Source organism: Sinohyriopsis cumingii, chromosome 14, assembly GCF_028554795.1.
Source record: "Sinohyriopsis cumingii isolate HCF-2022 chromosome 14, ASM2855479v2, whole genome shotgun sequence".
Lineage (NCBI taxonomy): Eukaryota > Metazoa > Mollusca > Bivalvia > Unionida > Unionidae > Sinohyriopsis > Sinohyriopsis cumingii.
The window spans coordinates 46,458,289-46,530,377 of record NC_142974.1 but is presented as its reverse complement, the minus strand read 5'-3'; the positions used below and the strand labels follow the sequence as shown (position 1 = coordinate 46,530,377).

At 34.8% G+C, this 72,089-nt stretch overlaps 1 protein-coding gene and 1 long non-coding RNA gene across 8 annotated transcripts in view; one reads left to right on the top strand and one right to left on the bottom strand.

Moving 5' to 3' along the window:
* Positions 1-25,608: 25,608 nt before the first annotated feature.
* On the bottom strand, positions 25,609-59,354 carry LOC149783696 (uncharacterized). Of its 7 annotated transcripts, XR_016413654.1 has the most exons (10): positions 58,933-59,354; positions 54,817-54,915; positions 53,968-54,074; positions 52,798-52,917; positions 51,002-51,315; positions 49,620-49,704; positions 43,143-43,238; positions 39,817-40,050; positions 31,427-31,519; positions 25,609-26,603 (listed from the first exon to the last, which is right to left on the bottom strand). It is a non-coding gene; the product is annotated as an uncharacterized LOC149783696 (long non-coding RNA). The 7 variants fall into 7 exon arrangements; XR_016413657.1 differs by lacking the exon at positions 43,143-43,238; XR_016413655.1 differs by lacking the exon at positions 51,002-51,315 and having other exon boundaries at positions 43,128-43,238.
* A 4,990-nt stretch (positions 59,355-64,344) lies between these two features.
* LOC149783695 (transcription intermediary factor 1-alpha-like) overlaps positions 64,345-72,089 on the top strand; it is an 8,783-nt gene continuing 1,038 nt past the window's right edge. Inside the window, exon 1 of the mRNA XM_089933159.1 lies at positions 64,345-65,380. Within this exon, the coding sequence (XP_089789285.1) occupies positions 64,349-65,380 (1,032 nt within the window). The 5' untranslated portion in view covers positions 64,345-64,348. The remainder of the gene's footprint in view (positions 65,381-72,089) is intronic.

Sequence of the window (72,089 nt, the reverse complement as noted above, 5' to 3'; positions counted from 1 at the left end):
TACGATTTTGTAATTTAAGCACATCCCACCCACTAAGTGTTATAAAACGAAGAACCATACTTTTTTTTTGGGGGGGGGGAGGGGGTGGGGTGGTGCGCACAGGCAAGTTCGCGTGGGTTAGGGTTTACAATTAACGATATTTCGTCTTTTTTCAAGCACCCCCCCCCATAAATTTTTTTTTAAACGCCGACAATATGTGAGTCGCGCTCTTGGAAATCGAACACGTAAGGTTAGTTTCCACAGGTTGCTAGAAAGATTGTCCGTACACGCTAAATACTCGGCTACTGTCTCCATTAAGAATGTACTGCTAAAATAATTTACATGAACTATACCAGCGGTGCTGTTCACAGCGAATCACAGTACATTCGCACTTATGAAGTGACGGATGAAAAATAAGCGTACACACGTTCATTAAGTATCTAAGCTTTCCAGTCATATTATCACACATTAATTGATTTTTGCCTGAGGCTGGGAAACCCAGTGTGCTATTATTAGCGATCAATTTATCACATATTATTAGCCGGCTTGACACGTCGCCGGATGCAATGTCTAAATGTAGAATCAGAATTTCGGCAATTCACTGTAGCTGAAAAAATAAGTTACGCTACTTTTTGGTTAAACAACTTTGATAAAGCTGATTTATAAATACCATTTACGACAAAACTAAACCGAATTTGGATTAGTGTGAAACTATTTTCCTGCAGCTGACATTGACGAAAATTCCCTTATTTCTACGGTTTCCTGATTAATTAATTTAACAGGTCGAGGAGTCTTGTTACATCAACCAGTTTTTCCTCCCAAGCTATTTTTGCTTGGGTTAATAGCCTGTAAATTTTCAGGGCGGTTATCTTTTCTATCTGAGTTTACGTGATTAATAACTAACCCATCATTGATAACGCTGTTGAAGCATTCCTAAAGAAATCTGTCAGAATAATAGTTTTTCATTTGATCACCATCGGAAATTTTTATGCCGATCACAAAATATCCTGTTTTTGACATTTCCAAGACGTGTTTTGTTCTTGCAGTGTCGAATACCACCGGCTCTGCTCTCTTCATAATTAAAGAATATCGGATGTTACTTAAATTCATCAAGATCAATATTTTTTAAATATAAATTTATCACTCTCTAATATACTTTTTTTAGCAGAGGAATATCTGTGGAGATAACCTTTGGCGTCTTTTATTTTGATATCGTCTGGGCGTCCGTTTCTCGTAATATCGTTTAAGATACACATAATTATGTTCTTACCTTGACCGCATTTCCGCATTTCAAACATGGATGCGGTTCAGTAATGCCACGGCAAACACTGGCCATGTGAAAGCCGTAGTAATCGCCACGACAATCGTTTTTTCACAACGTGTGACTGATCCAATCATGAGCCATATACTGTTTTGTCTCCTGCCATATTATATTGTTTTTAGAAAGTTCAATTGAAGAAATTAATTTTCCTAATTAGAAAGCAATGATCAATCAGCGTCGTTACTGCACCGATAAAATATTTCCCAGAATCGACCTGTAGCAACTGTGGCCAACTCAGACCGCCACGCGAATAAATTCGTTCAAAGTCGTATGCGACTTCAGCCGGCTTTTTAGTCGATAGCGGCTTCGCTTCTTTGTACGTACTTGAAACGTCTACGACCGTCAGCGCCTATTTGTATGTGAAAAGTGTTCGTGATGTGCCAATGACGTCATGCGGTAAAAACAAGGTATCTGCCCGATCAACTTCGTTGGGCGTTCTGACATCGAACTGTCCATGCTGAATCGTTCTAGTACGTGGTAGATAAATTAGCCTGGTTCCCTGCTTAGATGCTCCCTGCGTTGCAATCCGCTATACTAAGTCAGGCGAACGCCGACGCCATATTGTCACGTGATCAAAACAAATGGCCTCACATGGAGAGATCTAATTAATCTAACCGTGGCATATGGAATCGGGTCACAATTAATACTTCCAGTTCAGTACCCACGAATGTAGTTCTAGTCTATTTTGAGAACTATTATTCCTCTCTCATTTTGGTGGTGATAGAAGAGTTTTATTTATGTATTTTTGGTAAGGATTTAAAGGTAACTGTTTATTCTTGATAATATGAGCTCAGGGTGTTCGTGTCTGTGTGTATTTCGGCGACAGTGCACAGTCAGTAATAAGGCGTTGGTGATGATCCGGAAGTGAAATCTGTGTTCTGACTACATGCTGCTATGTTGACAGTCCAGCATCACAAAAAAGAGCAGGTCAACCTTTGATGAGAACTTCACCTTGAAGTCATCTTTGAAGGTACTTTAGATTAACATATGATTTGTATTGATTGTCACACAGTGGAAAGGTCAGTACTGAGAAACAAATGTAGAGAACATATAGTAAAATGAATTGTGTTCTATGTCCACATATATTCCTTTCATATTCTCTTTCTTAATGACACAATATGAACTTTACTAATACTTTTGATTTGAAGTATAGCAGTCGTTATCATGTGTTCAAGCTTAAACACCAATTCGTCATATAATTATTTTTACAAATATTTCTACTAATAGCTGAAGATGAAGGAAAAGGGTACACACAACGATATTTTGATAATATTTACACATTTTACACTGCGTCATCTCCGAGATTCCTTCCCCAATCGATTTTTTTATAAATATTGTGTCGAAATTGATATGAGGTGATGTACGACAGCTTAATATAACCAAAGATTAATGCAAAATTCGCACCATGTCATCTTAAAAATTCTAGTTGAAATAAATTCCTTGATTAATTTAACATAGATATTGATATCTCGTTGTACATGACATCTCATAGCTTTCCAAATATTATGATCGAGGGGGTGAATATATTTATATTTGGTCCAACATTGTACATTCCAACTGCATCACGTAATTTGCAAAAGATTCCATTTGTAATGAATCTCTCGATACCTTTGACATCAAAATCGATTTAAGGCGACAGATGGCAGCTTTCGTTTGCCAAAGATTAAGACCAAAATACTATCTGTTCTATGATGGCGACCTAATGTGAGTGGGTTTTGATGCTGTTAATCTACATTGCAAAGACTACAGGTGTTACCTCGTGCTTTATTTATAGTTAGAATCTTTTCTATCTGACACATAAGAGAGAGAGAGAGAGAGAGAGAGAGGAGAATGATACTGTCACATCGATGAGTAGCGCTCGATACAGTGGTACAGGTGGTGAATGATATCCGACTTTGCAACCTTGACCTATCTTTTACTCTTATGGCTGAAGTTTGAGTTGAAATTATCTCAGGGTTCATAAATGCTGTCCTCCATAATCTGTTAGCTATATATCACATCTACCTGTTCAGATTATATTAATATACTCAAAATGAAGATGTATTTGATACATAGTGTACTTAGTTATTTACCGTTTGACACGCGTGTCCTTATTTGAAATGAATTAAATGTTGATAATCTTCAGTACATCGGTACGACGTATTCTGGTAGGGGTTATTTATTGTCGGCTCAATTTTATTCTTCTGACCCACAAACGAGAGAGAGAGAGAGAGAGAGAGAGAGAGAGTTGGCTAACACACTGATAACCACTATCCGTATGGTGTAACCGGCAGATAGGTCTCTACTAACACATTTTGGGAAGTGACGATCACATGTCTGTGCGTGTGAGCAAATTATCGTATTCGTGCTAAAATCAATTCAAGCTAAAGAGACAAGTATTTTGGTGTAATATCATGAACAAGAATCACAATAAAGTTTCAAAGCCCATCACAAAATTCCCTTTATTACTGTCTTTCCTTTCTAATTTATTCACCGAAATGAGTTTTTTGGCTATCTCTTCTGCAATTCGTGCTTCAAATATTTTGCAGGAACTGGTTCTTCTGTTTATTTTTCTCTTTCTTCAATTTCTTCTCTTTTTTTATTTTTCTGTGATACACCGCAGACAACTGCCTTTTTTGTTACAGTGATAGCATATATCTTTACATTTGTTCCCTTTCTTTGTTTTAGAGGTTCCTTTATTTGGACATTGTGAACATTCGGGAACACAATGTCCTTTCCCTTGACGGACATGATAAGTATTTTGACTTGAGTCGTGAGAGGCGTAGTCTTGTGTATCTCCAAAAGGTTTATTGAGAGTGTATTTTTGAATGACTCTCTGAAAACCTTTGACCAGAAATGGTATCTTTTGTTGCTTTCAGTCTTCACATAGTCACGTTCATCCTTCCAGTCACAAGTCTTCCGGTATGGCCAACTTCTTGGTAAGCATGAAGAGCTGATAAAGTGTGACGAATGTCTTTCTCAAACTGGGATACAGATGTTTTATTCATTACTATTCTTTTCAATTTTAAAATTATCTTTTTTGTGAACAGGTAAAGGTTCGTAAATTTGCCACAAAGACTCTGCAGGTAAACAAATCAAGAAATGTAGTCTCTAATGCACAGCATGCACAGCACTCATGATATGTCATCCAAAATGCATATGAACTATATCGTCTTGTGAAACTAGTTCTTGTAAAAGTGCCTGGCAATCAACTAAGTTTCGAATGCTGTCATCGATTTCCTTCGATGGAATTTGATGTAACACTGATGACAAAAGTTGTGGTATCAAATCTTAACGTGTGTTCACCGTTTATAAGTGTCCCACGTTTTGAATATTTTCTCTGCAGCAAACGGGAGTGATTCGCCAGAAAATCCCCATGGGCACGAATACGGATCGGGCGCTAAGTTGCAAGCGAGATTTTCAGTCGTGTACCTGATTTATACTGCCAGCAAATCACATCTCTGTTTTGGTTCCGCTCCGCTTGTAGATATTTGTATCCGTGCACGGAGTCGTTCGAAGTTTTCCGTGTTGCCTAGCATCTTCTCGAACATTGTCTCCCATGTTTCCTCCTGGATAGTCATGACTTTGTTACATCTTAATGCTATGAGACTAACTTTGGGATGTCTTAAAGTAAATATGTCGTGCAATTTGGATTTAAATTACACTACTATTCATCATTGCAAAAAGAGATTTGGAATATATATATATATGCGGAGATGGTTTAACTGTATTATTGTTTTAATTTAAATAATCTTTTAAATTTATTTTAGTGATCTTTATTTGTTTTTCGGACTACCTAGACTTATACAATTCGGTTTTAATTTGGGGCATATGTTTTGTAGAAATATATAAGTATATTGAAAATGACTAAATAATAATAATAATAATAATAATAAAAGAATCATAATCGTTGCTAACTTATGGGAAGCACAACAATGGGATTATATTCTCATATGACAAGTCAACATGAATCACAAAAAAGAAACGACGTGGCTTTATATTACATTACAATATATCTGATGATATAGCTGTGACGTATTTGCTATCATGACTTAGATTTGATTCTATAATAATAATAATAATAATAATAATGAGGACTTTGTATAGCGTCTAATCTTAAGAAGCTCTAAGCGCTTTACAACATTAGACAACACCTATGAGATAATAAAAAACATAATGATATGATTACATAAACAAACACCATGAAATTAGAAAACAGTTTTTTTATAAAAAAAAAAACACGCTGAGAATATTTAAGGTAGGAAACATTATTAGGTCTTTAAAATTGTTCATGTAGTCGAAATAAGTGAGCTTTGAGAGCACTCTTAAATGGAATTACATCACTGTGTCTTTGTGTCTAAGTTCAGTGGGCAATTCATTCCACGTTGCTGGGCCCTGGCATGCAAAAGAACGCTGTCCATATGATTTCGTTTTCATACTTGGAATAATGAGTATACGATTGCCAGAAGAGGTGCGTAAGTATCTTGCTGGTGTATACACATGGGTAAGGTCGGATAGGTATGTTGGACTAGCTAGAGTCGGATAGTGAAAAGTAGCACAGAGAACAAATTTTGTGTTTGATTCTGGAGTGAATGGATAGCCAGTTTTGGGTACAGAGCAGCGGGGAGGTGTGCTCTGATAAAAGAATCTCAGTAGCTGCTAACTTGTATGAACTTTGGCCAGCACAACAATGGGATTATATTCTCACATGACACGTCAACAATATGAATCATAAAGAGTAACGAGGCGGCTTTATAGTACATTACAATATATCTGACATAATGTTTGTGACTTGCATGATCTCATGACTTAGAATTGATTCTATAATAATAATAATAATAATAATAATAAATTTTAATTTAACAACTCATGTATGTTCGTAAATGCTGCGCTCCATAATCTATCAAATGCAGAACTTTGTAATTGATTTAGCTTGTATTCATGTTCACATTTTAATCATGGATACATGTTTAAAACTATGTTAATAACCTTCATTATAACCACTGGGCCACCGAAGCGGTGAGAGAGCGAGAGAAGAGAAGGAGAAGGATAAACTAGTAAATAAATTGGGTCATTCTTGGCCCAGCCTAAGAATAAACAAACAGAAATAAAAATAAAAAAAATTGCCTCATGCAAGTACTAACAAAGTTAGGAAATGTTGTTGATGCAGTTATTGATTTTGTTGAATCATTTTATAGCTAATATCCACTGAATATTGCACCGTACAGATAAAGTACCCGCGAAATTAATTGGCGATTTTATAAAAAGTCTTCCTTTGCTTATATTTTTAGGCAAACTGTATCATCAGTAGGGAAGACTCCGTGTACTTGATTCGTGTGGTACCATTGTGCAGGTATTGAGCGAGTTCAAAACTGAACAAATTTTAAGGCTGGGACAACAAGCTATTAATTATCCAACTGTGATGACTATAGTTTAATCTACGTGACATTATTGTCAAAGACACATTCACTATTGAAAATACTAACGACAATCCAAGTTCTGTCCAAATTCAAAATTTAACGCCTTTGAAAATAAACAAATCTCAGCACTCCGAAGAGATGAATTGAAATATAGTAAGTATCTAGTAAAGTAAGAAACTTCTTTAACTGGAAAAGTTAAGAGGCCAACAATGTTTCTGTAACGTCGATGAGTAACGCTCGATACAGTGATACAGGCGGTGAATGATATCCGACTTTGCAACCTTGACCTATTTTTCAAACTTAGGCTGAAGTTTGAATTGAAATTATCTCAGGATTCATAAATGTTGTCCTCCATAATCTGTTAACATATGTATCATATCTACCTGTTCAGATTATATTAATATACCCAAAGTGAAGATGTATTTGATACATAGTGTACTTAGTCATTTACCGTTTGACACGCGTGTCCCTATTTGAATTGAATTGAATGTTAATAATCTTCAGTGACGTCTTCTAAGAGGGGTCATTTATTGTCGGGCTACTTTTTATTTATCTGACCCATAAACGAGAGATGATGATGATGATGATGATGAGAGAGAGAGAGAGAGAGAGAGAGAGACTGTACATGAATGAGTAGGTGATTAATGTTAGTTATGGACCTATAATGAAATTCGAACTTCTCTACTACTTTTCTGTAGCCTATGCACAATAAATATAATAAACTGTTAACTTGTGAATTCAAACTACCAAGAAAGAAACACTCTTTGGTGTTTTGTAGAATAGTGTACCAGAAGACATAAAGATGAGATAATGAAACTTGAAGGGATACGTAGCAGTTATCCTTAACTAAATACCCTGATAGCGTTAAGTCAAAGGTAAATACGATCAGTATGTTCAAATGACTTGATGTGCCAGACCTTGCTAGAACTTCAGCTGAAAAGATCACAAATATATATAAAAAATTCAGATATACTCTCATACATATGAAGTTTAATATATAAAAACGCATTTACCAGATCTCATCCAAATAGCATACAGTACTTGTACTTCAGGCTATACGCCTTGTAAAAAGTTACATTTATTGTGCAACTAGAAACGATTTTACTTTGCAAATTAGTGTATTTAATTTTTAGGGTATGGTGAAGCTATATATAGTTTATTTTGTGATTGCTCTTTTGTTTTCGTTCTGTTTATGTATTCCTATATTTTTGCAAGATACTTGTCCTTAGGTTCTTGTCCCCAGATCTATAAATAGTTGTTCATAATTTCAGAAAGTTCGTCTTGCTCTTTTCAATAATTATCACCAACTTTTGGGTGGTATTATAGCCATCCGTTGTGAAACCTTTGGAGTAGACGCTTGATATTTTTGAATATGTTGCATTAGTTGCATGACAGTACGCCCATTTTTATATTTGTTGGCACAAGATGTGAGGAGTTTCAATTTAAAAATAGAATATTGAAGTGACTTTCAGGTACGTTCAGATATCTCTGACACTATACCTGTCACTTTGATGATGGTTTGACTTCATTAGTAATATCGTACACTGAAAATACACATATGTGAGGTTATACTACAACTACTACTGCTATTATTATCTCGACTAACATAATGATCGTGAATTTAAAAATAGAAAAAGTAAGATGTATCACAATAATCATAAGTGTTGAACTCAGCAACATGTCAACTTTTGAACATTCTAATCTACCTAGTATATATGCTTGGTCACATTCAAATGACAGACACATACTTTAAAATAATGATACAAGGTGCTTTTCCGTTTGAGACCACCTAATCTCTGTGAGTTTTAATGTTAATTACAATATTGTAAGGAGGCAAGATGTTCATTCATGTTTATTTATCAATGGAATCTTTATGTGTGACCAAAATAATTTGGCTAGTGATTGTTTTGTTAACGTGTTATGGTTGATTAATGGATTTGAAGAACAAATAAGTATTATCGATGGAGTTCAGAATTCGACTGAGTAATATCAGTCATCTGATTAGTATTGAAGACTGGGTCCAGTGTCCGAGCGGGTCATATCAGCAAGCAGAGTGACTTACGTCAAGAGATAATATTATTGTATGTTTGATTACAGCTGAGTGGGTCATGGCGGCCCAAGGGACTTTAGTCAATAGTCATGTCAAAACCCATTCCATCCACAGCTTTTCCAGTGACGTTATACATGTATACTGGCCAGAAAACTTCTAACACAAAAGGGGTATTATTTTGAAAAGTTATATAGTACTATCCGTAAAGGACGATGAGGTGATCAGAGAGAGAGAGAATGTAAGCACCGAATGTCTTTCCAACCTATTTGGTTGACAGTCTGTATATATGTACCTAATGTCGATTGCATGCATAAGTTGCAGCATTCATAATTACTAACGACGGATCAAATGAAGATGCAGTAGGATCATGGGGTGGGTGGGTGGGGGGAATAATGACCCAGCTAAATCAAGGCTTGTATGAGTGATCATAACCATTACAGGCCTAAACTGAACAATATCGAACGCCTTGACTGGAATATCACGTACTGTGAATTCATTTCTATTCGTGCAATAAAAATGTTCACAGCCTTTACAGTTGTCCCAACCACGAATTAAAAACACCCATCTCTACAGACAACATCATATTCTTTCTACGGCGAGAACAAACGCATATACATTATTCGAGGTAGTCTTGTTAAAACTATACAACCAGTCAAGTAACAAACTATGTACATTACATGTATAAATAAAAGAGGTCTGCAATTTACAGTTACTGATATATCTACACACGTAATGAAAGTCACCCAGCTTTGCTACCTTGCCCTGCGTTTGACACGTAGGATGAATTTTGAATTTAGATTATCCAAAGGTTTATAAGTCCTGTACTACATATCAGCTGAAAATTGTATTTTGTCTGTTTACATTTAGACGATAGAGAAAAATATTTGATATACTTTTATCTTCGCCATGTTCCATTTGACGTGAGGGATTGCGTGTCCTAATCGTGAAAACCTAAATTGCAAATATGCCTGGTTTTACTTCCTGCTTTATTTATTGTAAGACTCTTCCTATGTGACCCATAAAGGGGAGAGAGAGAGAGAGAGAGAGAGAGAGAGAGAAGGTAGGATAAATGGATGCATTAAATGTGGGTGCATCCAACAAAATATTTTCCAGCATGGTTACACTAATGGGAAAACAACCACAACACAATAATAAACCCAGAACGGAATGTAGTATCGCAAGGTTGTTACATATTTTTGAACATTGTTGTTTGTGAATTACGCGCATACACACACGTGTGTGCATATCTCTATCTCTTATCATTATATATATATATATATATATATATATATATATATATATATATATATATATATATATATATATAAGACATATTCAGGGTTTCAATTTCAAGTTTATATTAAATATTACTAGTAGTATTTGGTGATATGAGGAAAATTGGACTTAACATCACTGTATGTTGACATGTATGACGGTAGGGCTAATCCTATGCTAAAAATGCCAATATAATTACTTAAGGCTTCTATCTGGGGCGGAATGGAATATCATATGTTAATACTGACTGTCTATTGAACATGTGGAGTCAGTCGGGGACAGCATGGATAATCCTATGTTACATTTGTTTAGTTATAGTCAGTTTCCATGTTGAGAAATTTCTGAGACATAACGTTTAACTGCTATATGGCCTCAGATGTGAATGGTTATGTTCAATATCTGATTATTATTCAATATACACACCCTGCTTTCTACCACGTGCTTCTTGATTACACTGCGAACATACACACCCTAATATCTAACACCCGCTTTCTGATTACAATACAACGACATAGATCCTACTACCCAGCACACTCGCTTCCTGATTACAATTCAAAGACATAGATTCTGCTACCCAGCACACGCCGTTTCATCATAACCGTAACACATATACACAATATTAAAATCCAACACACCACGTTTACTTTCCATTACCCACATTTTGATTGCAATTCAGACACTCAAACCAACTGTAAAGAACCTGATTTTTTGTTGTTTTTCAAGCAAATAGGGTAGGAATGTATATTTCACAAGCAATAGTTACATTCATACAAACATAATATCACACAATCATGCAAGGGGAAGCATGCTCACACACACACACACAGAGAGAGAGAGAGAGAGAGAGAGAGAGAGAGAGAGAGATTGATAGATATGCATAATATACCACTGTACCTTCGCCAAACATACTGTCACACACACTCAGGCTAGAGTAGGAGTGATTATAGGCACACTATACCCACAACCAAACATACTATCTAATAGAAAAGAAAGGGACAACAGGTTTTAATTTTATTTTCTACATTTAGACATAACTATACAAAAACTTATAGAAGTCATACCAAACCATGAGAAAACATTTATATCTAGCCAGTGGGTAGTATTTCTCATTCCTAAAGATCTTGGTGCCTCTGAAAATGAATGATTTGTATTTTTAAGTAAAGAATAGTGTTGCCACACCGATACAAACGTTTTCTCCACAAACTTCACTTGACTGCCGCTTAATAGTGTAAATACTTCTTCAGGCATCCTAGTTTCTAGACATAAATAGCAAATTGTTTTTCTCCTTCCTATACGTTATGACCCACTTTAGTCTTACATATGCTAGGTAGATGGGTTGAAGAGCACTCTGCTAACGACGGTGTAGAGAGAGAGAGAGAGAGAGAGAGAGAGAGAGAGAGAAGTACAAATATACACCAAACATGAATGAAAGTGCTGTCCTTGGATCCTACAGGAGAATGCTTAATAATAGTAGGCAGAATTAATATTTAAAATACTATCATACAGGTTAAATAATTTTTAATTCTTACATTGGGAACAAATTTGGAGAGGGAACAAATGATAACACCTCCTAGGAAAACCGCTACGGTACTTTAGGAGGTGTTAACATTTATTCCCTCTTAAAATGGGATCCCAATGCCTCAAAAGACCTCCCCAAGAACAAAGCCACTCCCAAGAAAGCCAAACAGACCCAGAAGAAGAAAGAGAGCAGTGCTGTCAAGACGAGGTCACTGCAACAGAAAAAGAAAAGCCTTCAGAAAAAGAAAAAGAAAAGCCTCCAGAAAACGGCTTCTGGAGGTAGCCTCCAGGTTTCAAAATGGTTTGATTTTGTTTCGAGTGTCGACGCAGGAACATTATATATTAATAGAAGAATAGTTCATGTGTGGGATATTTGTATGTATTAATATGAGAAGAGTTTGTGTGTAGGATATTTGATTGTAATAATATAAGAACAGTTCATGTGTAGGATATTTGTATGTATTAATATAAGAACAGTCGTTTATGTGTAGGATATTTGTATGTATTAATATAAAAAGAGCCCTTGTGTAGGATATTTGTATGTATTAATATAAGGAGAGTTCGCCTGAAGAATATTTTTATTTATTAATATAAGAGCTTGTGTGTATCATATTTGTTTGTATTAATATAAGAATGTGTATCATATTTGTTTGTACTAATATAAGAACAGTGTGTAGGATATTTGTATGTGTTAATAAATGAACAGTTGTGCGTAGGATATTTTTATTTAGTAACATAAGAAGCACTTGTGTGTAGCATATTTGTATGTATTAAAGTAAAAATAGTTTGTGTGTAGGATATTTGTATATATCAATATAAAGAACAGATTGTGTGTAGGATATTTTTATTACTATAAGAAGAGCTTGTGTGTAGGACATTTGTACGTATTAATATAAGAACAGTTCATGTATAGGATATTTGGATGTATTAATATAAGAACAGTTCATGTGTAGGACATTTTTATGTATTAATATAAGAACACTTCACCTGTAGGATATTTGTATGTATTAATATACGAAGAGTTTGTGTGTAGAATTTTTGTATGTAATAATATAAGGAGTGCATGTGTAGGACATTTGTATGTATTAATATCAGGACAGTTTGTGTATAGGATATTTGTATGTATCGATATAAGAACAGTTTGTGTGTAGGATATTTGTATGCATTGATAAAAGAACAGATTATGTGTAGGATATTTGTATGTATTAATATAATAACAGTTCATGTGTAGGATATTTAATGGTATTAATATAAAATAGAGTTCATGTGTAGGATATTTGCATGTAATTATATAACAGTTTGTGTCTAGGATATTTGTATGTATTAATATAAGAACGGGTTGTGTTTAGGATATATATATATATATATATATATATATATATATATATATATATATATATATATTAATATAAGGAAGGTTAGTGTGTAGGATATTTGGATTTATTAATACAAGAACAGGTCATGTGTAGAATATCTGTATGTATTAATATAAGGAAAGTTAGTGTGTAGGATATTTGGATGTATTAATATAAGAACAGGTTGTGTGTATGATATTTGTAAGTATTACAATAACAGTTCATGTACAGGATATTTGTAGGTATCAAAACAAGAACAGTTTATGTGTAGTATATTTGTATGTATTAATATAAAACAGAGTTCATGGGTAGGATAGTTGTATGTAATGATATAACAGTTTTGTGTAGGATATTTGTATGTAATAATATAACAGTTTTGTGTAGGATATTTGTTTGTATCAATATACGCACAGGTCATGTGTGGTATATTTGTATATATTAATATAAGAACAGTTCATGTGTAGGATATTTGTATGTATTAATATAAGAACAGTTTGTGTGCCTGATATTTGTATATATTAATATAAGAACAGGTTGTGTGTAGGATATTTGTATGTATTAATATGAGATAACTTCATGTGTAGGATATTTGTACGGATTAATATATGAACAGTTCATGTGTAGGATATTTGTATTAATATTTTTTATTATCATTTTTTTAATGTTTTTCTTATTTCATGTTGTTTGTTTCTGCAATAATATTATTATGTTTCTTATAGGTGTTGTCTAAGTTGTAAAGCGCTTAGAGCTTCTAAAGATTAGGCACAATACAAAGTCCTCATTATTATTATTATTATTATTATGTATTAATATAAGAACAGTTTGTGTGCATGATATTTGTATATATTAATATAAGAACAATTCATGTGTAGGATATTCTTAAGTATTAACATAAGAACAGTTTGTGTGTAGGATATTTGTATACATTAATATTAAGAACATTTCATGTGTATGATTTGTATGTATTAACATAATAGTTTGTGTGTAGGATATTTGTAAGCATAATATAAGAAACGTTTGTGTGTAGGATATTTGTATGTAATAATATAAGAACAGTTTGTGTGTAGGATATTTGTATATATTGATATAAGAACAGCTGAGGTGTAGGACATTTGTTGGTATTAATATAAGAATATTTCGTGTGTAGGATATTTGTATGTATTAATATAATTGTTTGTTTTGTAGGATATTTATATGTATTATTAAAAGAACATTTTGTGTGTAGGATATTTGTATGGATTAATATAAGAATACTTCATGTATAGGATATTTGTATGGATTAATATAAAAACAGTTTGTGTGTAGTATATTTAATATAAGAACATTTCATGTGTCAGATTTGTATATATTAATACAAGGAGAAATTGTATGTAGGATATTTGTATGTATTAATATATAGAAGGTACGTGTGTAGGATATTTGTACACCTTAATATAAGAACAGTTTGTGTGTAGCACATTTGTATGTATTAATATAAGAGGAAATTGTATGTAGGATATTTGTATGCATTAATATATGGAAGGTTCATGTGTAGGATATTTGTACACCTTAATGTAAGAGGAAATTGTATGCAAGATATTTGTATGCATTAATATATGGAAGGTTCATGTGTAGAATATTTGAACACCTTAATATAAAAGCAGTTTGTGTTTAGGATATTTGTATGTACATTATTAATATGCGTGTTTCCTTCACAGCTGGCTATATATATATATACATATATGTGTGTGTGTGTGTGTGTATTGTACATGACCTTTCTCCAACATCAAATTAATGGTGTACCTGACCAGTGACATTTATCTTGTAAACAACAACACATAGCTAATTTTTTTCTATGACTATAGATGAAATATTCATTATGAATGAAAGTGAACTTCTATCTGAATGTAGGCTGTAACTTTTTCATGTTGAAATTCCTAAACTTGACAACTTTGAATATTTTAGGAAGGAAACTGAAATATACCCTGGTTCTATTATTGTGTTTTAGCTTTTTATATAATGCTTACTTAAAAAATTACTCATTCTTGCCTTAATATCTGAAGCAGGATCAGTCTTGCTGTTGTGTAAAGTTTCTGATTTGGGTGGATTTATTTATTCAAATTATTATTTACTGGAATTACAAATGGCTCAATAATATTCTCTGACTAAAACATTAATTTGGAATTATAGTGAATTAAAAAAAAAACATTTTGGATTATATTACTGTAATACATCAAAAGACTTAACACTTCACATATCAGATCATTGGTAAATTAGCACATTCAAGACTACAGGCACATCAGCATATTGAATATTTTAATTTATTTCAAACACCAATGGAATTCAATTGGAATCTCATACATCTTTACCTGTGACAGAACTTTTAGACTTTTTGGGATATATTCACAATACTGTTAGTTCATTTTAAATTTTCACTTTGAATTCCAGGGAAATAAGGTATATGTTGAAAACTGCAAAACTTGTTGGTTGTTTACTCTTTTCTGCTACTTAGTTTAAGACCATAGAGTAAAGATATATATATATATATATATATATATATATATATATATATATATATATATATATATATATATATATATGAAAAAGCCAAACAGTGTTAAGCTATGAAGCTATTTACATGCATTAAGATGTAACACACTAGCACTCTTTAGAATGGCATATGCCTTTGTATAGATGACTTTGAACAAATAGGGCTAATTATACTGAACCTACACACTTTTTGTATGACAAAAAGTGCAGTCATCTTACCAAAGGGTTGAATTGTATGATTTTGAGTAGAATTATCATTATTTGCTGATGAAATGTCTTTTATACATGAAAACAAATAAAGCCTATTTTAACTGACTGCTCTTGTGGCCTAGTGGTTAGAATGTCCACCTTGAATGCAGGAGATTGTGGGTTCCTACCCCAGCCAGGTCATACCAAAGACTTATAAAATGGTACCAACAGCTGCCACACTAGGTGCTAGCATTAAGAGGTTAGTGATTGGACTGGTCAGCCTGGTGTCAGGATAATGTGACTGGATGGAACATCATGCTACATGTCTGCAGCATGATGACCCAGTGCTAGACATCACTATAACCTGATATACTGCAGACAACATAGTGATATAACTGAAAAATTGTTAAAGCTACAATAAAAATCCAAATCACACACACACACCTATTTTAAATTTGCAAAATATTGGGTTTTTTATTTGCATTTCTAGTGAAATAAAAACATTTAACTTGACAAGTTTGAAATAGAAATATTTAACTATGAACTTTTAAAAGTTTTCTGTCAAGAGTGTGGTCATCTCTTATTGAAAGGTATGAAAATACAGTAGTGGGACTGATAAGGTAATATCAGATTTAATACATATTTTATGTAAGATGGCATTCTACAATAAAAGAAAAATTTATATACTGAGAACCATAGTCCTAAATAATTTCAAAGACTAAGTCACTGTATTTTTTGTTTCGCTCTGTTGTATCTTAAAACACATCTCAATTCAGTGTAGCAGTTAAATAAGTGAGCAATCAATCAAATAGAATACTGATGAATCCCTTTGAAACTTAAGCATTAAAATACAATACTGACATTGTGAACTCAAAAGTCTTTCAATTATTAAAGAAAATATTCTAAGTGGATATAAATAAACACTTTGAGAAATAAGATATAATTGACAGGTCCATCACAATATGGAGTTTTCATAATAGTTTTGTCTTCATTTTCAGCTACTGAGGTACTCCACTGATGCTTTCACTTGAAAGAATTGTCAATGGCGTCATGATGGATCCTCCTGTCTATTAAGTGAAAATTCATGTTGTGGATTACTGAAACAGCAGAATAATAAAACTTAACTAATCATTAATTAGTTAAGTATTACTATTATTATTATTATTGCTATTATTTTATATTATATTTATTATTATTATTATTAATTAATTAATTAATATTAAACTTAACTTTTATGAATGCCTTATGATCAGATCATGCTATTATTATTAATGTTACCCAACTTGGCTTTCTAAAGCAGATCATTGGATGAATGTTTTGTTACTGTTTAAATATTAATGTATTAAAATACATTTGTCATCTTTTGATGTACTTCCTAGATCAAACGAAAATATTTTGTTTCTTGAAAAACATTACATGCATTTATCCCCTCTAGAGAAATGTTTTCAGTACAAAGATGCTTGAAAGTTAATTATTCATGCCTGGGTTTTTATATGCTTTGTTTATGTCTTTCTTTTAACTTTGTTTCGTTAATGTAACTGATTGAATTAATGGTTGACATTTACCTTATGACACAAGACAATTATTATTTTGCTGGTTAACATGCTGAAAATGAGATTTAAAATAATATGCATTTAGTGGCAGGTCCAGAATGTTCATTGCTTGAACAGGCGGGAGGGAACAAGCATATAAGTGGGATTGTGGGATGGAATTCCCAGAATTCACTCTGGGAACAATTTAAGCTCCTGCATTTTAAACCTGGAAGTGCGGAAGCCATATATTTGTTGATGACGTCACCTGGTTGTGTATCCGGGAACCATATATTTATGGTCAAACATCAGGTATAACGGAACCAATTGTACAACCCCAGGTGGGCGTTGCTTAAGGTTTATTCTGAAATAAACAACAACACTACAGAGTTGTACTTCTTGTTAGGATTAACAAAATTAGAGCCTCTTGGCAACATGTGAGATTATGTTAAATGATATCTAGATCATATTTTGTATTTTTTATGATTTTTTAAAATGTGGTACACATGGCTGAACATATGTCTGTTGTGACTAGATAACTCTTACCTTTGTCTAGTTCCATCATTGTTCTCTATGACAGTGTGTGACATGCATGCTGAGGTAGGATAGAAAGTATATTTATTTCACAAAACATTAGCATTGAGGTCCATGGAAAAACGGTACCGTTATACCATCACCTAGCTCTGTGTGCAGATACCATATTTGTATGGTACAGGACAATGACATCTATGGATATCCAATCTAGGTCAATCATTAATCATGTGCTAATAATAACAGGGAGATAGCATATGTAATTGTCTCGAAGATCACAGCTCTGCATCGCTGTAAAAGAACATCAGTGAAACAAATATTCAAAGATACTTATTTGCCCAGGAAAGTCTGTTGTCAACAGTGGACGTTGATGTAAACAATATGGTGGCTGTTAAGTAGTTACAGTCTCGCCGCTGTCCCATACCCAGTTGGCACTGATCACTGTATATATAGGTATGGGATAGTCCAAATTAGAATAGTTTGTTAGGGCTTTGTGTGGAGGAATAAATAGCAATATGCAGAGTTTTCCAAATCTGAGAATTAATTTTCTGCAGGTATATACCACATGTTGATAGGAAAGTGCTCTGACCCTATCGCATGTTGATATATTAATGCCATGATATGGCCATTAAGTAACATTTTTAAAGTTCCATTAAATCGAGCTTAAACTATAAAGTAGCTAAGTTTATCAATGAGTCTGTCATGTGCAGAGCCTTTTCTTATAATGGGTGATACATTATATTATCAAGAGTGAGAACTGTAAGAGCTTGAAAGGGACCAACCATTCAGTACTACCAGGGTTAAGTGTTTCCAGTGCAAACTTTTCAATCATTTGACTTTGAAGGCGGCTTACTCTAGGAATTTTCACAACTGGTTTGACCTGATATTTAGAGTAGGTGATTTTAGTATAAAGGAGGTGCTGATTCCTCCCTCCACCCTTATCCTCTCTGCCATGTATTAACAGTAAGCAAGAGCATGGCAAATATGAACATTAGTGTTATCACACAACTAATGTAAGAGCATTATTATCATTATTATTTCTGCTTGCATATGAAATAACTTGGCTTCATATGAATTGTGTTTTGGAGATAGACTATAGTAGAAGACCCATGGGTCACGTAGGCATTCAATACCAACAAGAGTCAGTAATGTGTGTCATATTTTGAATTCTATTGATATACATCCATTTTCTTTTGGGAGGTCATTATTTAGATGCCCTGAGAATTGCATGCAGAAAAATCAAACTTAAAGTATGTAGACATTTTTGGACGAAATGAACCTAAAGATGTGATCTATAACTGCCAACCCTTCAGGCTCATAATTGGTGAAAATAGGGATAAAAATTAGTAAATTTTGACATAAATTCTTGAAGCGATCTTCGAGTCCAGGAATACTTGTCAGAACAAATGTTTATCATGGTTTCCAGCTATTAAAGTTAGATTGTGTTCCACAAGAAAACTCACCGGACAATGCTTCAGCATTGGTAGCTTGCAGGTCTTCGTCGATGGCTTAAAATATTCCAGAGATAAAATCTGCTGCGAGTTCTTAATTTTCCCGACCTCTATCTGCTTTTTTCTTAACTTTGTGCTTCCTCACATTGTCTCTGCCACCATACCCGATGCTAAAATTTGTGGCACACTATGTGCAAAATGCATGATGTGTATCGGTGTTTAGTGGCTGAATGCACGCCCAATTTTTGGTATATTCAAAACTAAACTTCACTTATTGTGCAATACGTTTCTTTTTTGTTGTTGGTGAAGACGTTTTCAAGATGCGATGCTGAATGGTAATTCAAATAAGTGTTTGCGTTGCATGCACAGAGCAAAATTCTGGTTAGGCCCCAGTTTCTCTCAAAAGCATTTGTAAAACTACTCTTATATATATAAATTAAAATACGCTAAAATGCTTGCTACCAGACCAACTGTACCAATCAGCTATAGTTCCTCTAATATTGCGACTGGCAGTACCGGACCATTTTGGCAACTGCTGATATCACGACTAGCGCTTCTAGCACTTAATAGGAGAACAGTTATTTTATTAAAGATTTAAAATAATTGAAAATTGGGGAATTCATGATTTATTTGCATGCGGCATGATTCTGTGAATCACTGAAAAAGTCGTGAAATTCACGCCAAAATTGTGATATTTGGCAGCTGTGTGTGATCCAGTACAATCCAGATACTGAATGTTGCGTGCTGTGATGTCACAATGAAGCTACACATATTGATTAACAAATTTGTCCTACCCTCAACTGCAATGATTCCACTCGAAGTGCTTTTATTTTGACCCAAATTTAGTTCATGGCAACTGCAGTGTAAGCCTTTATCTAATTAGCTTTGTAATATCACTTGACAGTAAAAGTAATCAGATGTTCCACACTAGATTAGAACTGATATAGGGGGCCCCGAGTGGCCGAGTGGTCTAAAGCGCTCTTCGTTACGGATCACTGCCATCTCACCTCTGTCTGCGGCGGTTCGAGTCTAAGATTCAGCCAATGTGGGTATGTGAGAAAGCTTGCCAGTAGCTTCTCGTGGGTCGGTGGTTCTTTCCGGGGTTTTCTCTGGTTCTTCCTCCACCAATAATACTGGCCGCCATGTATAGCCTATCATGTGCTGCAAAAATGGCGTTAAACCCCACAACAACAACAAGAACTGATATACACCAACAGCTGGTTTATGTTTCTATGTTCACTAGGGTTTAAGTTCCATGGGAAAAATACTTTCAGGGCAGTACTTTCCTAGCTGTACTGATGTCTTGTATTTAATAAATAGTATAGGACACCTTCTGCAGTTATTCTTCAATAACGTTATATGGTGGCACTATTAAAAACACAGGTGTGAATTATCAGAGTTGAAAATGGCTTCATTTCAATTTGCAAATCCGGATAAATTTGACTTTTAGAGACCTGAAACTTGAGAAAAGTGGTTTCCGCACTTTGAACTCTTTCGTCAAGTGTCTGGACTCAGTGAAAAAGAGGAAGAAATTGAAGTAAATATATTCCATGGGAAATGAGGCTGATGACCTTTTGTCTTCATTCAACCAGTGACAGACTTGTGCGATATTTCATTCCAAAGACGAATGTAATTTTTGAAAGGGCAAAATTTAATATAATAAAATAACAGGAAGAGGGAGAAAACATGGACAGTTTTGTTACAGCTATCTATGTCTTAGCAGATAATTGTAATTTCAGGCCACTACACGATGAAATGATCAGAGATTGACTTGTAGTTAGATTGCAAGATTCAAAACTGTTGGAAAAATTGTAGTTAGATGCAAATCTAACTCCACAGTCTGCCGTTTGTCAAGCTCAACAAAAGAAAAAGCAACAATCAACCATATGAGCAACTGGAGAACGAATGACTGAAATGGATGCAGTAAAATCGTCTTCCCTGAAATACGGGAAACAGAAACATAAAATCCTGAGAGTTCAACAGAATAAAGTCAGCAGAAAAGGATGAATGAGATCTAGAAAGAAAGTTAATCATTCTTGAGACCAATGTCCAGCACAAGAAGGGGCCCCGAGTGGCCGAGTGGTCTAAAGCGCTCTTCGTTACGGATCACTGCCATCTCACCTCTGTCTGCGGCGGTTCGAGTCTAAGATTCAGCCAATGTGGGCATGTGAGAAAGCTTGCCAGTAGCTTCTCGTGGGTCGGTGGTTCTTTCCGGGGTTTTCCGGGTTCTTCCTCCACCATTAATACTGGCCGCCATGTATAGCCTATCGTGCTGAAAAATGGCGTTAAACCCCACAACAACAACAACAACCAGCACAAGAAGCACAATGCCACAAATGTAAGAAAAGGGGACACTATACAAAATGCTGTCAAAAGAAGCAGTTTGCACAATAGAATTGAGAGCAGAACTTGGATTTCTAGGGACTATTAACGCAAACAAGGGTCAGCCATGGATAACGCATGTGAGATTGAACAACACTTCACTTTTATTCAAGATTGATACTGGAGCTGATGTGACTAGTTCCTGAGAGGAGACCAAAAACTATCAAAGTCTGATCGAAAACTGTATGGACCTGGAAACTCTGAACTTAAAGTGCTGGAAAAATTTACATGTGGACTGGAATCGAACAATCGAACAATGCGTTCAGTGTACAAGACATATTTGTTGTAAAGGGGCTGAATCAGGCACGCTTGGGCAGGCCCACGATTCAGGCTCTCAAGATTATTGAACAGGTAAATATATTCTCAATAAATGCCTCAGATAAAAACAAAAATGCAAGCAAAATTCATGACAAATCCATACATTTAGATAGGGATTATCGAGAGAAATTCCCAAATTTGTTTAAAGGTCTAGGGAAAACAAAAAGGTTCTACAACATAACTCGAGACAAAAATGCCAAACCTTATGTCTCATCTACCCCAAGAAAGGTTCCTATCCCTTTATTGAATAAAGTTCAAGAGGAGTTGGATAGAATGGAAAAAATGGGTGTTATTTCAAAAGTAGATCAGCCCACTGAGTGGAGCATGGCAATGTTTGTCATTCTGAAACCAAATGCCAAATGGTACGGTAAGAATTTGCATGGATCTAACTAAACTGAATGAAATGGCTGAAAGAGAGAAATACCCACTACCATCAGTTGAAAAAATCTCTTGCAAAACTAGCAGGTGCAAAGTTTTTCACCAAACCTAAAGCAAACTCAGACATTTAGCAGATAAACCTGTCAGAAGAGTCATGCTGCCTTACAACTTTCATTACTCCCTTTGGTAGTTTTATTTTGATTGCCTTCCATACGGAATCTGTTCCACACCTGATTTTTTTCTGGAGCGACATGGTGGAACACTTTGTCACATGGATGATGTTCTTGTTTGGGGGGATATGCAGAAACAGTATGACGAGCGACTAGAAATGGTCATGAAATCAATTTAAAAGGCCGGCGTCCTTTTGAACGATGAAAAGTTTGAATTTTCAAGATCATCCATTAGGTTTCTTGGGGAAGTTGTTGATGAAAATGGTTACCGTACCTGATCTGGAAAAAGTCAAAGCTATAACTGAAATGGAAACACTGAAATGTGTAACAGATATACGATGATTTCTTGGTATGATAAATCAGCCTGGCAAATTTAGTCCAAATTTGGCATAAAAATCAAAACCATTATGTGAATTTTTGAAAGGTAAAAACTCGTGGACTTGGATTCCTGATCAAGAACACTCAAGCAAGAAATATATCTTCACCAACTTTAGCACATTATGATCCAAATAGAGAAATAGTTGTATCTGCGGATGCATCTTCATTTGAACAGGTGCCATGCTGTGGCAGAAGCATGATATCACTCTGAGACCAGTAACATTCACATCGTGAGGTATGTCAGAAACTGAGCAAAGCTATGCTCAAATAGAGAAAGAGGCCCTTGCAATCACTTGTCCATGTGAATGGGTCACAATTCAAACTTGAAACTGACCATAAGCCATTAGTACCACTAAGGAACACAAAATTCTTGGGAGATTTACCCCCGAAATTCAACGCTTTAGAACGCGTTTGATGAGATTCAACTTTTGTACAGTTCATGTTGATGGCAAAAATCTATCAACTGTTGTAGCCCTATCCAGAGCACCTTTAAGTTATCACTTGGAGAGAGACAGAACTTCATGCTGAAACTAATGTCTATGTTGATTTTGTAGTTAATAATTTGCCCGTATCAAATAGTGAATTGAACAAATAAAGTCTGAATATCGAAATGATTTAATTTGCAAACAACTTGTAGAATTCTGTGAAAAGAGGTGGCCTGAGAAAACTGGTATTGATGAAACACTTCAATTGTACTGGGCAGACAGAAATGAATTTACAGTTCAAAATCATCTTTCAATGAAAGATACATGCATAGTCATACCAGAATCACTTCAAATCGAAATCCTAGAGAGAATTCATGAGGGTCACCAAGGCATAGTTAAATGCAGAGAATGCACCAAAACATCAGTTTGCTGGAAAGGACTAAAAACTGAATGGTCAAAACAAATCTCTTGGTGATTATTTTTCACAATAAATCGAAATAGCAAAATTGCAAGGCACAGGTTCAAAAGCAGTTGTCAATCATATCAAATCAATCTTTGTGCAACATGGCATACCAGAAGTATTAGTTTCAGATAATGGTCCACAATACACATTTGCAATACTCAAATAATTTGCGACAAATTATGCATTCAGACATATTACAAGTAGTCCAAAATATCTACAGAGCAATGGTCTTGCTGATAGAGCTGTTCAAATAATTGAAAGAATGCTTAAAATAGCAAATAATACTTACATAGCTCTTTTGATATATCGTGCAACACCATTACCAAATGGATACAGCCCTGCCAAAGTACTAATGGGAGGAAAATTACAAACTACTTTGCAAATGGCACCAAAAAACTTACAGCTGAAGTGGCCAGATCTAATGAAACTGAAGAAATCAGAAAACTATCAAAAGCAAACTCAAAAGCAAAATTATGATTGTCAACATCTCACATGAAATATGAAAAAAACTTCAGGTAGGGAATAACATGGATTATAGATCAATTTTCTTGAGGCATTGTTAAATCTGAGGCATCTACACCTCATTCATATAGATATGGCATAATAGGAGAAATTTAATTCCCATGCCTACTACATTATTGTAGGCTCTCAGAGTGATTGACTCAAACCCTGATACTTTGACTGACTCAATGCAAAGCAGTGCCAACAAGTCAAAACCAATATTTCACATGTTCGGGAAGACTGTCAAAACCACCTGAGAGACTGAAGTTGTAAAATTGTTTAGAAATGCGGTCATCAGATTACGTTTCGTTTTAATGTTAACTTTCTCAGGAGGGGAGATGTAGTGTAAGCCTTAATCTAAGTAGGTTTATAATATCACTTGACAGTTAAAGTAATCAGATATTCCACACTGGATTAGAACTGATATATACCAACAGCTGGTTTGTTTTACGTTCACTAGGGTTTAAGTTCCATAGGAAACAGCTAAGGTGTAGAACATTCAATTATCATGATTGAATAGACTTGGGTTAAAGAAAATTAATGTTAAATTTTAAAAGATCAATTTATATTTAATTTAAAATGAGTAAATCTGCATATATGTCCCATGTTACTTCTACTGTAATTTGGATGATCAATCCATTAGTTTGGTGTACAAAGCATGACATATATTTTACAATTATATTAAATGTCAGTAATGGCGTATTGTCTGACACCAATTTTCGAGTTATATAGATATTTTCAATTAGCCCAGAAAGATGTAGCTTCATAACGTACAGCAAAACATCCATTAATGGTCACCTTTCTTTACCAAAATCCTCTTATATCCAATCAGGGTCTGAATTTCCCTTCTTTACCTTGTATCAACTTTATTTACCATAACTGAATGCCACCTTTCTTAAATGGCTATTTGCTTCCATCCTTTAGGTGTCTGCTTAAGACACTGTACATCAGAAAGTGATGAATGGACAAATACAATGGAATAATTTTCCTTGAGCCAACATAACTTACTAACGTCCAAGTTTGAACATGGCAAACATTTGAAACAATTCTGTCCTACTGTAGTTTTAAAGACATGATTAACAATATATTAACTATAAGTCTGCTTGCAGAAATGCATATTTTGCTCTTATTTTACTCAACATGTTTGTTTGAACATGTTCAAATGCCTTTTAGTGTGTGTGTGTGTGATTTGGATTTTTAATTTCACTTTAACAATTTTTCGGTCATATAACTACAATGTCTGGACATATCAGTTTAAATTGATGTCTAGCACTGGGGCATCATGCTACTGACATGCACCATCATGTCCCACCCAGTCACATTATTCTGACACCAGGGTGACCAGTCTCAACACTAACCTCTTAATGCTGAGTGGCAAGCAAGGCTGCTGCTAGTACCATTTTTTAAATGCGGTCTAATGCATTTTAGTGATGCATAAAATATAATAAAATCACAAAAATTGACAAATCCAGTAAAATATGATTTAAATACTAATTACTTTTTTTATAACCTAACTTATATGATAATAAATAATAGGAACAAAATTATAGTTTTCTGATGTGAGCTTTCATTCATTATAAAATTTTCTGTAACTTAGTAAGCATAAACAATTTTGACTTCTTAAGGTCCTAATACTTCATATGAAACTGTAAAACCTTCCACATGATCATGTCATTAAAAGTTACAATTAAATGTAATTGCTTGTTATATTATTTTATATTAATATTCATCCTTAGTGGTTAAGCATAACAAGTTTCCTGTAATGGATGAGAATTCCATGTTACATAAGCATCAATCACAGACTAAATGACAAATAACAGACATTACACAATCTAATAATAGAAACATTGTGCTCACATAAATTCATCAAGCATCTATGCAAACATTACTGTTATGTGTATTGGAGGCATTAAAACTGTTTCTGCACTGCTGAATCTAGTAGATATTTAAAGCAAGTGGTAGCTTGGGTCTGTGTAACTTGTAACACTTGTCCAGGACTATTTAAGCAAGATTGCTCACAGTGATGTTTGTAACAAATATACCTGTTCAAATGTACATAGGTATACAATCTAAACAAAATAATGATATGTGCAATGTTCCACATTTAGCTTGTGACAGGTACTCAGCCAGGCTGTAGCATAAATAATAGCACACTCAAGTACCCATTTTGATGGAACCAGTACCATGTTTTATAGCAAACATGCATTCCATTTCAATGTCAATTACCACGAACGGCAACACCGTTATAGGACAAACAGTTCCAGGGAGGCTCTGCTTAAGTGAATAATGATACTGATTTCCCTCATGAAGATAAATGTCATGTCTTTTAAGTACTATATATCAGGGAAAATAAGGAGGGTACATTGGACATGTCTTCCTTCAACTTAGGTATCACCCACTGACTAAGGCAGGGCTTCCATACTAATCCAGCTCTTCCACCGTGTACAGACAATAGGCTAGACCTGAAAAGATACCATAGCATGTTTCATTTAATCATATACATCAGTAAGATGTGTTAAATGAAGCTTAAATGTACTATATATGGAGATTCTGAAATGATATTAAGGCTGCAAGCACAGGGAAAAAATTAAACTTGACATAGTGATACTCAGAAATCTGAAGCAATGACTGTGTATTTAAGTGACTATTCATCTAAAAAATATATGAAGTTTCTAGAAGTATGCTCATCTGACTATGTTCAGCCATTTTCAGGCTAATAAGGTGTACTAGCTATCATAAAGTTTAAGGCAATGTGGGGATGGTGAGGTTTGATCACTGGTTCAACAATCAGTACATACCAGTGCACAGGGAAAGTAAATACCCATGTACTAAATTAAAAGATATTACCATAAGCTAATTAATGATTAATTAATTTTCAAGAGAATACACCCGATTATGTGTCTCATGGATCAACTGTAGGTACAAACAGATGCTGTATCATCAACTAAATGTGAAATCCTGATCCCTAAAACCTATAAACAAGGATACCCATCCATATATGATACATACCATGTAGTTATTAATAATTAATATCAACAGTGACAATTTTATTCTAATGATCTGCTTGAACATTTCTAATTTATTTTAACAGTGTTGTTTGACAATTATGAAGAAGAATGGTGATGTCACAATATTCTAGTATAATTAAAAATGTATCTCAGAACTGCTGACTTTTCACGCCATGAAAGATCTGGGTCTATGTTGCTTTATATACTTGTGTTTTGAAGCAAACATAATAGACCTGAAATGGCTGGCTCTTCATACAATGCAGATCAAGGTCTACACCACTGTTCAACACATGATTTGAAGCAAACAGGATAACACAGAAATACTGATATAGTACAACAACCAGTACAATTCCAGTTGTATTGGCTGACAAGTCATGTGATATGAAAAACATTATTATAGTAGAATATTGTGACATCACCACTTAGTGCAGCATGATGAAGCTCAAATGGCATTTGAACTCTACTAAAATGAGTTAAAAATTGTAATGCTTGCCACTAAATCATTAATAAAACAATTATAGAACTTTGTTAAAAAATATTTTGAGGTATTATGAGCCAGTAAATAAAACACTGATGTCTGCTTTATGTTGGTCAATAAAGTTGACTCGTTGCAAAAAACTACACATTCACCTAAACAAAGGTCAATAATTATTTAATACAATTACTCTAGACCCAATACACATATTGAATTGACTTTTGTCACAAAGTACTTATAAAATCGACAGGACCTCACATACTTACACTGATCCCTAAAATTTATATTACAATTAGTATTTTAGAAATAACCATTTATATGTGATTATTTTAATATAAATATTTCTTTATTGTTGAAAATATTTTCTCCTTTTCATGGCATTTAAAATGTATCATCAAAATATATAAAATACTGTCCAGAGATGCGGGATCATATCAATATTCTGAAATACAACCAAAGGTGCAAAGTTTCTGAAACACTTCCTATTTTGAACAGCATTTCGAAGACCATTACCATTCCAAAACAAACATAATTTCTAAAAACTTCACAAGTTGTTTGTAGTCCTCACTACCATTCTACCAAACTTTGTTTGTAGTCCTCAGTACCATTCTACCAAGCTTTGTTTGTAGTCCTCACTACCATTCTACAAAACTTTGTTTGTAGTCCTCACTACCATTCTACCAAGCTTTGTTTGTAGTCCTCACTACCATTCTACCAAGCTGTGTTTGTAGTCCTCACTACCATTCTACCAAGCTTTGTTTGTAGTCCTCAGTACCATTCTACCAAGCTGTGTTTGTAGTCCTCACTACCATTCTACCAAGCTTTGTTTGTAGTCCTCAGTACCATTCTACCAAGCTTTGTTTGTAGTCCTTACTACCATTCTACCAAGCTGTGTTTGTAGTCCTCACTACCATTCTACCAAGCTTTGTTTGTAGTCCTTACTACCATTCTACCAAGCTGTGTTTGTAGTCCTCACTACCATTCTACCAAGCTTTGTTTGTAGTCCTGACTACCATTCCACCAAGCTTTGTTTGTAGTCCTCACTACCATTCTACCAAGCTTTGTTTGTAGTCATCACTACCATTCTACCAAGCTTTGTTTGTAGTCCTCAGTACCATTCTACCAAGCTTTGTTTGTAGTCCTGACTACCATTCCACCAAGCTTTGTTTGTAGTCCTCACTACCATTCTACCAAGCTTTGTTTGTAGTCATCACTACCATTCTACCAAGCTTTGTTTGTAGTCCTCAGTACCATTCTACCAAGCTTTCTTTGTAGTCCTTACTACCATTCTACCAAGCTGTGTTTGTAGTCCTCACTACCATTCTACCAAGCTTTGTTTGTAGTCCTTACTACCATTCTACCAAGCTTTGTTTGTAGTCATCACTACCATTCTACCAAGCTGTGTTTGTAGTCCTCACTACCATTCTACCAAGCTTTGTTTGTAGTCCTCACTACCATTCTACCAAGCTGTGTTTGTAGTCATCACTACCATTCTACCAAGCTTTGTTTGTAGTCCTTACTACCATTCTACCAAGCTTTGTTTGTAGTCATCACTACCATTCTACCAAGCTTTGTTTGTAGTCCTCACTACCATTTTACCAAGCTTTGTTTGTAGTCCTCACTACCATTCTACCAAGCTGTGTTTGTAGTCCTCACTACCATTCTACCAAGCTTTGTTTGTAGTCCTCACTACCATTCTACCAAGCTGTGTTTGTAGTCATCACTACCATTCTACCAAACTTTGTTTGTAGTCCTTACTACCATTCTACCAAGCTTTGTTTGTAGTCCTCACTACCATTCTACCAAGCTGTGTTTGTAGTCATCACTACCATTCTACCAAGCTGTGTTTGTAGTCCTCACTACCATTCTACCAAGCTGTGTTTGTAGTCCTCACTACCATTCTACCAAGCTTTGTTTGCAGTCCTCACTACCATTCTACCAAGCTTTGTTTGTAGTCCTCACTACCATTCTACCAAGCTGTGTTTGTAGTCCTCACTACCATTCTACCAAGCTTTGTTTGTAGTCCTTACTACCATTCTACCAAGCTTTGTTTGTAGTCCTCACTACCATTCTACCAAGCTTTGTTTGCAGTCCTCACTACCAATCTACCAAGCTTTGTTTGTAGTCATCACTACCATTCTACCAAGCTTTGTTTGTAGTCCTCACTACCATTCTACCAAGCTGTGTTTGTAGTCCTCACTACCATTCTACCAAGCTTTGTTTGTAGTCCTCACTACCATTCTACCAAGCTTTGTTTGTAGTCCTTACTACCATTGTACCAAGCTTTGTTTGTAGTCCTCAGTACCATTCTACCAAGCTTTGTAGTCCTTACTACCATTCTACCAAGCTGTGTTTGTAGTCCTCACTACCATTCTACCAAGCTTTGTTTGTAGTCCTCACTACCATTCTACCAAGCTTTGTTTGCAGTCCTCACTACCATTCTACCAAGCTTTGTTTGTAGTCCTTACTACCATTCTACCAAGCTGTGTTTGTAGTCCTCACTACCATTCTACCAAGCTGTGTTTGTAGTCCTCACTACCATTCTACCAAGCTTTGTTTGCAGTCCTCACTACCATTCTACCAAGCTGTGTTTGTAGTCCTCACTACCATTCTACCAAGCTGTGTTTGTAGTCCTCACTACCATTCTACCAAGCTTTGTTTGTAGTCCTTACTACCATTCTACCAAGCTTTGTTTGTAGTCATCACTACCATTCTACCAAGCTGTGTTTGTAGTCCTCACTACCATTCTACCAAGCTTTGTTTGTAGTCCTTACTACCATTCTACCAAGCTGTGTTTGTAGTCCTCACTACCATTCTACCAAGCTTTGTTTGTAGTCATCACTACCATTCTACCAAGCTGTGTTTGTAGTCCTCAGTACCATTCTACCAAGCTGTGTTTGTAGTCCTCACTACCATTCTACCAAGCTTTGTTTGTAGTCCTTACTACCATTCTACCAAGCTGTGTTTGTAGTCATCACTACCATTCTACCAAGCTTTGTTTGTAGTCCTTACTACCATTCTACCAAGCTTTGTTTGTAGTCCTCACTACCATTCTACCAAGCTTTGTTTGCAGTCCTCACTACCATTCTACCAAGCTTTGTTTGTAGTCCTCACTACCATTCTACCAAGCTTTCTGAATGGTACAGACTCTGAATCTAAGGTGTCAAAAACAGATCATAATGTACCACCAATAAACAGACAAAACCCACAACCAAAATCAAATGCATCACCAACTCAATGGCTCATAATGTATCAATATAATGCCCAAAAAGCAACGAAATCAAATGCATGACTAACTCAAACATAAACTCTCAGTTTCATTAATACAAACAGCCAAATAAGTACCTCTGTCATACACAGGATGTTCTGACAACTTTCAATCGCAGACATAGTCAAAACATACAATACCAACCCTGATGGCATGTTATGTATAGTGATCTTTTTTAACACAACTGTTCCAACAGACATCTTTCAGCATCAGAAATAGCTGAAACATACAAGACAAGCCCTGATGGTAAGATATTGTAGTCATCTTTTCCTGTTTGGATAACATTGATTCTAGTAAATAATATCACATGGCAAGAGTTAGAATTAAAATAATCTACAACTGCTTTATTTGATAATCAGTAAACTTTCAAATAAATATTTACAGCTGTGTTCAGGCTTGGAATCTTCAACAATGTTAACTGGTGCTACAACTGAAGTGTAAACTGGTTCATTGCTTATCTTTGAAAAATGGATATCTTACAAGCAGTTTATCAAAGTAATCTATCAAGATGAAGACAAAAGGCATTGAGGTTACCCTGGGCACTCAAAGGTGTATGACCCATTGGCCAGATCAAAACTGGTCTCAATACTAGCATGGATGATGTCATTTTGTTCTTCTCTGAATGTGCTACAACAAAAGGAAAACTGTTAAAGAACTGTTCATTTTCATTCCTAGTAGAGAATGCCCCTAACTTGGAGGAACTGATGGGCTTCTAGTAAATTGGAATTAGAGGGACTTTTTCAATAGTCTGCTTTGTATGATAATGTAGTACCATGTTGGACAGCAAAGAGAGATGAACTCTGACCTCTCTAATAAATGTACATATAAATCATTAAAAATAATTTATCATCATGGGTATAAAGTTAGTATCTACAAATTAACATCTTGTTGGCTATACTACAAATACTGTAAACTTAAAGAGATGTCTTATTTCTATTTGCAGTTTTTAAATGCAAATTACAATATATTTCCTTTACTCATACCTATCATATTTTATTAATATTCTATGTTAATACATATAAAATATCCTTAATATTTTACATTTATACGTATCTTATTTTTATATTTTATGTTTTATCCTTATCAAATAACCTTAACATTGTATATATATGTACCTATCTTATTTATAAAAATTGTATGTTTATACCTGTTAAATATCTTTAATAATACATATATTTATACCTATCATATTTTTAAATGTTCTATGCTTATCTCTATCAAATATCCTTAATATTATATACTTATACCTATCATATTTTATTTCCTGCAAATGCCAAAACACCAAAATCATGCTGACTTTCAATTTGCACAAACCAGAGTATCATGAACAATTAAAGTAAAATTTAAATCATTCGAGTCATACCAGAGACTTAGAAAAATTGTACTTAACAGCTGCCTCACTTGGCACTCATCATTAAGAGATTAGTGTTAGGATTGGTTGGCTTGATGTCAGGATAAAGTGACTGTGTGGGACATCATGCTACATGTCTATGGTATGATGCCACAGTGCTAGACATCACTATAAACTGTCACACTGCAGACATTGTAGCGATATGACTGAGAGAAAAAAATGATATGATGTGGAGAAGTAAAAGAATAATAACAACACTCAGATGATTTAATACAGCACAAAGTTCTTTAAACATATATAAATGTTAGAGAGCTTTGATCAAGGTAAACCTGATTGATATAGATTCCATTTACACCTGTAACCTGATTGATATAGATTCCATTTACACCTGTAACCTGATTGACAGATTCCATTTACACCTGTAGAAGACTACATTTATCACTCATTAAGTCACTGTTGATTACCAACAGTTTATAATACAGGCTAAGTCTAAAGAATGCCTTTGATCAAAAACCATTATAAGCCTTTAATTATACTTGTTCAAACAATGTCTGCCAGACAATTTACATACTGTTATTATGGCACTAGCTCAATGACAATCTGGTAAAATAATACACTTTGTCTTGTTTATCACTCTCTCCATTCTATCTCCTAATTATATTTCTATTAACTTAATGAAACTACTACAGTACATATAATTGTATGAGATTATATTTTTTTTAACAATTAAATTGGGACTTTGGGTATAGCCATTGTCCATCTTAGTTAATAATCCAGATAACTGTAATCCAGTTATTTAAACTTTTACTGTACAAAGCTATCCTCTACACAAACTTTTAGTTGTCTCCACCAGCCATTCTAAATATTAATTATTAAGTTAAAATATAAAATCAGACCACAGTGATATTGTTGTTGTTATTGTTGTGGGGTTTAACGCCATTTTTCAGCACACATTAGGCTATGCATGGCGGCCAGTATTAGTGGTGAAGGAAGAACCTGGGAAAACCCCAGGAAGAACCACTGACCCACAAGAAGCTACTGGCAAGCTTTCTCACATACCCACATTGGCCAAATCCTAGACTCAAACCCATGCAGACAGAGGTGAGATGGCAGTGATCCGTAACGGAGAGCGCTTTAGACCACTCGGCCACTCTGGGCCCCCAGATCACAGTGAAACAGACTACAGTCATATATACACAGTGATACGTACACAGTGATACGTACACTGTGATACATACACTGTGATACATACAGTGATAAATACAGTGATAATTACAGTTACATATTCATAGTGACACAGACTACAGTGATACATATATAGCAATACAGACTACATAGCACAGATGCAGTCAAGATGAATATACTCAAACTGTATTCTGTCAGACAGACTAAGTTTCAGCAAGGTGTATAGCATGCTGATGAACTAAATGGACAATTAGCCAAAGAAAGTAGAATAGAAAATAGAGGACACCAGGACCTGTGTTTATTTTGAGTGTTGTAGCAGAGACGCACATCATGGATAACGGTTTTAACATGAACAATGAATGAGAAATGATCAATGAAACACAAAATTAACCCAAAGTCAGTGAAACATAATATATCAGCCATAATGTGGAATGTAGGTCACATCGACCTTTCTGGGTGAGTATTAGGAACTGTTTACAATCATATGCTTTATGAACAGCAAAAAAACAAAGTATAAAGTATAATATATGGGTCACAGTGATCTCCATTTGAAATGAGTGTAGTATTCATTAAGGTGATGCCAAGAATAACAGTATTATACAAGAGGCGAAAGCCTATGTGGTCATCTGCTAAAAACAAAAATGAAATATAAGCTAGAAAATGTTTAAATGTAGGTTGCAGTAATATTCTTTTGTTTTATGGGCAAGGTTCTAACAGAGATGCATAAAACGTTCCATCTACCTTCACGATTCAGACCTTAATTGAGAAATAAACTTCAAGTAGAAAATGTATCCAGTCACTAATGCATGAAATCTGGGTTAAAAAGAGATACTTCTGTAATAAGGACGTAGTACTCACCAAGATCCATCCACTTAAAAAGAGTCATTATTCCTGGTAGAACGATGCAGTAACTATACCAATAATGCAACACTAATTTAAATGTTGAAAGTCATCCATCACAGCCCTATCCCCAAGATGAATGTGCTTGAAAAACAACTACAATCTGTTGCCCTGGATATAGGCATAACACATGGTTGTGGTGCACATAGGCTGGACATAAGTAAATGCTTTTATCTGTGCTCATGTCAATGCTGACACCACTTCCAGGGATGGTACAACTGAAGCACTGCTCTACTTGATTCATGTGAGCTAATAATGTACATGCCAATTTTATTGGTTTTTAAAGAGTCTATTGTAGGGAAAACAATGATAATTGAGTAAAATATGGCTAGGATAATACAAGTCCAATTTAACTGCGGTTATTACAGTTAAAAGAAAATATATACATTTTAATGTTTTTATGTATTTTATACAATCTGATATGGTTGCAATATTTTATAACACTCTAGGTGTTTTAATGTAGTTATGATCAAAACAAAAATGCTTTGGATGAAAAAGCAAGAAGACCTATGCCTAGTTCATAGGTATATAGTTATATCTGTACAAGAAATCAGTTATGCAGTTCAGGACTTTAAAGATGTCTCAAGCAAGCTCTTCTCCAAACCTCAGCTTTGTCTAAAACAACCAATGCTTTCTTTCCAGTCTCAGCTTCATACCAAAAAAAATGTATGTCTGCAAACCACATTATTAATCTGATAACGAATTCATGAAAAAATGACATGGTATCATATTTTATTCACTCGACCACAACTACAAAGCAGAATACCACACAAAAACTATTCAAAGAAATTAGTTTGCACGTTTTTTTTGTTTACAGTTCTTTTTTGTTTGCTCGCTACCCAAACGCTCCAACAGTCACAGACAGGAAACTACATATTTTACATTTCCATCAAAATAATTATAAGAATTAGATCAATTTATTACAATTACATTACTGACACATCCTTTCCATACAATGATAAAAATAGTTTTTATATTTTTCCCTTAAAAGAATGAACAAATAATTGAATACACGTGGAGATATCCAAGCTGAATGCTGTACATTTGTTGGGAATTAAAATCTCTGAGCCTGGGCATCTAAGATTTGAACAATTTTCACCTTATTAATTTCAACAATACATTGAGGTTCGATTAATTAGGAACAATTACCATACTTACGACTTATGATACCGTAACTGGAGCTGTTAAATACAATGTGCTGAGTGTCAGATGGCTTCGTTTGATGGGAACACACCTTTTCCAAGCTGAAACTAATACTATCTTCTGTTGCTAATATTTTATAACAGTGTTTACAATAGCCACTGCTTTGATCATGCAGAACATCTGCTGAAGTTAAGTCTTTGTTAGGGAGAGACCATTTAATTGTGGGAGGGGGCAAAGACATGTGTTTTGAAACATGTTTTTAGCTCTGACTTTCTCATGTAAAGGACACTGTGCCATTCCTTTTCTTGCTTTAAATAATTCACATCAGCTATACTATAACCTCTTGTATTTCAAAACAATGCACAATTCCCTCCTTATAAGACAGGCAAAATGTGGCATTTGATAAGTGTTCAGCCACCAGAAAAAAAGCAAAAGTTGAATGAGAATGACGAGGAATAATTCTTATGATTGGGAAAAGCATAATGGAAAGTTTCAAAAGAAATGGACAAAAGACAGGGAATGGCTAAATTATGACAAGGAAAGGAATGTTATGTGGTGTAAATGGTTTATACATTTCGCAAAATCAAACACACAGAAAACATCCAGTTTTTTGTGGGTTGTTCAAACTTTAAAATTGAATTGGTAAACGTACATGGAAGGTGTGTGACATTGTTTTGTGAACAGGACTAGTAAAGATTTGGCAGGACTAATAAATTTCTCAATATATTAGGCCTTCTGGCTACAAAGAAATCTGTGTTAAATTCGAGCCCTGCAATTTATCTGTCATAATGTGCTTGGATAGTCTTACACCAAGCAAGACAGATGGATTTATCAATAAGATCACCATAATTGTACCTGTAAGTAGACATAGTCATGTTAGGACAGATATCATTAAGATCTTGTAATTGTTGAGATATGAAGTCATGGACCTGGTGAGACAGATTAATCTGTCATTAAGAGATCTTATAAATGTTGAGATATATGAAGTCATGGACCTGGTGAGACAGATTGATCTATCATGAAGATCCCCATACTTGTAATTGGATGATGTCATAGGCATGTCAGACAGAAATCTACGGTGTCTGGAATTGTCAAAAGATGAAGATGTAGGGCCGGATACATGGATGAATCTTTCAGTAAGATCTCCTGATTGGGATATATGGACTGGCTGACTCAAGTATGCAAGTTAACAATGCAGCATTTTAAAAAGTCACTAAAACAACACTCATTATTTTAGGAATGAACATTAATCCAAATAAATCCCAAGCTCTGCATGGAAGTTCAAATTAAACAACTAATTTGGCCTTGGATTCACAGCAGTGGTCTTGTATGAGGTTGTACAGAACCAAAGCTGAAAAACAGAGACAGCTGGAGATGGCAAAGGGAAGTAATGGGTAAGAGTTACTGCCCTTTGCTATGATATGGGCTGAAAATATGATTTTGTCTTTTTAGTAGGGCTGAATTCAGGATTATTCTACAGACCTGACAACCCAAGCAAGACTGTCTCAATAAGGCAGTTGATCTTTTTCAACAAAATATCATGTACTGCTATTATCAAGTTGGAAAACATGTATTCAGGAAGTTCACTATTTGAAAATTCCGCATCAACAGTAAACATTATGTTCAACTGAAAAGTTTGTAAAGAACACAGACCTTATTTACCTCTAGTACAGTTGCACAAACTTCAGTTCCAAATGTTATGCAGTTCAATGGTTAGTCACTATATCTCAGCTTGACCTAATTCTTGGAATTTTTTTTTCATTTCACACCATAACGACAATCATGCATCCTGCCATGAGATATACTCAAATCAACACATGATGTCCAATAAAGCTGTGTCCCTTCCTAATTTTATTCACAGGAATCTGAATATTCCTTTTTATTCTTCTGCACTGATTATTGACACTTTTTAAGATGTTTATTTTCCCTTTCGTTTACAACATCTTTCAATTGCTAGACACCAGTTGTGAAAAAATTATATGATCAAATGTTTCATCATGCAGATGCTTCACCTGAAAAAACATGTGCAGTTTAAAGCATCTGAGGTATTACTGTAAAGTTAATCTGGTTCCCTGACTAACTCCACTATATCTAATATGAAACTCAGATCCAAATCAAACACGGACAAGCCAGTTATCCGGATTTTACCACAACAATAATTTTTCCATAGTTTTGCTTTTGTTCCATAAGCCTGTATTCTAAGGGTCATTTTCATCTTACTTATGGCAAAATCAAGAGGGTTAGTAGGGCTTGTGGTTCTATAATATAGAGAACAAGGTGTTTGTAAATTGAAAATAAAAAATTCATAAGAGTTTTCTATTCATTTTTTATTTTATACCCCCTTTAAAATCATATTTCTACATGTGTCCAAAACTCAGCTATGAAATAATGGTTCATTTCACAACTTGGATGCTACAACAATGGTCACATGACCTTATCAATAGCAACAGCGGCTTCACTGGCATCTTCAGCGACAATGGCAACAAAGGGGTATATAAACCTCTCACTGACACAACAAAGTTATCAGTTGAACATATGAATCAACCTGAACTATTCCCTCTGATGAGTTAAAATAGTAACAAAATCAGTCAGGGACAGGGGGTGACCAGAACACCCAAGTAGATGGGAGGGAATGCCTCTACATCAAATCAGTCATCATCTTACCAGGTTTATATCCCTAACATTAATGTGATCAGGAAGCATATCAAAGGAGAAATAGGACCATCTCAATGGGCCCATGATCATTTACCTGGCTATCAACATGATCACAGACAATATGCAAGAGCAGTTGGCCCAGAAACTCTTTCTGTACAAATTTCTTCCAATACTCTTGATCACATATCTTATGAAAATAAAAGTTTAAGTTTCTCTAGTCAGTGTGTCTTCAACCATGTCTGATGGAACACCTGCATCATTTTCCCAAGGAAAAATGGTGACTCAGGGGGTAGTGTGCTGGAAACAAATGGGTACAGGTTGGAATCCTACAATCGCACCAGCCTTGGTAACATAATATGGGGTGTCCTTTTGTAAGGCACTCTACCTCAATTGCCTCAGAACTAAAAAGACTCCCTTGTGTTTCTGTGCCTTAAAGCACCAAACCAAACCAAACTAAAAATCAATACAGAGAAGCAATTTATGTCAGGATGTTCTCCTAAGTTGGTGCTTTGAGATTCAGTTTTAAATGTTTTCCACTGCTTTAGTAACATTGGTTCCATTTACATAAATGTGAAATGTGTTCAAGCCAGGACACTTTCAGCCATATTTCTTTTGAGCAGCTTTTTATTAAAAATTATTACAAGATTTTCTATTTCAGCAACAGTAGCCTACTTTTAAGGCAAATTAGTCTCAATTATATAAATTTAGTCATTTCTGCTCTTATGATCTCAGTTAAATTAGGTCAAACTCCTTTATTTTTTTAGCAGAAGTATTCATATTAAAGGTTTTTCTATTTTTAGTAATGGCAGCCATGTCTGATGGCAAATCTAAATAGAGGTGAAATGTTAAAGATACTAAAAGGCATAAGGTTTTCTTTCAAATTTGTAAGAATTCTACCAAGCAGTCTGTAAAGAAATCATTGAAAGGTGTTTCTGTATTTAGTAATGATGACCATATATGATGGCAGATCTGGCAAATTTTGAAAGACCTTTATACCTGAATGTCCTAGCCAAAATCAGTTATAATTGGTCTAGTGTTTATTTTGGAAGAAGCTCAAATGCTGTTAGACATTAGGCCATATCATGCTGATAGCCACAGAGCCATACCATGCTGAGAGCCACAAGGCTATGTCATGTTAACAGCCACAGGGCCATACCACGTTGACATGTACTGGGCCATACCAATTCTGACAGACCCTGGGCCATACCATGCTGACAGCAACAGGACAATACCATGTTGACAGATGCAGGACCATACCATATTGACAGACATAGGACCATACCATGTTGACAAACACAGGACCATACCATGTTGACAGACACTGGATCATACCATATTGATAGACACTGGATCATACCATTTTGATAGACACAGGGATATAAGTTGACAGACATGGGAACATACCATGCTGACAGACACCAGACCATATCATGTTGACACAGGGTCATACATACTGACAGATACAGTATTGGGACATGACAGATAAAAGGACATAACATACACAAGTTTACTCCCAGATGAGACAAGCTAACATTGCAGCAACATAACATTATCAAAAGTTCCATGATTTGTTCAAGCGCTGCAAAATTGTATTATGATTTCCATGCATTCCTGGTGGTGTCAAATGTTTTAATGTTGCTTAGGAACCATGAAATAATACAATATCCATAGATGAATATTAAAAAATTACTTTCTTAGTCTAGTGTCCTGTCATTTTGAGGTGGCTGAGTGGTCAAAAGCGCTCACTGTTCCGGATCACTGCCATCTCACCTCTGTCTGCATGGGTTCGAGTCTCGGGCTCGGCTAACATGGGTACACGTGACAGCCTGCCAGTAGCTTCTTGTGGGTCAGTGGTTCTTCCTGGACTCTTCCAGGGTTCTTCCTCCACCAGTTATACTGGCCTCCATTTATAGTCTATCTTGTGCTGAAAAATGGCATTAAAAACTACAACAACAACAACAACATCTGACATTTTTCTATGAATGAAAACAGAAACTTGTTAAGAAAAAAACTCTCTCAAAATTTGATTTTACATTCATGAATTAGAAAGGAAAGAAAAGATATCCTGTAAAATAGGTTATAACCGAAATTCTAGACATTTTAACTTGCCTTCAATATAAATTAGAATAGTGCTGCAGATTGAAGTGAAATAGACCCAAATGACTTCAAAAAGAGCAATAACATGGAACCAGTCTACTTAAATTTTGTAACAATGTCTATTTTGACTGTTCATGCATACTGCAAAGACTGGGAACCAACCCACTTATCTTCTGCTTCAAATGTAAGGGCCTACATCAAAGACAAGGATTCACCAAACCTGCTTCCTTACGTTTAATCTAGCTTCTAGTAGACTTCTGCCACATAGAACAGTTTTGGTTTCTTCTTTCTCATCACACATGGATAAAATACACAATCATGTAATCATTTTCTACATACTGTCCAGAGTGTGCATCAAACCTTCATATACCTAGACAATGAAACATGCAAGGTCATTACTGATGTGAAGGTCAAAAACTGTTGTAATATAACCTTCACAAGTAAAAACTGCAGGCATAATTCTACTGTCTAGTCAATGTTTACAAGTCTCAGTATTACAATTAACAGATAGATGATGATAACCATAAAATCCAGATTATGAATTTACTTATAAATAATACAATTACTATACAAGAACATTATTACATAGTACAACGTTGTCAGTGTTCTTCTCATTCACCGACCACATGGTGGTGCATCTGGTCAACAAGCTCCTGACATTTCATACATATCTGAATTGACAGTACTTGATCCCTTAGAGAACACTTGATTACAGAGCCAAACAAACTAATGCCTCCGGACTTTGTCTTGGTCACATATGACACATTCTAAAAGGGATTATAATGTCTTCATGGCTAAGACTCAATCTGGTATTATAAATTTGTGTTTTATAGTATTCATAAAATACACTATTTAATTTCAAAATGTAATTAATTACAAACCAGGAAGTAAAATAATTTTCAAAATGCAATTAGTTCCAAACCAGGAAGTAAAATAAATCTCATTTAGAGCTGTGATGATTTTCATAATAACAGAAAAATATTTGAAAAGGTGGACTTGCCTCAGGAAATAACTCATTCACAAAACACTAATTTTTATATGCACCTAATTTTGATTTGCATTAATATCTATCACAGTTCCAAGTTTTGTCCATTATTTTCAAGCATGGCTATGTGTGAGATGAGAGTTGCAATCAGTAATTTAAAAACAGAAGATGTAAATGGATGCTTTTGGGACAGGTGACCCAATGTGTTATACCCTTTAGATGAGTACCAGCTAATGGTGACCGTTTCCTGCACATTCTTGGTCAATCTGAACATCAGACATCATGCCCATGCAGTGGGGATCAACAATGCCCCCATTTATGCATGTTTCTCATGGCAATACAAATAATGGCATAACCATTAGAGCTAAAGCAGCAGTTCAGGCCAACGTTATGGGAAAGAATGGCTGGTTTGGTATATAACATTTTTAATTTTCTATAGGGGTGGGAGTGGCCCCAAAAGGAAAGCCTAACTGTTACTCCCAAACTAACATTCTCCTAATAACAAATATAAAGCATATTAGCATTCAAGCTCCCAGTTTCTTTCAAGATAGCAGGAAAATACATTAATATTTACAACAGCATCAATGAAAAAATAAATAAAAGTCAAACAAAACATGGAGTAAAAAAAATCAAGATATTTAATTGTGATATATGAACTATGTGGATTAATTAGTAAAGCAATTATTGGGGCCCCGAGTGGCCGAGTGGTCTAAAGCGCTGTCCGTTACGGATCATTGCCATCTCACCTCTGTCTGCGTGGGTTCGAGTCTCAGATTCAGCCAACGTGGGTATGTGAGAAAGCTTGCCAGTAGCTTCTCGTGGGTCGGTGGTTCTTTCCGGGGTTTTCCTGGGTTCTTCCTCCACCATTAATACTGGCCGCCATGTATAGCCGATCGTGTGCTGAAAAATGGCATTAAACCCTACAACAACAACTACAACAAAGCAATTATTATGATCAAATGTGTACATTTTTGATAGGTGATTTGAGTAATGACAGGTTATTTTAATGAACAGTGACCACAAAATAACTTTTCTGCAATAAGATGGAACAATCCAAAAAAACAGAATGGGTAATTTCAATCTTCACATCTTCTTTACATGTTTATTTGATTTAACAAATTTAAGCAAACAATACTAAATTGTAGTAACAACAACTATTACATCTGTTCATGTACGAACAAATATAATTTTTTGAACAACTTTTCACCAACTTTTGAATACCGAAAACACCAACCCAGTGATGTTTTGAAACATCATAATCGATATTTTAAATATGGAGATAGCATCAATGTGAATGCATGTGTGTTTGTGTGTGATCCATGTGTTTACACAGTGCCAAGAAATTAAGGAAAATATCATGAACATCCTTCATTTCCAAGAACAAAGGGACAAACACCAATAAGTTTGTTGAACAAAAGAACTCTCTAGGAAGTCCTCATTATCAATCATATCAACCAATAATATTAAACAATACTTCAAACAGACATTTAAAAAATGTTATCAGTGACTGTCCTATTTTTGCAATGAAATCTAAATAGTTTCATTCTGGCATGCAAGTTTGATTTATTTATCATGGGTTACTATATTTATCATTGGTTACTAGCACTGATTTCCAGTCGCTTTACAACAAGTTAAAAAAACTTGTTTAATGCAACTCTATACCAGAAAAATAATAAAAATACATAAAATCATTCTAAATTTTGTGAATAGTGTGTAGATAAACAATATAAATTAGAAATACATGGAAATAATTATATTTTCAAGACTCAGAATTTCCATGGCAAATACATCTGTGAGAAATTAAAATGAAGAACATCATACTTGTAATATAAATCATAAAGAAAATTGGAGAGATAGCATAAATAGCATTTATCCCATAAAATCCTTTAGACTGCAAGCAAACAGTGTTGATACCATACCTAATGATTCCATACCTAATGATTCCATATCTAATGAAAGTAAGCAAACTGGACTTTTCTTTGACATCACTGCCATCATTTCAGTAAGCCGGTATGACAGGTTATAGGTTTCTGTCCATAAAAGAACAAACATTCCCGTCATAATGTTTCCAGATCAATTAAATCAATCATTTCACAATGTCCGTATAAAATATGACCCAGATGACTTTCACCTGAAAATGATCTACATAACAGGGTGCTCTGTACAACAAGAACAAGCTTGCAATAAGTTTAACGGACATGGCAGCAGACACCATGCTGACGGCTGTCTCATGGCAGCAGTGTGGACAGGTGTTGGTTCATTATCAACACCACCTGAGGATTCTAGCACTGATTTGTGGCTAGGTGCTAGATTTTCACTAGCCTTTATCTGAGCATGATGGCCTAAAAGCTCGATTCAAAAGTGACGTCTTGGCCAAACAAGAATTCAACAGTCTCACAAACCACATATATGACACTACACACCATCACACTTCTCATCAGAAGAATTGTCATAGATGAACTCAAAATAGACACATACATCAGGAAAGAAATACACAATGATATCTCTACTCCAAAAATTCTAAGATAAAATGTTTCACTAACATGAACTAATGCCAAAGTTTCACTTTCTTGAATCAGTGATTTGCTTAACAACACTGCCAGGTTTCCAATCTGTTCCACAAAACTGTTTTAGAGTTTCAAATACAGCATTGCCATAGTTTGCTTGCTCAGACAGAGATATTTTGATGTTTTTTGCATCCTTACTTTTTAATTTCTTTTTAGATTCTAATTTATTAAATATTCCATTTAAGATCTATATGATCATTAGTTTAAAATGTTTGGTAATATAAATTAAAACTGCAGTCTACTTTTAACTTCAGTATTTTAATTAGGTTTGGTATTCTCCAATTCCATACTTATTTTCAAGGTACAGCTGATACAGTTTAATATACTTTGGACTAAATGTAATAATGATATTTTTGGGCTCAAAAGCAGTCACTGGTAGATACATTTCCATGAACATTCCCCCACTGCAATAATCTGATAAACTTGAAAACTTTAAAAAAATAACTACCATCATCACCCAGTATTTTCTTTTATTAAGTGTCATCACAAGATTGTCAGCCATTTTGAATTTTCTAGGTAGCCAGTATACTATACTGGTGGATTTGTTGTTGTTGTTATAGGGTTTAATGCCATTTTTCAGCACAAGATAGGCTATACATGGCAGCCAGTATTAATGGTGGAGGAAGAACCCGGGGAAAACCCCGGAAAGAACCACTGACCCACGAGAAGCTACCAGCAAGCTTTCTCACATATCCACATTGGCCGAGCCCGAGACTCGAACCCATGCAGACAGAGGTGAGATGGCACTGATCCGTGATGGAGAGCACTTTAGACCACTTGGCCACTCGGGGCCCCCCTGTACTGGTAGAGGAAGAACCCAGAAAGAACCATTGACCAATGGGAAGCTACTTGGAAGCTTTCTCAAGTACCCATATTTTTCAAGTCCAAGACTTGAACCTCACAATGCTGACAGTTGTAATGGCAGCGATCTATAACAGTGAGCACTTTAGACAACCCAGACACCCATGGTCCAACATACATTTGTAAAACTTCTCTGATGAATACAATGTTGAAACTAAGCCAGAACACATGTTATATGGCTCAATGTATCAATCAAAAATTGAGTTTAACAACATTGTTTTTTTATGCTAAAGTAACCAGATTTGCTAACAGTTGCCTTAACCAAAACTCAATACATGTATGTCAAACACTACAAGAACTCAAAGGGCAGTGTGATTTATGTCACAACAAACACATTATGGGTTAACAGTTAACTACAAATTGCATGGAGCACATTTAGGTGAGCAACTTTGAACTGGTTTGTAAGAGATCTCATGCATCACTGATTTCCAAGTGTGAAAATCCAAACAAATTCTGCATACTTTGCAGACTGATACGTCCTGACAACTTCTATGTAAGCTGTGTGCATGCATGGGCTTGCATGCTTCAGAATGAGTGTAGATGAATTTAATGACTACAGGCATGACAGATGGATCATGGTCAAAACAACAAACAAGAACTGTGCTGGTGCTGTAAGTGCTAGCACAGGTCTTCCCCACCCTTTTAGTTGTGTCTGCTTGTTCCTTTGCAGTCAAGTTCAAATGAAATGGGGGACTGGAACAGCGACTACGAGAATCATCACTGTTGTGGGTTTGTTTTACATGCCTTACAAAGCTGTATGAATGTTTACCAATAAGCTATACCCCAGCTTCTTAAAGCAGTATTTACCTCATCTTATCACTGTAGAACTACATACATGTCCAAAGCCATATATAACATTATTTGAAAACAATGTCCAAATATTACCCAAAATAATTTTAGTCAAAATAGCATAAATCAAACATTCAGATGATACAGTAAGGAAAATACAGCATTTATTATTCTGAGATTTGTATTGTTATTTTTGTAATTTTAATTTATTAAATTGCTTTTATAATTTATATTATACAGAATCTGGCCCTAAAATCCTGAAGATCAGTGTAACAGGTACTTGATTCCCACAGACCATTTTAGAATGTCATTCCAAAAGTTTTATTCCCATGGCAGCCAATTACAGCATACTACATTCTGCTCAGTCTATTTCCAATACAATTTTTTTGCTTGCAAATGGATGTGCCAAAATTCTTAGACTACTCATTCAGTCCACTCAATACCACACACTGTTGAATAAATTGTGATAAAGGATGACTTATTTGAACTTCTCCAGGCAATGTGCCAACTCATCATACCCCCATTTTTGTTGCCTGCAAAATTAACGTAACAGTTGGTTATGAACTCAATATCTTATGATTGAAAGTTTCATTATAACAGTATCCATGCAAAAGTATGAACTAAACAATGTGGAGAAGGTCAGTGATAATTAGTACCATATAGTAATGCATAAAGAAGGTCAATGCTAATTAGTACCATATAGTAATGCATAAAGAAGGTCAATGCTAATTAGTACCATACTGTAATGCATAAAGAAGGTCAATGCTAATTTTAGTACCATATAGTAATGCATAAAGAAGGTCAATGCTAATTTTAGTACCATATAGTAATGCATAAAGAAGGTCAATGCTAATTAGTACCATATAGTAATGCATAAAGAGGGTCAATGCTAATTAGTACCATATAGTAATGCATAAAGAAGGTCAATGCTAATTAGTACCATATAGTAATGTATAAAGAAGGTCAATGCTAATTAGTACCATATAGTAATGCATAAAGAAGGTCAATGCTAATTAGTACCATACTGTAATGCATAAAGAAGGTCAATGCTAATTTTAGTACCATATAGTAATGCATAAAGAAGGTCAATGCTAATTAGTACCATATAGTAATGCATAAAGAAGGTCAATGCTAATTAGTACCATATAGTAATGCATAAAGAAGGTCAATGCTAATTAGTACCATATAGTAATGCATAAAGAAGGTCAATGCTAATTAGTACCATATAGTAATGCATAAAGAAGGTCAATGCTAATTAGTACCATATAGTAATGCATAAAGAAGGTCAATGCTAATTAGTACCATATAGTAATGCATAAAGAAAGTCAATGCTAATTAGTACCATATAGTAATGCATAAAGAAGGTCAATGCTAATTAGTACCATATAGTAATGCATAAAGAAGGTCAATGCTAATTAGTACCATATAGTAATGCATAAAGAAGGTCAATGCTAATTAGTACCATATAGTAATGCATAAAGAAGGTCAATGCTAATTAGTACCATATAGTAATGCATAAAGAAAGTCAATGCTAATTAGTACCATATAGTAATGCATAAAGAAGGTCAATGCTAATTAGTACCATATAGTAATGCATAAAGAAGGTCAATGCTAATTAGTACCATATAGTAATGCATAAAGAAGGTCAATGCTAATTAGTACCATATAGTAATGCATAAAGAAGGTCAATGCTAATTAGTACCATATAGTAATGCATAAAGAAGGTCAATGCTAATTAGTACCATATAGTAATGCATAAAGAAGGTCAATGCTAATTAGTACCATACTGTAATGCATAAAGAAGGTCAATGCTAATTTTAGTACCATATAGTAATGCATAAAGAAGGTCAATGCTAATTTTAGTACCATATAGTAATGCATAAAGAAGGTCAATGCTAATTAGTACCATATAGTAATGCATAAAGAAGGTCAATGCTAATTAGTACCATATTGTAATGCATAAAGAAGGTCAATGCTAATTAGTACCATATAGTAATGCATAAAGAAGGTCAATGCTAATTAGTACCATATAGTAATGCATAAAGAAGGTCAATGCTAATTAGTACCATATAGTAATGCATAAAGAAGGTCAATGCTAATTAGTACCATATAGTAATGCATAAAGAAGGTCTTTGCTAATTGATCAGGAACTAAACTGCCTGCAGTAGTGTGTGCACTCACAGAATAATGTTTTCACATGCAGTTGAGTATATGATTAAAGATATTATCTTTTCCAACATGAATTATCTCTCTCCAGCCAATGACTAGCAATAGTCAATTTTGTTTATCCATAGGTCATGCTAATTTTTTCCACTTTAATATCCAAGAAGTTTCAATAATTAACTGCAGACAACATTGCATTGAATTTAAGAATATCAGAAAGATTGTGGTTCTGAAAGTTTCTGACCAGTTTGGATTTTTGCCAGTTAATAATTTTACAACATTCAATGTAGTTTATTGCTCTGAATTTAAGCGAAAAATCTCATAGAAAATCTGTTTTCATTTAGCAATGGACTATAATTTTTCAAAATTACATCTAATTAATAAATAAACACAAAGATCCTGTCTTTCAATAAATTAATCAGTTCATCCAAGGAATTTAAAGGGCACATGAAAGAAACAGAAATATAAAGCCAAGTAAAATTAAGAAATTTATTTGTTATCTATACTCACTGTAATTAATGATAAGTATTACTATTGGTAAGATTCTAAATGTGTGACTAGATAATCATGCACTCAATTTCATTTAAAAACATTCACTGCTTATTGTCAAATTAACTTCTGCTAAGGAAGTATTTTTTTTTAATGAGACAAAAGGAGAAAAATCAATATTGAGTAAGACCGCATAAAGGATTTTACACCTGTAACTTTTTTAGTGAATGCAAATGAAACAAGATTTTGTCAATTTTCACAAGTTAAATATTTTAACAATATCCTAATAATACAGTAATAATAATAATGGCATAATAATAATGGCACTGAGTGTATACATCATTCTCAAAAGGGTAACTTTTTTCATTATGTATTGTTGTTAATAATAATAATAATAATAATAACAATAAGAAGAAGAAGAAGAAGAAGAAGAAGAATAGCAACAGAATGTAGAATTAGTAGCATTAGTAGTAGTAATACTCAAACAACTACAACAATAGCTATGATGAAATAAGTTGCCTTTGTTGTTGTTGTTGTTTTGGGGTTTAATGCCATATTTCAGCACACAATAGGCTATACATGGCGGCCAGTATTAATGGTGGACGAAGAACCCGGGAAAACCCCGGAAAGAACCACCGACCCAGCTGCCTTCGTAAGAATCATATACACATTTAACTTGCCCTTTAAGAAAACACAAGGTACTGTATGGGTGACACATACATTGCATAATATCAGGTTGAGTTCAGACAATCACCATGTACACAAATTATGTGGAAAGCTATTTTAAATTAGCCACTTCCTGAAACCTACATGTTGTTTGGGATTTTGTGTTAAAGCAATTTTCTGATTGTTTAGAATTACAGTATTGGCAGTAATGAAGGTCTGCTTGTTCTGCTGGAGCTAGAGAAAGATGGGGTGGGGGAGGAGAAAATGAGATGCAAACTGAATATGGTCTAAATATGGTAATATAATGTGTATACTAGCTTTATAACTCAGTTCTAATTGCAAACTGTACAGACTTGGATCCACTGTTGTATAATTTTCTGGCACTATATGGGTGTTCAGTGTAATCAGTAGAAAAAACAACATGGACCATTCTTTGACAGCAGATTACTACAGTCTATGTCTTTGTAGTTGGGCCACAACTAATAAGCAACTATTGACAATACACATTTGTACATGTCTCATAAATAAGAAAATAAAGTACTTTCTGAGGTGATATTACCATCATTATTGAATTTCACCAAAGCTATAAAATGTCTATGCATTATAATGACCTTAAAAAGTGCTTTGCCATTATATAATATCCTGACAATAAAGACTACTTGTTATTATGGGCAGGTACTCTGGAATGTTACATTTTACATTGTCATAAATAAAAGTCTGTGTGAAACAAAATGGAAAATAAAACAAATAAAAGAAATAAAGAAATAAAGTATGCATAACCAAAGTAAAACAAGTTAAGTACATTGGTACATTGGCTACATTGGTACACTGGCTATAATAATTACTGTTACTTTTGTCCTGATATTTAACACTCACTCTAGAAGCCTTGACTGATCCAACTCTGACCTAGATGGCTTTTTATAGATTGATGACACTGTAACTTTTCTGCCAAAAACATCTCCTGCAAGTGAAACCAAATAACAAAAACAGTGTAGAGTTATTTTAAAAAAGGTCTTATATGTTATTGATTAATCAATCAATCAAATAATACAACCAGTCATACATCCAATCATCCATCACCACACCCATTCACATGTACATATATGCATATTGTGAAAGCTTTATGTTGTTATATTTCCACTAACATGCTCCGTCCATATTATATAAATCTCTATAAGACACATTCAATTTGACTGGTCAAAATTATGACCACTTCCAAAAACATCACACCTTTCTAACTGAGACTTTTAGTAACATGATATTCACAATGACATGTCTCACTTGCTTTGCTATTCAGTATAATCAGTGTGTAAAAAAAATACTAATCTGTTATCAGTATTATTATCATTACAGTATTATAATTATTACAGTATTATTATTACAATATTATACTTATTACAGTATTATTATTATTACAGTATTATAATTATTAACTGAATGCCATGCTAATGAAAACAAGATTGCCCTTCAATAATGTTAAAAGCCAATGCACTGCAGGTGCCCTGTGGAGAGTTTGATTACCAGGTCTTTTACACACTCTGCAGGGAAAACACTATATACAGCAGTTGAAAATTTCTAAACAAGAATTTCATGGGCAATATGAACTACTTTTAAAAAGTTCTAAAATCGATTATTAAGTTTCATAACTGAAAGGTCAAGAAATGAGTTTAACACATTAGCTCAAACAACCAGCATGGGTCTACATGTATGCATGACTTAATTTCAATGGTATTTAATGGGATAAATTTTTTGCAAAACTTAATAGGGGCTTTCTCTGGTTTTACACTTCATCTGATATGACTGATTTGGGGTGGGTGGGTGTGAATGCACATCTGTAAAGTTAGTAGACTATGAGTGGATGAATGGACGGAGTCAAACTTTCAGATAATCCAAATGTATTTAAGCTATTCTAACACAGATTCATTTCTATTTAATAAGAAGCGTTCAGTGATACTGCATGGTTGAGTTTTCAAACTGGGTGAATGGGAGACAACTTTAATTTTTATTCCTCTTCTATGTCAGCCGGCTTGGAAACAAAGTTTTCTGCTGCGGTTTAAATTTAAGTTAAGATGAATATAGTACAAGGTCATTAAGCAGAGTGCACATACAACCCTATTTAGACTATTATAACACAGTGTGGAGTAATTCAAATGATAAAAATATAGCAAAGCTAGCACATCTTCAAACGACAGCATTCAGGCTAATATCAATTCAGAAAGAAAGCAAGGAAAATGTAGCCGGTAAATTAAAATTATTACCTATTAAAGACTGAATCCAGCTGAGAAAAGCCAAATCCAGCTGCGTAAAGCCAAATTAATGTACAGGATATCCAGTAATAGCGCTCCTGAATATTTACAATCACTATTCCAGTATAGGCTACCTGGCAAAACTCCCCAATTGCGATCCATGTCTACCAAACAGTATAAAATTCCCAAACCAAATAGGAAATTATTTTAGAAAAGGTTTCCAATACTCTGGAACTCTGCTATGGAATAGTATTCCAGTTGATATTAGAAATGCCCACTGTATCCTTCTTCCAAACCCAATATATCCAGTGGCTTCAGAGATGCAGCTAAAATAAATATATTCCTTTGTATGACAGCCTAAGGTAGATTAGTTCTTAGCTTACCCTCTTTAAATAAGGTCATTATTATTATTATTATTATTATTAGGCAGCAAAAAAAGTAATTAATTTATAGATAAGAAGTATAGTAAAAGACATTCATGTCACACATGCGTTAGACATTGATCATTTCAGCAACTGGTGTCATTTTTTCAGACTTTGCCTCATCATACCTTTAAATGTTCACTTTTTGGGGGATCCTCATACATCCATATTCCTTTGGATAGTCATTTTTTTAATGGTCCCCAGAAGTGCATATGGCAAAATCAAAGTTAGAGGATGTGGGCATTTTTGGTAAAAATTAAAATAAAGGTATGATCCCGTACAACCTGGGTTGAATGTCATGTGCTGTGATGTCCTAATGAAAGTTACACATGTTGATGAAAAAACACAAAAACAAATGCCTTTTCAACTTTGTTTCCATGTGCGCTGTTATATGTGTATCATGTGACCATCCACCGTTATGGTACAGATTCTACTCTACAGTTGTGTGAGTGACAATTATATCCAATGCATTGGTTCTGAATATCAGCAGTCATGTCAATGGAACAGTTCATAGGTGAATAGATAAGTAGTACTTTACAGTAAAGTTCAAAAACAATTCCTAAGTACAAACAATTATCATGATCAGGGGTCAATAAAAGAAAACCCCTGGCTGAGGCGATTAAGTCATCTCAATCCCATTTCTCTACAATTTAGTGGACCAGACTGAGTGCAATGTGTCACACTTTATTATCTAATTATTATTTCAGTGTATAATTATATCTGTGTTAATTAGAATATGGAGCAAAGTTTCAATATGTCTGTATAATTATGAGTACTAAAGAAAAAAAAATGATCAAAAGAATGAAGAAGCAGATAAAAGTAAATAGGTATAGTGGATAAATCTAGTAAATAGAAAAATGTAATATTTTACTGACTCATTCATCAGCCTTTCTTTGTTTTAGAAATACCTCTTCAGCAGTGGCACATAATGAATATTATTATTTTATTGCTTTTAGATACATACATTATTTATTTATGCAGCCTCCTGGAAAGGGATGCAACACAGGTATCAAGTAGACAAATTTAATATCCCTCTCATATACTAAAGTGAGGGCTGTGTCACGATTCTCTTTTGATAGTCTTCCATCAATTAAGTGCAACATGGATAACTATACTAATCCAAACACATGCATTCCGATAAATGATGAATAAAAACACTGCTGTCAATTACAGTACAATCAAAATGTCTGAGGACAATAACAGATTCATCTATCTTGCCATATCATTGATTGCCTCTATTTCATACCCATTAGTACCCCTACATCAACCACAATGTCAAAGGTATAAGAGCACCAATTGCGCAAGTCCATGTTGGTGGAGCTGGTATCACAGTACCAAATGTTTTTCTATAGACTTCAGTGCTAATGTTTGATTAATTAAACATACCTTATATCCTACCTCAGCAGGTGTGTCACATGTTGTCGTAAAGAACAATGTTAGGTTGTCAATTTGACAAAGACAGAACCAGGTATTCCACTGCATTTAAGAGAGATCACTCTGCTGAAACTAGACGGGTAAGAGTTATCCAGTTACAATAGATGCATTTTCAACGATGTGTATCACATTTTTTTAAAGTAATAAAAAACACAAAATATGATCTAAATATAAATTGATACATATGTTGCCAAAAGACTCAACTTTTTTAAAAGCCTAATGGAAACTACAAATCGTACATAATGCACCAATCAAAGTAAGTTTTGTTGTTTATTTCTGAATACAATGTTGTCTACACCTTAAGCTCCACCCACCTGAGGTTGCACAATTGGTACTATTATACCTAAAGACAACCTTAATTTTTTGTAATAATCTGTGACACTGCTCAGGACTGTACAATTAACAAGTGTACTTAGACTTGTTTGTGAAAAACATAGTTCGAGGTACCAGGCTGTGTCTTATATTAATGTGTATGTAAATGTCACTGAACTGCTGTGTCTTATGGGAATAAAATAAATTGTTTTAGCTATGAGTTGTGTTTTATGCACTTACTGAACTTCACATTGGAAATATGGTATAAATCACATTATATCATATTATGTAATAACCAGGTCAAAGGTCAATATACTGATTAGTATGTACCTCTCTTATTTCAAGAAGAATTCATATAAAATAAAGGACTTTATACTTTTTTGGTATGCATTAACATCAGAGACGGGTGAACATGACCCAGGCTTGTTATAAAGTATAAGAATTGAACACTTTACACTGACTGCCGATACACGTGGTCACTAGTCCTTGCACCAATATCATCCTACCCATCCTCCTTGTAACACAAACAGAAAGCTTCCCTCCTTTATGTAGTGAATAAAATTGATGCAATAAGCAATCTGTCACCAAATATAGTAGATCACAGCTTCAAACCAGTTGTGTTGGATTTCGGGTGAAATTTAGGGAATAAAATACAGAAAAATGCCAGTGATAAACAATAAATATAAATGGAGTTAAAAACAGGAGGAAAGGGTGCATCTAAAAGGGAGATGTAACTTATGATAAAGGATTCAAATGAGAAAAAAAAAACAACAATGGGAAAAATGATAAGCGAAAGTTTAATTACCTTACCTTTGACAAATATGAAGAGGCAGTGCCCATGGACAGTCCAAAGGCACCTATATTATAATATTCCTTTCAAGCACCAAAATTTCAGGTGAAGCAGTGTGCATTCCCATCTGAAATAAAATGCTGAATAATTTAGATAATATAGATGCATATAAATACATGTCTCCTACACATGAAATTAACAATAATGGGCTTAAGCACAAAAATATATAAATCAAACAAAAATATTTTATCAATTTTTAAATCACTTGTACTTACATTTGCAACAAGACTGAGGACAAATACTTCACAAATTTTCTATCCTAATAAACATGCCCTGGAAAGGTGAGTTTATTTTTCCTGAAATGGCATTTATGGTGTAAGGGAGATAACTGTATGATATACTTAAGGTGTGCTTATTCTATTTCCTTCAATACATGTATATTATGCATGTAATTTAATTAGTTCTTGAAGGTATGTATTAACTTCAGTGCAATTAAATTATCCAAATATTACTAATTACTGGTGATCTCTCAGAAATGTTTGACCCTATTTTGAAATTCCAAATGCTCATTTGGTCAAAAGTAAATAGAATTAATTAAAAGCCAATAGTAGCTAGGTTATAGTTGGTCTTATGCAAGTGTCAATGGGAAATGCTGAATCTGCTAATTCAACAAAAGGGAATGCAAATTAATTGATCTAAATAAACTGCATAAACAATTTCAAAGGCAAGAAAGTGTAAAAAATGTGTTCTCTATCATGGTTTATGGCCTGACTTGAAATGACAAGGTAGTTGCTTTTTTATACATGATTTATTATCTTTTTCAGGTAAAATAGTAAATATTTTGCCAAAGTCATCTATATTATTTTTACAGAACGTATTGGTACCTGTAGTTGCATGCCCATCATTGTTTCGTGTCTCACAACCTCATGCGTCTTTCAAGATCTTGATGTCATCAACTGGGTCAGAACCTTTTGATGACAGGGAAAGTAAGTGCTGATTAAGAAATATTCAACAAAGTAAAATTTAAATTTTAAATATGTTTTACAATAAAAATGATGGAAAATACCATGGCCCAGGAGTGAACATTGGCTGTTCAAGTCAGGTTGCTCTTCACAAGTTGGTTTTGCCTTTTCACTTGAGGGAAAAAATGCAGATTAGATTTATATGATGGCAAAGGCAATGAAAAAGATCTAGTTGCTGTAACATGCACTGCTGTCACATTAGGACATATGAATCTTATGAAAAACAATTCAGAATGAAAATTTTTGGTGCACCAAAACACCCCAAACCACTTAACACCCCGAACCCTCTTGCTACATATATGAAGAAATACAATTAAAATATATATAAAATACTGGAATTTTCTGTAAAAATGCTCATAGTTCTTTATGACAAATTAACACAGAAGTACATACACATATATCCACATAGAAACTTCAAAATAAAAGAATAAAACAACCATTTAACTATTACAAACAAACACGTGAATGTCTTCATTTTTAGTGTATGTATGTGAAGGACGGGTAATTATTCCTTGTAAGAGATCAGCACGTAGATCTCAGCTTGGTTTCCCTTTTTCTGACATTTCCACTACCAGAAATGTCAGCAAACAAGCAACTCTCTACTTGGTGGTCCACCTTAAGAGAGACAGAGACTGAATGGGGGGGGAGGTATGTAGGAAGGCACGTATGTGACCAGGCTCATACATACATAAAAACATATCTAAACAGATGTAAACCTACTATGGCTTCATTACTGGAGAGATATACAGGGATTCATTATCTTAGAGAACGAGGGACAGAAGGACAGAGGCATGTAGAAATGTTTATGGATCAAACAGATAAATAGTTAAACAGACAGACAAGTAGCAAGACAGACAGACAAATACAAATGAACTGGATGAAATAGATGAATAGAGAGACTGGTAGCAAGACAGAGACAATCATAAATGAATGCACAGACCTCTCAACTGAGGGCATGAGACCAGAAAACAGCTAAATAAAGGGCAGCAATATTAAACAGGTAGTTCTTGGAATTACCCACTTGTACTGAAAGTTGAAAACTTTTTTATATGTTCATGCTGCCCCCACCCCAGCTGTTCATGTGGGTATTCTCAGAAAAAAATTACAAAGAATTTTGAAGAAATGTTTTTAATATTTATATTTTTAAATTAGGGTTAATTAGTTTTTAGATGGATATGTACTGAATTAGAATCCTATTTCTAAGCTTCTTTCTGTTCTGTTTCCATGTCAATAATGTATTTGCGTTCGTACTCCCCTCCTTAGGCATTACACCTTTCGGCTGGTTTCCTCATGCTGATACAATCTGTGATCTTTGCCTGAGATCAATGATTGACCTTTTTTGTATGCATACTGGTTTTGTTGCAGTGTTGTATTTCATGTCATTCACCCATTGTGTTGATGGATTGGCTAAAATCAAGTTCGTGAGTTTTCTCCTGTGTTTTTATTTGTTTTGAAAGAAGAAAAAAATTAGCAATGAATAAGTAGCCAAGTGACCTTTATGGTAAAAGACCAAGTGTTCCAATTAGAGTAGAATTGACTTGGTGTGTTGAGGGTGGCAGAATGGAAAGCCTAAGCAATACCAGCTTCGAGTGGACTGGTCATCCCCAATGCTTTCCTCAGTGGCATTTAGCCCCACTATATGGAAACAATATATAAAACGAATGAAAAAGAAAGTTCATTTGTACTGTATGTCTGCATGCGGTGCATTTTATTTGGTATACTTGTAGGTGTTAGTATTGATATTGTGTTTGGGTGCTCAGTTTTTATGTGTTATTCTGCAAGATATTGTTTATACCCTCTCTCTTGGATATTCCATGATGACCCATACTACCTCACATTAGCCAATAACATTGGTGTCCCACTTGCTTCGAGGGGTCTAAGCCTTGTTCCATGCGTACATGTTGTTTTTGTTTGGTGATACAAAATATTCTGTGATAGGCTTGTTATTGTTAGTGTATGCGAGGTACCTTTGTATTGTATGTTCATATTCTGATAGTAGTTCTATTCTTCATGCCTTGGTGCTGGTAGCCATATATCATTGCAGAATTTGGTCTCTATAAACCTTCACGTTTATAAATTTGTATCTTGTATATGGCTTGTATATAATAACATCGTGTTTCTTAATGTTTGTATTTTACCCTAATTTTCATTATAACCATGTCTCTTTCAGTTTTTGTGCATTTAGAATCTATGATCATATGTTTCTTGGGGTGTACTCTTCATTTACATAAGGGGAATACTGGTACTCATTTATATGCATTCCAAAGGCTTCTTCTCCTGTCATCCACACATCATGCAGGTATTAATAAAAAAAGAGCCTGCATGGCTGTGGATCTTATACTAGACCAAGTTTTGGCTGAAGTCCGATACTAATGATATTTACAATTTGACGCTGAAAATACCCTAATAAAAATGAAGTACAGTAAGTTTCATTAACTTTATATACCGCTCATGAAAAAACAATTGATTAATGAAAACCTCAAAGAGAAAGAGATGCAAAACAATGCAGATGTTTAATTTCTTAAATCACATAAATAGTAACATAGGTACATCGATACTAAATGGGTGTGTAGATAGTTCCCAAATGACATCATCAGCCGCCATATTTGTGGTCATTTGGCACATTGACCATTGACTTTTAATGGTGTTTGGAAGCTGAAATAAATTCACTGAATCTCTAGAAACTTTTACAAAATTTACGTACATAAACAGGATGCAAATCAGACTTTCTGTTAGTATCCATATTTGTGATTTATAAGTTGACCTTGCTTCAGTGTGCCTTGTTAAAAATGGTAAATTTTGGTAATCGCACAGAGAAACTGCCAGGTTGCCCATTGTCCAGGTAAAATGGGCAGAATATCATCTGCTAGTGACCTCACTGGGAAGCATCTATATAAAAACATTCAAACAGCCAGTCAGAACAAACACCGAGTGGTCATAATGCATTGAATAAGCAAATACGTGTGAGGAAATTATCGACTTACAAGTTCATTTAAATAATTAACAGATGTCACTGAATTTCTTCAATTTATAATTTGTCATTAATGATGCTCCCAAAGGTTTTCAGTTATACAAACTGCATATTAACATCAGTCATATATGTAGACCAATACCTTGAGCTGTTGTCTTAAAAATTACCGCCTGAATACAATGGTAAAAACACGGAAAAAGGAATGACTATTGTAGACATTATAGATCAAGCAATTTTTTTTTTATTGCTGGTTTACCTTACGCCAGTAAATCATATAAATAAGCTTTTTTTTATAATTCATTTTTATATGCAATGAGAGGGTTTGATTTGGTTTGGGGTGTGTTGATGGACCCAAAAATTTTCATTGAATAGTTTAATATAAGGGGGACAAAATCAATGTTATGAAATTGGATGGGAATTTTTTTTTTAAAGAACAACGTTTTTAAGCATGATACATTTAATTAAAACTTTGAATAAACAAAATACAACAAAAAAAAAGCAATCTGTGCTGTTGATGTTTTTACTATCATTATTTATATGATATTGTAATGGAGCTAATATACATCTGACAGACCTAAAACATATTACAAATGCCTGGACTGGATTTGCGCGGGGGGTGGGGGTCCATATTTTCAGGATCACCCTCCCCCAGCACAAAAAAAAAAACCAATAACACACACACAACTTACAGTCGCTTGAAATGTGACCATTGTTTTATTCTTGCACGTTTAGTTGGTATTATGCAAGCTTTGAGTAAATAGACACATACACGAACATGTTTCTTATTTTTGGGCCCGCAACAAGTCATCCGAGAAAGAAAAAAAAGCGGATACCTTCTAGCTTGTCTAATAGACACAAACTTTTTGCACAGGTGTCCTTTCAAGGAAATTTTGGGCCCTTTTGAAATTTGTATCAACCAACACTTAATATGATCCGGTCCAGGATGCAAATAAAAATAAAACATGGGCATCATAATCGATTGATTTTTATACCTTGGCCTAACTGTCGCATTCCACTCTTGATCACGTGGCATTAATATCAGGGGCACGAACCTTGGACGTACATCCGGAAACTTTTTTCAACTATGAATAAAAGAAGCGCATATAGATGAACACTTTCTATGGCCATTCATAATTTCAAGCATTATTAACTCACGTTTGTGCAAAACTCATGGCAGATCAAGGATATCTGAGGTTTTTCAACCTCAAACAGTCAGTTAACCAACCCACCCATAAACATGGTCACATTTTAGACTGGATTCTTCATAGGTCTGATGAGAACATTCTACTGTCCTCCCTGGTATTACACGAACTTGCATCAGATCAACTCTGCAATATATGCCATCTGGACGTATCAGCCCCTAACCCTCCACCTTTATGTGCTACTAAGAGAAACCTACGTATGATAAATAGAACCAAACTAATGCACGACATCCAAGCTAACCTAACAAATTGCTTACCTCCTACCGCAGAACAACTCGATAACTGTCTGCGTTCATTGCTTGACAAACATGCCCCAGCTACCAAGTGCAGAGTATCAATTCAAAAGTGTTCTACATGGTATTAGTACATCTAAAGATTAGGCGCTATACAAAGTCTTCATTATTATTATTATTATTATTATTATTATAATTATATAACATCACGCTAATGTTCTATAATATATAGTTGGGAATATTTGTTTCTAGACCTAACTCAATGTTGTAAATAAGTTATTTATGATGGTAGCGTACATTGAAGTTCTATATTCTTCTTTGGAGGATTATCAATGATACTTTGTTACAGATAGGTATAAAATGAAAAAGGGACTCCTTTCTGTATTGCAAAAAGGACTTGTCGTCAGCAAAATAATTTCCTCATGCACAGAACAACTTCTTATTGTAATACGAATGATTTAAGGACATTTTACACGACACGAAGTAGAGTCAAAATTGCATAATTAAGTGAATTTTATTCTCGTTATTTATCTAGTTTGTTTTTCAAATTAAATCTGCGGATAATAATGGGTTTATTTGTCCAAATTCGTGAATATAAATATTTCGTTCTTCTAAAATGGGTTCCCGAATGTATATGAAGTTAAATACTAACGGGATTTGCAGCTTCTAAAAGAACTTCTCGTATACAAAAGAGACACTATGTTAATACTAATTTTGTCGTTGTTGTTGTTGTTGTCGGAAATAGGACTTCTCGTCTGCGAAGAAGATTTCCCCGTTTACGAAAAGAGTCATTAGAATAACATTTTTATTTAATAATGAACTAGAATAACCAAATCAATTTATAAACAAGTTATTTCCCCATGCAAGGACTTGTCCCTTTACAAAATGTACCCTATTGATGATTTGAAAAGGTATAATTTTATGTAATATATGAAGGTAATTAGACAATTATTTTGGTTTATATAGTTATGTGAATGGATGTAAATATATTATTCATCAATACACACTTGATATTTTACTATAATGGTTTACATTATATGCATTTAACTTACAAACTGACAATATATTTGGAATGTATAGATACTGCTGCCTTATTTTTTTGTAAATTACAGTTTAGGTTTATTTTGCTGTTATCACGTAGATAATTACCTCTTATGATTCATTTAGCATCAGTTCTTAATGACATGATTGTTTAAACTCAGTAATACACTAAAGATGTTTGCCGATAAAAAAATAGCCGAAAATATAAACATTATTGGGGCATTTGACAAAGACATGTGTTGCATAAGCGTATATATTAACGTTTTCATGATGATCGTTGTATTCGTTAATGGTAAAAAAAAAAAAAAAAAACGAAATACACTCGTGATGAGTGTTCCCCAAACTAGAATACTTACTGTATCCACTGTTGGTGTGAGTGTGTGTGATTTGGATGTTTAACGTAGCTTCAACAATTTTTCAGTCATATATCTACGATGTCTGTTGTGTGGCAGTTTGTTATGATGTCTAGCATTGGGGTATCATGCCGCAGACATGTAGCATGATGTCCCACCCAGTCATATTATCCTGACACCAGGCCGACCAGTCCTAACACTAACCTCTTAATGCTGAGCGCCAAGCAAGGCAGCTGTAAGTACCTTTTTTGTAAGTCTTTGGTATGACTCGGCCGGGGATCGAACCCACGACCTCCCGCATCCGAGGCGGACGCTCTAACCACTGGGCCACTGGAGCGGTCGGGTAAGTTGATAGAGAGAACATTGTTATAATACTTGTTTTAAGTGACGTGTTATTGTATTATAACTGAATGACTGTTTTACGTCGAACGTCTACGAGTAAAAGAGGAAAATATCCTGATGTCAGTATCAAAAGTGTACGTAGACTACCTATTTAAACCGTTTATAGGAAACACCGTCGATCGAAAAAAAATAACTGTCTACCTGCTATTTCAACAATACTGTGTTACATAACGTGGACAGAAATTTTAGCTGTGATTCTGATAATCTATTTGTAATTGCTGAAGGAAGTCGGTCCGTGCTGACAACGGCATCAGCGAGGAAGAAAACCACATCAAACAAAGAGATAACGTGAAGAACGGTCAACTACGCCGAAACGCCAAACGAAAATTATTAACTGAAAGTCGGTAAAGCTGTTACTCGGACGTGTAGGAATACATAACATACCTTCATTAGTCAATCAGGATATATGTAATGCCTTATTGATCAAGATATTAGTATTACTATTAGTATACTATTTTCAAGTCGGTACAATGTATGTGGGCTTGTGCGTTTTATCACGATATCATTATCATTTTACAAACCCTTAACAGTTTGCGTTTGTCAAGTCTCTTTAATGCAACAGTTTTGGTAATGTAAAAGTTTACTTAATAGGCATAATATTAACATTCATGCAACGGCGTCCTTGCAATTGTATGCTGTCCACTCATTAATCATTAGTGACGTATTAAAATAACGATAAAAAGTATTAATAATCCCTGTTTTCTAAATGAATTAATATGGTACACAATTTCGTTGCAATTCTTTCTGCTTTCCGTCCCCCTCCCACTCATGCATAAGGAACAAAGTACAAAGAAGTCTGGAGTGAGAGTGAAAGAGAATTTGGGTAGATGAAAACCTTGAAATTGAACTTACACCAAGTGATCCACAAGAAAATGATTCGTCGTAATGGTATGTGTGCACTTTCCTTGGGATTTATCTACAGTGTTTATATAATCAATGATACAAAGTTGCATATCCTGTCGAAACTATACGGTATATTTCTCGGTTGCGTGGTACACATAATGTGATGTATTTAATGTTTTGTTGTTGTTGTTGTTTCTTAAACCTATTATAATTTTCTCAAAATCGAGTATTATCAATTAAACATGAAAATGTCCAAAGCCTCCCCCTCCCCCGGACCCTCGTAGCAAGATACGGGCAAAAACTACGAAAAGGCGAGCGTAGAAGATTTTCGCTTGTGTCATCCAACGATGTCTCTGGACTTGTGAATGATGGTAAAAGTTCAGTCAAACCGATCAGAGAGAGAGAGAGAGCGAGAGAGAGAGAGTTTTTTGGTCGGTAGTACTGTTACTAAAGTATAATAATGACTTAGATCAGCTACAAATATATTTAAATATTTTAATTACCTCTTTTTGATTCGTCATTTCGCGTAATTTCTATAATCATCATGCGCCGGTACGTGAATAACTGAGCCTTCATGTGAATGACTGAGCTAACCATGTGTTTGTAGTGCTCTGCTTTCTTCATGAAAACCATCATTCATGTTTAAACCATAAGTGTGTCTTATATGAATTTGATCAATCTGAATAAAAATAGAAACTCAAAAAAGAAAACAATCAACTTACCAATATGCAAAGGTGATTGTAAAGAGAATCAAAAGGTACAGAACTACATTTGTCAGCATTGACCTGTAACAGTAAGGTTTGAAAATAAAAATCCAAAAGGCTTTTATTGGTAAATAAAACGTCCTTGTTGCGGTCCTTTTTGTATTCGGAAGGTCCTTTTTGCGTACCATGTATGTGCTGAACAAAAATTTTGGTTCAAAATAAAGTTTGTCTACGTATTTTGTTTTATTAATTTCGATTAAGAAACATGTATAAAAAATGTTTTAAGTTATCTGCTTTAAATCTTTAAAAACAAAAGCTTGAACGGCTTTTTATAACCAAATTAAAAGTTCTTTTTGCTCCAAAGTCCTTTTCGCATTTTATACCTACCACATATCACCTTTGGTATTAATGTGTGTGTGTGTGTGTGTGTAAAGTAATAGAAGGAGTCTATGTTTTCCTCAGATTTTGAAGAAAATTATTTGTCTCGCCGTCGCAAACTTTCACTTGTAAGAATTTCTCTCAGTTTTTCCTATGAGCTTATTATTTCTCCAAATACCTTAGTAGCAGGATTCTTATGTCAGGAATATAGTTCAAGGGATATAACTCTGTTCATTCTTAGGAGCACCTACAGAACAAGTTATGTCGCCCGATCAAGGTGCTCGCACTAACATTGCCGTGATATTTATTAGCAACAGTTTCAAGAAATGAAATCTTCCTCTGACCGAGATAATCAAAATCATTGGGTAAGACCATCATGATTTTTTTAAATGACAAGGTCTGACAGCTTTGATTATAAAAAAAATAAAGCTATGTTCCCAGGTATCAAATGTAAATAAAACTCAAAAGAATGTGCAGCCCTAGACTGATAAACACGGCGTTAGTATTAAATTGTAAAACGACTTTATTACACATAATGCTATTACAGAATGGGGGGGGGGGCCTGGTGGGTATTGGCGTTCAGAAACTTGTGTGAACCAAATATTGAAGGAACTGTATTCGTACATGGTTTTGTCAGAAAACTGAGTATGTGCCCCACATCTCGATGTTGCCTAATCAGACACAGTACAAAACTACCATCCCAACATCAGACGGAGGAAGTTTTTCAGTTCAAACGCAGTTTAGTATTTACATCAGAATGCAATATATACTCCTCATAGTGGATTATATAATTTGAAGCATGCATGAGCTATGGGGAGTACAGATGTAGTACTCTGTTCTGTAGGGAACCCTCAACGGCCCATATCATTTTGCAATTACAGCCCATTAAAAGAACCAATGGCTCACATACATATGTCTGGTTTTCCAAAACATTGACATGCGTCTTCATGTGTGGTAATTTTTAAGTTTAAACATTTTCCACGGGTTATTTTATAAAACCATGGTGTGCTACTTAGGACTATTTTATCGTACAACCCGGGTACAAATATGCGGGGTTAAAATGTACTGTTACACAAATCTCGCTAACACACGAACTACCAAAGATAATTGGTTAACGATTGTACATTTTTTTAGTGAACATAAAAAATAATTTCTTTCGAAAAATGATAAGCATGTAGTAAAAATGTATAAATCAATAAAAAAATGTATGACTATTTATACTGGCGAAACAAAACGAAAGTACTCGACAAAAATGGCGGCGAAGCGACATGAATGCAGTATTTGTATGGATGATTTGAAGAATCCTAAGCTAATACCCTGTCACCATAGCTTTTGTCACAAGTGTCTGGAGGATTATGTACGTGCTAACCTTCGCAATGGTCGATTTGACTGCCCCCTCTGCAGGAAAAGTGTTAAGTTACCGAACGAAGGCGTTTCCGGTTTCCAAATCAATTTTTACATCGATGCTGACCCTGAGCAGAAGAAGATGAGCTGTGACCTCTGTGGCCCGAAAAGTGTGGCATGCAGTAGATGTTTAGATTGCGAAGAGAATTTGTGTCAGTCATGTTGCCATGCCCACGAGAAATCAAAAGCGACCAAGCACCATAAAATCAGCGATTTGGGAACTTTGGATCCTGAAATGAAAGGCAAGATTCGACAACGAATATTCTGTGATGAGCATACAGAGGAGGAAATTAAGCTAGTTTGCCAAACTTGTAACGTCCTTATTTGTGTATTGTGCAAAGCGATTAATCACGAAAATCATGCCTCGCAAACAGTCGCTAAGGCTGCTGCCGGTGTTAAAAGAACCATTGAGGTTACAATGAATAAATGCACTGAAAGGCTGAAGCGTCTTAATGTGACGGCACAAAACGGCGAAAAATATGAGAGGAAGATAAATGAACAGGAAACGGAAGAATTAAAAGCCTTTGAACTACATCATGTTAAACTTCTTGAGGCCATCAACCAGAAATTTGTAGAAATGAAGGCCAGAATAAAAAGCGCTTACGAGGAGCATCGAAGTGAATATAAATATAATATATCCAAAGTGCGAGATGAAATTAAACTTTGCTCCGTTGGGAATGAAAACGCTACAAAGCTAATCAGTCAAGATACACTCACAGACATAATTAAAAAGGGTCCAGATCTTGAGCAGAGACTTTCCAAGGTCTCATCGAGGTATGATCCGAAAGTTAATACAACACTGAAGAAGGCAGTGTTTGTACCAGCAGAAATTATGCCTGGTGAACTGATTTCCCTGATAGGAACTCTTCAAGACTATACGGTATGTGTAACAAATAAAATACAATAAGGAAACACCACTTATTCGAGCCACTTTTATTGTATATGCTGCCAGGGTATTTCGTGATATATACAATTATTTATATTAATTTTGCCTTATTAATTATTAAAAAATGTGTCATTTGGTGTGTCAGTTATTGCCCAGAAAATAAAAAGTTGCCATATGTCGAAAGGCACTCTAAATTTAAGTTGTTTCTCTTGTAGAATATTCTGATAATCACAATCCAATATGGGAAAAGATTAATGTCCATATATGTGTCAGTAAGGAGAAGGGGGAGAAAACAGAGAAAATGATTGATTCCTGACAAAAACACATTATTTTATACCTGCAGTAAGTATATATATATATATATATATATATATATATATATATATATATATATATATATATATATATATATATATATATATATATATATATATATGGCATTATCTACCCAAAAGTGAAGTCTTTTGAATGATCAAAGTTCCGTAAATACTTTGACAACTAGCTGTTTCGAATAGGCGGCACTAATGTGAAGTTCGTTTTGTGCGGGGTTTAATGTCACTTTAAGCATACGATAGAACATTAATGACGACCAGTATGCTTGGGAGGTGGGGAATAACCGGAGAAAACCTCAGAAAGGACCACAGACCCATAGGAAACCATTGTCAAGTTTTCTCACATACCCACGTTGTCGAAGCCATGAGGACAGAGGTGATTTGTGAGTGATCTTTAAAGTCACGTTCTTTATACAACTCGGTCATCCGGGGCCCCTCCTGAGCTTCAAACTTAGTTTGATATGAAAGAGGGCAGACGGCCTTTTAGATCTAGTTCGTGCTGGTCATTTAGTATCCTGTACTTCTATGTCGTTTCTAACTCAAAGAAAACAGCTACTAAATGTTCCTTCTTCATAAATACGTCGAGAATATATGTTTCCAGTCTGACCAAATGATCATTGGTGCTACGGCCATAACGAAAACCACTTTGGAAAGGAGGTTGATTGGTTGATTGATTGTTATTTTTATGGCGCACCAGCACTGTTAGGCTATTTACCGCCATATAAAAGGTTATATGTATTATTATTTAAAAATGATATAAGTGTTTATATTGACCAGCGATATCAAAACCAAATAGTTGAAAGTAATAGTAGTAAAACGATAAGATGGTTAAGGGCAATATATAAAGCTTCCCGATCAACAGGGAATGTAAATAGTCTATGTTAATAAAAACAAATGAAAAGTTTTTCAAAATAATGGATGGTAAAAACATTACATAAAAATGCTCAAGGTGATGGCATAAAAGTTAGAGCTTTGAGTAAATGTTCACTGCTTTCAGGAATTCTATAATACAAGCAATGCTAATTGTATCAAAATGTTTCTTCATGTCATGCAAATTGTAATACTGATTGCGGATAGATTGCAGGTCGAAACACTATCATAAAGTTCTTAACAGTGAATGATTCATTGCAAGAAACACACTCTGGTATGTGGGAGTGGGTTATATGCGTATGACCAATTCGAATTCTTGCAATGACTACCTCCTCCGTACGCATGATTCTGTAAGAAGGAGTCCATTCTCCTAGGGTTGGATTGATGACTTGGAGCTTACTATTCACTGCACCATTCCATGATGTCTGCCACTTCTGACGTAAAGTCTATTTGAATCAAGGTTTAAAATCAGTATAAGGTATTTTAAAATCAGATGGTTCTTGAGTAACAGCGAGATCTGCTTTTTCATTGCCTTTAATACCAACATGGCTAGGTAACCAACATTATACGATATTGTGGGACGTACTCAGCTTAGTATTTTTGACGAGAACATTGGTCAACAATGGGTTCTCCAGTTTTCTATTGTGTAGTGACTAAGTACTGATAGGGTGTCGGAGAAGATGCTGCTGTTTACAATACGTTTGTTTTCGACATATTGAAGACCAAGGTCTGTGTTGTGGAAGATGTAAAGGTTTGTCTCAGATTTTTTCTATCGTGTAAAAAGTACTTTTGGTTGTTTAAGTAGCCAGGGATGTGCTTCTGAGAAGATAGAGCCCACTTGGACCTTGAATTCTCTATCTGAGAGAAAGTTTGATATGATGAAAGGCAGACGGCGTTTTAGACCCAGATCGTGCAGGTCATTTAGTATCCCGTACTTGTATGTCGTGTCATAGTCCTTTTCTAAATCGAAGAAAACTGATACTAAAGGTTCCTTCTCAATACATGCGTCGCGAATAAATGTTTCTAGTCTAACCAGATGATCATTGGTGTTACGGCGATAACGAAAGCCACTTTGGAACGGAAATATTAAATTGTTAGCTTCTAAGTACCGTACAAGCCAAAAATTAATAATTTGTTCCATTGTTTTGCACACGCAAATCGTCAGAGCAATGGGTCGATAGCTGTCTGGACCTGTGTTATCTTTACCTGGTTTGCGAACTGGTATTACTGTAGCTTTTTTCCAAATGTTTGGTACGTTACCAGTAATCCATGAGTAATTGAAGATTTCCAGAAGATTTGTTAATGGTGGTTCTGGAAGGTGTTTCAAAAACTGGTAACGTATTTCGTCATGCTTAGCGGATGTTTCATGGGCCTTATTCAGAGATTCCGTCAGCTCAAACAGTAAAAACGGTTGATTATAACTTTCTGAGTTATTCTGTCAATTTCAACCGTGTCTTTTCTTTTTGAGTTTTTAATCTTCTTAAGGCTTCTGAATAATTAGACGATGAGGAATTTTTAGAGAAACTATTAGCAACTATATAAACTATGTCAAGTTTGGAATTGATATTCTTGTTGTTTAGTTTGAGATGTCGAAATAATTGTGTTTTCCTTTTCAATTTATTTTGCGGATAGTTTTCCAAACTTTCTTTATAGAGGAACGAGAATATAAAGTTGAAACATATTTTTTTCCATGGTTCTCTTTTGCTTTCTTTAATCGCGCGGCGGACTATGGCTTGAACAATACGGTACTTAGTTGAATTTTCGACCGTTGGACGACTATTAAATTTGTTCAGTGCTTCTCGGCGTTGTATAATGGCCTCTTTACATTGTTGTTTCGTGGTTCGTTTACAGTTCGTTGAGGACTTGGGAATGGATTATTCTGCAATCTCGATTAAAACAGAAGTAAAATATTGAAAAGTTGATTGATTGATTGATTGATTTTTAACGGCGCGTCAGCACTGTTAGGCTATTTAGCGCCAAACAAAGTGTTATTTGTATAATCTTTTAAAACTTATAAAAGGTCCTTATCGACCAGCGACATAAAAGAACAAATGGTTGAAATTAAAAACGGTAAGATGGTAATGGTGCAAAATAAAGCTTCCCGATCAACGGGAGATGTAGAAAAGATGAATAGATATTAAAATGGGACGGTATATATATTGCACAAAACTGCACAAGGTGATAGCATAAAAGTCAGAGTTTAGAGTAAATATTTACGGCTTTCAGGAACTCTATAATACGAGTGATGTTTATAGTATCAAAAAGTTCTTTCATGTCATGCACAATGTAATAACGATCGCGCGTAGGTTGTAGGTCAAAGCACTCTATCATAAAGTACTTGACAGTGAATGGTTCATTGCAAGAAACGCACTCTGGTGGGTCTTCACCTTTTAGTATGTGGGTGTGGGTGATATAAGTATGACCAATTCGGATTCTTGCAATGACTATCTCCTCCCTACGAATGGTTCTGTAGGAAGGAGTCCATTCTCCTAGAGTTGGCTTGATGGCATGAAGTTTGTTATTCACGGCATCATTCCATGATGCCTGCCACTTCTGACGAAAGAAGTTTCTGATACAAGGTTTAAAATCAGTATACGGTATTTTAAAATCAGATGGTTCTTGAGTAAGGGCCATTTCAGCAGCGCGATCTGCTTTTTCGTTACCTTTAATACCAATGTGGCTAGGTAACCAACAGTATATGATATTGTGGGAGACACTCAGCTCGGTATTTTTGAAGAGTATGTTTTTTAATAACGGGTTCTCCAGTTTTCTATTGTGTAGAGACTGGAGTACTGAGAGCGAGTCGGAGAAGATGATACTGTGTTTCTTTTCTATACGTTGCAGAGCAAGGTCTATTGCTCTGATTTCAGCTGTAAAAATTGATGCTCCATTTGGTAAGCGAACTTGCGTTGTGTGATTTCCACAAACAAAGGCTGCTGCAGCCTTTTCCTCATTCTTTGATCCATTAGTGTAAATAGTGTAAATTCTGGTGTAGTTTTTAAATTCGGTGAGGACTTCATGGTAAGAGTTGTGGAAGACAGAAGGGTTTGTTTCGGATTTTTTTCCATCGTGTAGCGTGAAACGTACTTTTGGTTGTTTAATTAGCCAAGGTGGTGTTTCGGAGATGGACGTTTTGTGAATTTTAGAAAGATCTATATTTGTAGTGTCAAGGCTGGATGACATTCTAATGCCAAAGGAAGGTATGGCGTTTGGTTTATTTTCGTATAAAGTTTTGTATTTGGGTTGAAAAACAGCCGAAAAAGCAGGATTCAGAGGGTTTGATTTTAATTTAAGAGCATACTGTGCGGAAAGAATTTCTCTTCGGTGCGATAATGGTGGTTCGTTCGCTTCAGCTAGTAGGCTTTCACAAGGGGATGTTTTAAATGCTCCCAGAACCAGTCTTATTCCCTGATGATGAATTAGATCAAGCATTTTCAAATATGATTTTCTGGCTGAGCCATACACAACGCAACCATAGTCTAGTTTGGAGCGAATAAACGTTCTATATAAATTCAGGATGACTTTTCTACAGCACCCCAGTCAGTGTGCGCTACTACTTTAAGTAGGTCAAGTGCTTTTAAGCATTTGGCTTTCAAGTGTTTTAGGTGTGGAATAAAAGTCAGTCTTCTGTCAAAGATAATACCCAAAATTTTGTTTCCTCAACAAATGGAATAGGTGTGAGTTTAGGTTCTTCGTGGTGTCGTAATTGACAGAAATGCATGCATACCGTTTTTTATTTCGAGAATTTGAAGCCGTTCGTACTAGCCCAATTTTGAATCTTGTTGATATTTTGCTGCAGTTGTCTTCAATTGTATGCATGTACTTTGACCGATAACATATCAGAAAATCATCAATGTATAACGAGCAATCCACACCAGGAGTCAAACACTTGGTGATGCTATTAATTTTGATGTTAAAGAGCGTCACAGATAAAATACTGCCCTCGGGCACACCCATCTCTTGCTCGTGCAGATCTGAGAGGGTAGAGCCCACTCGTACTTTGAATTCTCTGTCTGAGAGAAAATTGGATATGAAAAAGGGCAGACGGCCTTGTAGACCTAGATCGTTCAGGTCATTTAGTATCCCGTACTTCCATGTCGTGTCATAGGCCTTTTCTAAATCAAAGAAAACCGCTACTAAATGTTCTTTCTTAATAAATGCATCGCGAATAAATGTTTCCAGTCTAATCAGATGATCATTGGTGCTCCGGCCATATCGAAAGCCACTTTGGAAAGGAGATATTAAATTGTTAGTTTCCAAATACCAGACAAGCCGAAAATTGATCATTCGTTCCATTGTTTTGCACACACAGCTTGTGTGTGAGTGCAATTGGTCGATAGCTGTTGGGGTCTTCGCTATCTTTACCGGGTTTGGGGACTGGTATTACAGTTGCTTCTTTCCAGATTTTTGGTACATTACCAGTAATCCATAAATCATTGAAGAGTTTCAAAAGAGATGTTAAAGATGATTCTGGAAGGTGTTTCAAAAACTGGTAATGTATTTCGTCAGGCCTAGCGGATGTATCATGGGCCTTATCTAAAGCCTCCCTAAGCTCCGATAGTGAGAACAATTGATTATAACTTTCCGAGTTGTTAGAAGCGAATTTTAAACGTGACTTTTCTTTTTTGAGTTTTAAGTTTTTGGAAGGCTTCTGAATAATTAGATGATGAGGAATTTTTCGAGAAACTGTCAGCAAGAATATTTGCAATGTCACGTTTTGAACTAAAGTTGTTACTGTTCAGTGTCAGATGTCGGAGAGGGTTTTGTTTTCTCTTTCCGTTTATTTTGCGTATAGTGTCCAAAACTTTCTTAACAGAGGTACGAGAGTTTAAAGAAGAAACATATTTCTTCCATGATGCTCTTTTACTTTCTTTGATTGTGCGGCGAGCTTTGGCCCGGACAATGCGATATATATTTAGGTTTTCGGGCGTCGGGTGATTATTAAATTTTTTTAATGCTTCTTGGCGTTGCCGCATGGCTTCCTTACATTCCTTAGTGAGCCAAGGTTTTAGGGTTCTTTTACAGTTTGTTGAGGACTTGGGGATAGATTCTTCTGTAATGTCTGTTAAAACAGATGTAAAAATGCTGAATGGGATCGTTAACATTGAAAACTGTATCCTCATTCAGCCTAGTTTTACAAAGTGTTTCGAACTTGGCCCAGTCGGCCTTCTTTAAATTCCATTGTGGAATTACTTCATCAATTGTAGAGTTATGATTTACAAGGGAGATTGGGAAGTGATCGCTGCTGTGAAGGTCATCAGCGACCTTCCATTCATAGTCCAAAAGCAGCGAAGGAGAACAAATTGTGAAATCGATGCATGTGTATGTACCCGTGCCTGGGTGTAAATATGTATGTGTTTTGGTATTATATAGACACAGATCGTGTCTAGAAATAAGGTCTTCAATTTTGTGACCTCTGTCACTTATATGATTCGATCCCCATAAAATGTTATGGGCATTAAAATCCCCGAGTAAAACAAATGGCGCGGGAAGCTGTTGAA